The 62,750-nt window shown below is 47.5% G+C and overlaps 4 protein-coding genes across 5 annotated transcripts; 2 read left to right on the forward strand and 2 right to left on the reverse strand.

The window, feature by feature from the left end:
* Positions 1 to 2,086: 2,086 nt before the first annotated feature.
* Positions 2,087 to 29,732, forward strand: ZNRF1 (zinc and ring finger 1). Its single transcript, XM_081871898.1, has 5 exons — positions 2,087 to 3,277; positions 23,305 to 23,400; positions 26,856 to 26,961; positions 27,239 to 27,326; positions 28,568 to 29,732. Exons 1-4 carry the CDS (start codon positions 2,782 to 2,784, stop codon positions 27,294 to 27,296), a joined length of 756 nt encoding a protein of 251 aa, XP_081728024.1. The 5' UTR covers positions 2,087 to 2,781; the 3' UTR covers positions 27,297 to 27,326; positions 28,568 to 29,732.
* A 4,254-nt stretch (positions 29,733 to 33,986) lies between these two features.
* Positions 33,987 to 43,804, reverse strand: LDHD (lactate dehydrogenase D). Of its 2 annotated transcripts, none has more exons than XM_081872199.1 (11): positions 43,626 to 43,804; positions 41,919 to 42,031; positions 40,745 to 40,886; positions 39,955 to 40,096; positions 39,604 to 39,763; positions 38,701 to 38,900; positions 37,381 to 37,509; positions 36,227 to 36,354; positions 35,610 to 35,700; positions 35,237 to 35,348; positions 33,987 to 34,546 (listed from the first exon to the last, which is right to left on the reverse strand). In XM_081872199.1, the coding sequence occupies exons 1-11, from the start codon at positions 43,683 to 43,685 to the stop codon at positions 34,381 to 34,383; spliced, it is 1,443 nt and encodes a 480-aa protein (XP_081728325.1). In that variant the 5' UTR covers positions 43,686 to 43,804; the 3' UTR covers positions 33,987 to 34,380. The 2 variants fall into 2 exon arrangements, with proteins under 2 accessions (XP_081728325.1, XP_081728326.1); XM_081872200.1 differs by lacking the exon at positions 43,626 to 43,804 and adding an exon at positions 42,796 to 43,076.
* Positions 43,805 to 45,325: 1,521 nt separating this feature from the next.
* LOC309347543 (chymotrypsinogen 2-like) lies at positions 45,326 to 53,008 on the reverse strand (the record flags this gene model as incomplete). The annotated part of the gene is made up of 7 exons (XM_081872215.1): positions 45,326 to 45,524; positions 46,391 to 46,524; positions 49,146 to 49,326; positions 49,723 to 49,801; positions 50,644 to 50,723; positions 52,085 to 52,188; positions 52,957 to 53,008. The coding sequence occupies 7 exons, from the start codon at positions 53,006 to 53,008 to the stop codon at positions 45,363 to 45,365; spliced, it is 792 nt and encodes a 263-aa protein (XP_081728341.1). The 3' UTR covers positions 45,326 to 45,362.
* Positions 53,009 to 55,611: 2,603 nt separating this feature from the next.
* LOC309345371 (chymotrypsin B-like) lies at positions 55,612 to 61,887 on the forward strand. The gene is made up of 7 exons (XM_081868386.1): positions 55,612 to 55,700; positions 57,329 to 57,432; positions 57,615 to 57,694; positions 58,598 to 58,676; positions 59,690 to 59,870; positions 60,621 to 60,754; positions 61,366 to 61,887. Exons 1-7 carry the CDS (start codon positions 55,649 to 55,651, stop codon positions 61,525 to 61,527), a joined length of 792 nt encoding a protein of 263 aa, XP_081724512.1. The 5' UTR covers positions 55,612 to 55,648; the 3' UTR covers positions 61,528 to 61,887.
* The last annotated feature ends 863 nt before the right edge of the window (positions 61,888 to 62,750 follow it).

The following is a 62,750-nucleotide window of genomic DNA, read 5'->3' on the forward strand; positions in this document are numbered from 1 at the left end:
CAAATGTTTGTGTAACACAATGAAGCATACACTTGCTTGAAAGTATGTCTCACTGCAGTTTCAAATAGAGTACCGAATTATTTTGTAACCATCTTTAAAAAAGAAACCCAAAGCAGTCCTGGGACCCTTGGTGTGAATCAACCCCCCTCCCCATGGCAGGACCTAGTATGTGGTCAGATGGCACAGAAAGCCACCATAGTTCCTGAAGCTAAGCTGGTTTGGGCCTGTTTGGTACCTGGATGGGTTGATAACAGGTATGCTTCTTTGGGCTCCTTGATGAAAGAAAGGTGGAATATAAATGTAGAAAGTATCATAAAATCAAAACCCTCTTAGGGCCACAGAAGAGTGTAACTGGGAGCTGTATGGTGGAATGCAGTATAGCTTCTAATCAAGCAACATCACTTAACATCTGAGAACCTGCTCCTCTTGTTCCTTATGACTTCAATCTTTTATTTTATTTATTTATTTCATAAAATTTTTACATCGCTTGATAGTAAAAAAACTTCAAAGTAGTTTACAAAAAGATAAAAGAATCAAGTAAAGAAAAATGTCCCTCCCCCACAATAGGAGTCTCAATAACCTCTGGAACATCCGAAATAACTCTGCTGGACAGCTACTAGAAGATGCAACGCAAGCTGCAAAATGAGGCTTCTTTGCAGCCCACACTACCACATGGTAGGCACAAGTGTGGGCACATGGTTAGGCACAAGCGAGACTTGCACCACTTGTGTTCCAGTCTTCATCCGGCCTGTTTCAAAGTCCAGAGCTCCTCAGAATACCAAGGAGTTAGTTGCTCAGACTCCAAAATGCCAGAGAGGATGGACAAGAACGATTGTGTCTGCCACCCATTTCAGCTCGCTATTCCATCGCAAGACCAGGGTTTCACCAGGACCTCCACCTCCAGCTTTATCCACTGGAAAATCCCCCAGAGCATTCAGGAACACATCAGGTTCCACCAGTCTCTGAGGGTGGGCTGTCCTAATGGGCCCACCACACTTACAGGGAGGAATTGCTGTTGTCAGTCCAAGCATAACCAGATAATGGGCTGACCATGCCAAAGGTGTACATTGCATTTCTCCTATCTTCAGTCCATCCCCTAAGGGCAAAGATCACATCAAGGTGAGTCCTGCCTGGTGTGTTAGACTGTTGACCCTTTGAGACCCACAGTTGTCATGGGTCTCAGGCTTGTCCAACAGCAGCCTGTGTGTGGATATAGAAGTTGTAGCATCCTCCAGCAACACCTCAGCCAGCTAGATCAGGGTTGCTGCTGGGTAACAGGGCAGTCAGTAAACCAGCAGCATCCCTGATCTGTCTTTCTGGCCCAACACCGGGTGCAGACAATGTAAGTGCATCCCAAGGTCAAGAGGCTTCCTGGTGAAGGAGATGGTGCTCCTATAGCCAATAGCAACATCCTTGCCTTGACCTCTTAGTCTAACCTGGTGCAGTGCCAAAAACCCAGGTGGGTATACAGGTCAGGTCAGGTCCATCCAGCTCACTCATTCAAGTCTCTGTAATGCAAGGGAGAGAGGCCAGAACAAGGAATAGAGACGAAACACCTATGCCACCCCCCATAGTGGGCAGCACCCTGCACCTCACCCAAACAGTGGCTCCCCATGCCCAACACCACTGGAATTGGAGGAGCATCTAGACCAGCATCCTATTCTCACACTGGCCAAACAGATGCCTGGGGGAAACCAGTAAGCAGGAACGGTGCAGGAGAGCATTCTCTTCTCCTATGGTTCCCAGAAACCCCACTTACCTAGGAGCTAGTCCCAGTGGCCTTTGTGCTAATTACTCCCGAGTAAACGTGCGGGGAGGGGGGGGGGTGGCGGCTGGGCAGCAGTCCGACCTTGCGCACAGTTTTCCCAGCAGCAAGCCCCGGGAAAGTAAGTGCGCCCACTAGGACGAGGGCAGCCGTGCAGCGCGCGTTTACCGGGGCATCCCTCCCCGCTGCTTTTCACGGGGCCCGACTCCCCCGACAGTTTCACGCGAGGTGGGGAGGGAATCCTGGCGGCCCGCCCCGTCCACGCGCCCACCGCTCGCCCGCCCAGCCCTTGACGCAACCCCGTGGCGGGGGCGGAGAGAAGCTCCGGCGCAGGCGTCCTGCGCGCCTCTATTGTCTCTCCTCCGGCAGCCGTCAGGAGGGCTGGCTAGCCGGACGGACGGAGGAACAGGCGGGAGGGAGCCCGCCAGCGAGGACACCCCCGCCCCCGACGGAAAGCGGCGCCTGGCCGAGGAGCGACGGGGACGCCGGCAAGGCCGCGCCGAGGCAGCCCTCGGGCGGGCAGGGCGGCAAGGAGAGCCAAGGGAGGGCCTGCGCTCGCTCGCTCGCTCCATGGCTGGCCGGGGCGCGCCTTGACGGAGCCCGCAGCAGCTGGGGCTGCTGTTCCTCCTGCGAGAGGCCGGCCTCGCCTTCCCCGCGCTTCGCCTGGATGCGGAGCGGCAGCGCCAGAGGACCCGCGCACAGAGGCCGGGGCCCCGGCGGCGTCTTTCTTCCGTAGGGCGGGCCCCGGAGGCGGGGCAGCGCTGGCCCTGCTGCCTTGTCGCCGTGGATGAGCCCGGGAGGAGCAGCGGGCCGCCCGGTGGGGCGCGGCGTCGGACGGCGGCTGGGGCTGTTGCTGCTTGCGCTCGGAGCGAAGGAGGAGCGGCGGCGGCCGGAGCGGCGACGACGGCCGGGAGAGGATGCCCGGCTCCGGGGGCCGCTTTAGCTCCTAGTCCCCGGCGCGGGTGCCCCTGCTCGACCTCCCCGTCCACGGCGCTGCCGCCGCCGCCGCCAGCGGCATGGGCGGCAAGCAGAGCACGGCGGGCGCCACGGCCACGGGGCGCTCCCGGGGCGGGCCCTTGGCCGGCGTGTCGAGCGACGACAGCGCGGTGCCGCCGCCCGGGGGAGCCCCCCACTTCGGGCACTACCGGGGCGCGGGCGGCGGCGGAGGGCCCGCCATGGGCTTGCGCAGCCGCTCCGTCAGCTCCGTGGCCGGCGTGGGCGTAGGGCTGGGCATGGAGCCCGCCGCCGCCGGCAGCGTCCCCTTCGGCCTCTACACGGCGGCGGCTGCAGCGGGGGCCACCACCACGACGACAGCCGCGGCGGGAGCAGACTCGGAGCGGGGTCCCGGCGGCGGGTCGGGCGCGGACTCTACCCCTTACGCCCATGGCAACGGTTTCCAGGAGACGGGAGGCGGTCACCACAGAGACGGGATGCTCTACCTGGGGTCCAGGGCCTCGCTGGCTGATGCGCTGCCTCTGCACATCGGACCCCGGTGGTTCAGCTCACACAGCGGTGAGTGTGCTCGTCCCCGCGGCCTTGTTTCCGGGCCTCCTTTCAGACAGTCTTGGGGAACCGAGAAAACGAGAAGGGGAAACTGTGCAAGAAATACAATCCAGCAACATATCTATAGCATCATTTATTTATTTTTTGAGGGGGACCCAAATGCATCCTTCTTCCCTCTTGCCCCAAACACAAGGCCAGGGTCCCATTAGGTAGGCAGCAAAGATCTGTGGTGAACTTGTCTTGGCTTGGAGGTTCTGGGGGTTAAGTTTGCTGACACTTGAAGCCCTTGACTGGAGATTCAGAGTCCTTTGTTTCAAAGAAGGTGAGGGTGGCTGTTGTCCTTGCTTGGTGGTGGTGAGGGAAAGGTTTACTGTGAGCATGTTTAGAAGCATTCCTTTGCTCAAGGTCTGGCAAGTAGGTTTCATTTGTTTAGATAATTTATGAAAGTACTTATAAATGCTATGTAGAATATCAATGCAGCATTCAACCACATTTACAAGTCCCAAAAAGCATTAAATACAATATACAATCAGAGAATGGTAAGGGATCCAAAGGGTCATCCAGTCCAATCTCCTGCAATGCAGGAATCACAGCTCAAGAAGCCCTGACAGATAGCCATTGAACCTATCTTTAAAAACCTCCAATGAAGGAGACTCCCATCAGCTTCCAAGGGAGTCTGTTCCATTGTTGATCATGAGAAAGTTATTTCTAATGTTTAGTCAGAATCTCCTTCCTGGTTATTTAAATCAGTTGGTTTGGGTCCCTGCTTTCTGAAGCAGCAGAAAACAAGCTTGCTTTGTCTTCCACGTGACAGCATTTCAGATATTTGAAGATGGCTTTCAGATCACCTCTCCGATCTTCTCTTCTCCAGTCTAAACATGCCTAACTCCCTCAACTCCCTCACAACCACTCATAAGGCTCGGTTTCCAGGCCATTAAAAATCCTGGTCACCCTACTCTGTACATGTTCTAGCTTGGCAATATTCTTCTTAAACTGTGGTGCCCAGAACTGGAGACAGAACTCCAGGTGAGGTCTAACCAAGGCAGAATAGAGCCGTACTGTTACAGTACTTCCCTTGACACACTATAGGTTCATAAAATGACTGGCTCATCTTTGAAAAGTTTATACCAGCAAATAAGCCTTTTGACAGGAGCAGCAGTGATTTGGGGTCAGTTTGTGCCCAGGCAGCACTTTGGAGTGCGCACCTGTTTGTTTGTTTGTTTCTGTTTAGGGTTGGGGTGGGGCCTGCTTTAGACATACTGTACAAGGAGATGCACCACTATTTAAGTGGTGTTTCTTTCCTTTCTCCCCATAGGAGCCCAGGGAAGCTAATAAAAACTGTACAAATAGAATTGTCAAACAATAATCTAACCCCAACTATAGAATAACAGTAACGCTTCAACTGTTGAACTCCACTCCAGCTATTGTTGAATTGACACTGTGACTTGTCTGGTGTAGCGGCTGAGGAAGTGATTACTGGGGTGTGGAGAGACTAAGGTAACAACCTGTCCTTTCTTACGGATGGCTGGCTATGGCAGTTTTGCAAGTATGGTCTGAGGCTTTGGCACATCACCTATCAATGCAAAAGAAAGCTGCCCAACAGACCATGTTATTATTTATTAAATTTATATACTGCCCTTCAAAGATCTCAGGGCAGTTCACGAGATAAAAATGGTAGTTCTCTTGAGTAATGGACAGTATTTTTCTTTTGCTCTTGGGAAAAGAGCAGGCTTTCATTGTATTCTCCCCCACTCCACCTCTCCCTCTGTCTTGGATTAAAGCTAGAAGGGGAATGTAGTAACTTGCTTTCTCACCAATATAAGAAATGATTTGCAGCTTGTGGGCTCCCTTTGGGCATCTTGATGACCTATTATGTGCAGGATACTGGACTTAAATGGGCCTTTGGTCTGATCCAACAGATTTTTTGTGGAGCATGTTAACTTAGGGCTGTGTTTAATTGGAACAGATTTTAGAGTTGCAGGAATGTATGGCCTCTGTAGGCTGTTAAGAAGTTATGGTAGGTAATTGAGGGTGATTTTAGTTTTCAAATCTCACTCTTTGTTCCTTACCAAATTACCTGAGCCTGGACACTTGTTGTTAGTATTCAAGACACAGAGAATGAAGATAAGATCTGTGGGGCCTTGGAAAGTGGTATTTGGGCCTACTGCCCTCAGAGGTGTGTAGAACACATATTTGATAACTCATCTGGTAGAATTCTAGATAGGTGAGCACCCCAAACAACTGGGGAGGCACCAGGTTAGCGAAGGCCATTTTAAGGGGAAGCTGAGAAAAGAAATTATCTGGGATGGAGAGTACAGAGATTTACAGTCCTGTCTTCTACATGTGAACTTGGAGGCAAGTCCTGGTAGGTTCCATGGGGTAAACTCTGATGTGTGTGTTCATAGTTTCCCTTCCACTGTGCTGCAGGGAACAAGTGATGTAAAGATGAAGCAGTGCCTCCTAGCAAGGCAATTTGCAACCAGGTTCTGTCAGGAAGTGGAGGAAGTCCCTTTCATCTTGCGAGATATTTTAGACATCTATCTGTTGCCTGCCTAATTGATTAAAATATCAATTAGGCTAAATGATACAAGCAAATCTGATGAGTCCTGGTGCTTTCCAAGCTCATCTTCTTCCCTGTTAAATATATTTGCTACTTTGTTTTGCTTTGTCACCCTTGCCAATCAAATTCCTTCATAGTTAATGTAGTTCCTCTCCAAACCTTATGACCTGTCTTGTTTAAGAGCAGCAATGCTATATTTCTGTTTTTACAAAAGAAGAGCTCCATGTAACTGAGAAGCTTTACCATTTCTAATATTGCTCCATTCGTGGTGTCTCAGTTGGTCTGTGTGTTTTGCACCTCTGCAAGAGCAGTATGGCTACCAAGACATGCACAGAACCAAAATATTATACTGCCAGTACAGATTTGTGGTTAGTTGATGCTAATTTTCTGTGGACCAGCTGGCACAGACAAATCATGTATTGTTTGGAAAATAATTGCCTGGACCAAGTGGAGTGCATAGATTGTTTACAGCCACGATGTCTTCTTCACAGAGTGCAGCTCAGAGAGAAATTATTTAAAACCCATGTATTCTGTGTCCAGATAATTAGGTTAATCTTCCAATTAATCCTTTCCATCACCTTGATATTTCCCTGAGCAGCAGGGGGCTTTTCTGCTTGGCTGTATCTGTGTTGCAATATTCTTGATACCCTATTGCTGGAGGGGGAAGCTTTTCTTCCAAGGGGGGAGCGGGAGCGGGAGCGGGAGCACTGTGAAGGTCACAGCGCACGGGACTCATCTCCACTTCACTGGCTGCCTTTACATCTCTGACAGAAGATATCTGTGTTCATGGCTGTAAGTTCTTGGATAAAGAGCAGCGGACAGCTCCCACAAAACCTTAGTTCCTTTGCCATGTAATTGCAGCACTGCCTTGTGTAACATTCAGAAAGCTGGCTCTTGAATTCATTTATAACCTCCCTGGGTATTTATTTTATTAATTAATTTACTCTGGAAAACTCATGAAAAGCTGCCTTACATCAGCTCAGACAGTTGATCCATCAATATTGGCGACACTGACCGGCAGCAGCTCTCCAGGGTTTCAGATGGGGAACATGCATTCCCAGTCCTACCTGCTGATGCTACAGATTGAAGCTGGGACCTTTCATGTGCAAAGCGGATGGTCTACCTCTGAGCTACAGCTCTTCCCCATTTACTGAAAGTGGCATGCCTGGGTTCCCCAGGGTTTCCCATCTAGGTGCTGACCAGCCCCAGACCAGTTTGGCTTCAGCAAGGCTGCTGCATCAAGCTCCTGAAAGCCTGAGTTAGTTACTACTCCTTGATTCTTTGCCTGGGAGACTAACTCCCAGTCCCCCATTTCAAGCATCTTTATCAGTCACTTTGGTGGACTCCCCAAACTCAGCCTTGTCAATAAATTGACAAAAGAGAACAGCCTGCAATCTAGTAGTTCACCTGCCTGCACATGCCCAGGTTTAGTCACTTGTGACCTAAAAGACAGGTGGAGGGCCCGGCGTTTCCAGGGAAGTGTGTTGCTTACTACAGGTTTCCAGGCAAGTGGCTATTTATAAGCCAAACAGCTGGTAGCCCCTCCCTGAAAGGAGGCTTCATTGCTAAAATGGACCTTGCAGAGAGCTGGGTTCAAGCAACTTTTCAAGGGTGGTTTCTCTTGCTCAATTGCCCTCCCTAAACATAAGAACATAAGAAGAGCCTGCTGGATCAGACCAAAGGGGGCCCATGTGGTTTTGTATCCTGTTTGTGCTGTGGTCAGCAAGACGCCTATAGAAAACCCATAAGCAGGACCCCAGTACAAGAGCCCCTCTCTTTCAGTTTCCAGCATCTGGTATTCAGAAGCATTGCTGCCTCCTGCTGGGTAGGCACAGCATAGCCCATCTCGGCTTTTGGCTTGCCTTTTGCAAGGGCTTAGCCTCAGTGTTTGGGGCTAAGTCCTCAATCTAGCACTTCTCTTATGAGAAAAGTCACTTGACAATTGTTGACTGTCTCTAGGTGGGGCTTCCTTGAGCAGCAGTTAGAGCTGGGTCAACATCTGTTTGCTCAGAGCCAACTAACCTTTTATTTAGTGGCAGCAGAAATGGGGCAGAGGTGAACATCTAGCTAATAAGACAGCAGACCTCCAAAAATGCAGCATTCCTGTTTTTTAATTAGTCACAGTAGGCGTTGTAGTGGATCCATATGGGTGAGTTTGAAGGCTGTCAGACAAACGGTTATGGCCATTTCTTCCCAGTGAGTAGTATGACAAGGGAAGTCTTTCTCTCTCTCTCTCTCTCTCTCTCTCTCTTAAGAAAAAGAACAGTCTGCACACACAAACACTAATTATCTGACCTGTTGAGCCAGTGTGTTTGAGGCATACCATTTACCGTGGTATGCAACGGAAGTTGGGTCAACCTTGCCTTCAGGGCTTCATCCTGTGAGCTTAGCCACACAATTGATAGAGGAGGTGGTGCTTTTGAGCCATGTGGAGAGTTTGTTTTCACCACTAAGTACCATAAAATGGTGGATTTGGAAGGGACACCCAAGGGTCATTTAGTCCAACTCCCTGCAGTGCAGGAATGAAGCAGCCGCAGCTTGACCTCTTGCATCTAGGAGTGGAGGTGGGGAGCTGCTAGCACCACCTCCAAGAGAGATGCCTTGCTTCCATGCAGGTTCATTGCTCAGAGATATAGCAAGGCCTGAACTTCCATTGTAACTGAAAGCTTATGGGTGTAGAGCAGTGTCGCTCCAGATCCTAGCATTGCTCTGATGGAAGCTCTGCTTACCTTGCATTGGAGGTTTGAGTGCGCAAAACCAGTCGTAGACCCGCAAGTGCCTTGTGATCACCATTGAGGTGGTCCCGTTTGGTGGTTCCTTGTGCTGAGCTGTTGGACAAGTGGAAGAAACACTTGCCAACCTAGCCTTCTGCAGTGTGTCCCTGTGGTGTACTGGGGATTGCTTTACAGTACAAGAAACGGCATATGCACACTAGTGAGCCATAAATAGGTCTTTTAAAAAAGAACTTGTATGGAGTCTTCTCTTGAGCAAGACCTTCCACCAGCCTTCGCCAAACCACCGCCATCCAGCTGTTCTGCACCACAATTCCCATCATCCCCAGTCAGCACAGCAAAGGCTGGAGCGCACAGGCAGAGAATAACTTCCCTGGACTTGCAGTGGCTCTTCTCAGCCTTTCGCAAAGTTGGAAACAGCCCTTCTGTGAGTAGAAGAGGCTCTCTTGGTTAATGGAAGGGCACCTTTGGATCCAAGCTGTTATCTTTGTTTAAAAATGTATTCTTATTGTGTAACTACCAGGCTGGTGGTGTTATTGGAGATGTGAATGGATATGGGTCTCGGGAGAGAGGGTTGGCCTTGGGTCTGGATGTGAAAAGGGCACTGTTATTATTGTTTATAGTTACCACTGTTTATGTACAGTGTGCCAACTTCCTTATAGATTCAGGGCATGATCTGAAGACCCGTGATGCAGCAACTGTAGGCCAGGTCTGGTCAGCTTCTGGGATGGGTGATTGCTTGGAAACAGTGGTGGACTTTGGGCTCTCAAATTCCAGTGTCACCCTGGGTGCTGCTAAAATTCAGCATCCCCCAAGTGTAGTGGTCCATTCTACAGCATTGTTTTGGCACCCTCTGCAGCATGGTGCTCTACCCTATAATTCCCTCTGCTAGAAAACCCTTGGATAGTTTGCCTTGAGTTCTATAGAAGAAAGGAAGGAGGTAAATACCTTCCTGATAGGTATTTAGAGAATGGATTCGGTTGCTGGTGCATAATCAAGTTATAGATTTCATCAAGATAACGTGCAGAATTCTAACTTTATATGGGGTGTCCAACCTCTCAGCTACACACACGCAACCAGCCATCAAAAGCACATTTGCTGAAGAGTGTTAAGCTGGTGTAGCATAGTGCTGGAGTGTTTGACTAGGCCCTGGGTTCAAATCCCCATTCAGCCGTGAAGCTCACTGGGTGACCTTGGACCAGTCACTGTCTCATAGCCTAACCTACCTACCAGGGTCGTTGGGATGGGGTGGGGGTGGGGGAACGAAGGCATGCCAGTTTGAGCTCCTTGGAGGAAAGGTGGGATAGAAATCAGATGGATGGATGGATGGATGGATGGATGGATGGATGGATGGATGGATGAATAAATAAATAAATAAATAAATAAATAAATAAATAAATAAATAAGTAGGCTTTGTGAACTAGATGTGAAACATGGGTATACCACTGGCATAGCTGTGCATTTCCTTGCTTGGAAGAAGGGGTTGCATGTGGAGCAGGAGGCAGCAGGAGTGTCCTTGGCAGAAAAAGAAAGGAGACAGGAGTCATCTACTTTCACATAGCAAGGCCGTTTCTGGGGTTTCTGTTTTCAGCATCTGTGCTCTGCAGGAAGCAGCGGCTTGTGTGTGCGGCTTAATACTTCCTATGGGAAAGGAAATGAACAGCCTGCCAAGAGAAGCTGCAAGCTGATCATTACCTGTTTGTTGTGAACTCATTGGCTGCACCTGGTGTGCCAGATACCACCGTTTCTGAAAATTGCCTCATTTAGAGAGTCACAACCCTCATCTTAAGATGGGGCTCTTCCTATGAAGCAAGGCTGGGGAACCTCTGGCCCTCCAGATGGGACTACGACTCACATCATTTCTGGCCAAGGACTCTTCAGGCTGAAGGTAGACATAATATGGAAGGGGGACATGACTCCTGCAGTGAAAGCTCAGCTTTGCTATGTGTGGGACAATACATTCATTTTGTCACGCCTAATGGCAATCTTGCTACTCTTCTCCCCAACCTTCAGGTGGGCTGCTTGCCTTGCAGAAAGCAACATGCTCATACAAAAAGCTGTATTTTCCCACTTTTATGAAGTACACATTCATTTTTAAACACAAATATCTGGCAACGGAGAGGCCTTGGTATCATGAGTGGTAGCTGTTGAAGTGGTTTTGGCGGCAGCTCACCTTTGCTGCAAACCTTCAGGAAGTTTGTTCAGCTTCTGCCCTGGAGAGGGCAAGTTGCATTTGGGCAGAATACGGCATCATGCGTGTCTCCAAACAGGCACCGCTGCTTTGCAAATGATGCATCTTTCTAAGATGATGCTGAACCAAGTTTGAAGACTGCTGCCTGGTTCCATCCAAATGTACAGCTTTCGGTTTGAATGTACAGCTGTAAAACATTTGGGCCCGAACCCTGCATGGGCTGAGTACAGCACAGCATCAATCAAATGAGCACATTGGGAGACCCCTCACAGAGATACAATTCGCAGAGTAGTTTAACAATCAATCCCTCTTTCAGGGAACTCCGGGAATTGTAGTTCTGTGCAGCAAATGGGGTCTCCTAACAACTCTCAGCGCCCTTAACAAACTACAGTTCCCAGAATTCTTGGGGGGAAGCCATGACTGTTTACAGTGGTATTAAAGGTAAAGGGACCCGTGACAGTTAAGTCCAGTCGCAAACGACTCTGGGGTTGCGGCGCTCATCTCGCTTTAAAGGCTGAGTGAGCTGGCATTTGTCCACTCCACAGACAGTTGTTCCGGGTCATCTGGCCAGCATGACTAAGCCGCTTCTGGCACAACGGAACACCGACACCAGAGTAGCGCACCTTCCCGCCGAAGCAGTACCTATTTATCTACTTGCACTTTTTGGGGTGCTTTCGAACTGCTAGGTTGGCAGGAGCAGGGACCGAGCAACGGGAGCTCACCCCGTCGTGGGGAATCGAAACGCCGACCTCCTGATCGGCAAGCCTGAGAGGCTCAGCGGTTTAGAGGTGTGGATGTGGCCTTGTCTTTTCTTGGCCATGTGCCTTTCCTACTGTGCATTTTGTGAGTTGGCAATTTTTACTGTTCTTCCCCCTCTGCGCAATTGGTGTTACTACAGTTTTGGTTGTATTGGGTGTATTTTATTTTTTACCTCAGCAATTTCCTCCTTAGTTTGCCCTGTGTGTGTGCTTTTGTGTTCCTTTTGAAGAGGGATGGATTGTTAAACCATTCTGAGAACTGAGCAATTATCAATGCCTTTAACAAACTACACCTCCCATAATTCTTTGAGGGACGCCATAACAGTTTAAAGTGATACGGCAGTTCTGTAAATATGTGGTGCGAATATGGCCTGGATGCCTTTCAGTTCTTGTGGAGCAGCTCCTTGGACCTTTTTTCAGCAGGTGGCAGCTGAGCAGATGCCATTTTATTCTTGTCTCAAGAATGAGAGTTCTGTAAGTAGTTGATGCATTTGCAGCAGCTGGGAGATTCTACCCACCAGGCGAATTTGAAACCTTAATGGTGCACAGAGGGATTTCTGGGGAGTGTTTGAAAGGAATGAGAAGCAAAATATATAAGAGAGCTTCCTGAGTACAATTGTGGCAGTGGTGGCCTTTCTGCCACATCACTGCTGGCTGAACATTTCTTCCATGAGAGGAGAAATATCCCCTGACTCTCTAGGAGCATTTATTTATTTTGGCGATAAAGATTCTGCATCTTCTTTTTCCTTGGCCATCAATCCACTGCTTTGAACCTTTTAAGAAGGTTGAACCAACCATTCTTCGCCCACCACAAAATGCCAACAACCTTGCAGGTGCATTTCTCAATGTTATTAAGCACCAGCCAGACATGCCCTTCATTTGCTTACCTTTCTTCCCCCTCCCTTCCCTGGTGTGATACTGCTTCCTGCAAACACATTGTACTGGCAGAACCAAGTGTGGCATAGTAGTTAGAGTGTTGGACTAGGACCCAGGAGCCATGACTTTGCGCCACTCAGCCCCACTCAGCCATGACTTTGCGCCTGTCCCTATCCCCTAAGCCTGACCTTCCTCACAAGGTTGTTGTGAAGATAAAGGGAAGGGGAGAGAATTATGTACAACCACCTTGAGGTCCTTGGAGGAAAGGTGAGATTAAAATGTAATAATAAATAAAGCATGGACCCCTTTTTAAATTCTTTTAATGTAATTTTATTATTGTGAGCTTCCCTAGCTGCTTACTTCATAGAGAAAGAGTACCATAAGTTGTCAGTTTGAAATAGATAAAGCAATTTCATGTTTGGCTTGTTTCTGTGTGCTGCTAGAGTGGTTTAGAGCAGCAGGCCTCAGGTTGCCTATAATGGGCAGCTTTGGCTGCTTGGTTTAGCACCTGGAGGCTGGGAAGTCAGCCACTTAGGGACCTACAAAATACAGGTCACTTCCTGTCTGCATTGCTGTGCTGTTGTAAACACATGTGCTGGTTGGCCAACCCTAATTCCACACTGAACTGTGGTCACAACTTGCATTGCAGTTTTGAGGGCAAGTGTAGGTAATGCAAAGTGCATGAATGGATCTGCTATGGCCAGTGTGTATGTATCAGATGACATTGGATCACTTTTGCACACTAAGGAGGGCCTTTACAAAAAATCCATGCTTAAGATTCCAGTTTAGCACTGAAGATTTCCATGGAGAAGTAAATTATATGCCTGCTCGCATAACACAGCTGATCCCTGCTGTTCTGGCTATTTTTGGAGGTGTGATCCTCTCCACACAGAGGCAAGGGTCCATGCAGGTTTGGCTTGGTTTGGAAGTAAGGAGGAGCGGAGAAGTTCTGGGAAAGATGTGGGCATCACCACTGCTGTGTTCCTGAGTTAAGGGGACCCACCTTGCTTAGTGCTTAGAGTGCAAGGTATCCTAACATACTGTTTATTTACTGCACAGATATCCCACCTTTTCCTCCGAGGATCTCAAGGTGACATACATGGTTCTCCCCTTCCTCATTTAATCCCCACAACAACCCTGTGAAGCAGGTTAGGCTGAGAGGCAGTGACTGGCCCAAGGTCACCCAGTGAAGTCCCCTGGTCTCCCAAGTTCTAGTCCAACACTCCAGCAGCTTTTAAACAGCAGCTTGCTAGGATTACACAGAGCTTGCAGAAGGTGAGGAAAGCCAGCCCCCAGCAGGAAATTGGGTTAGGTTTCCTGTGTATGGATCAAGCTTCATATGGGACAAGTGGGAGTTGTAGTCCAAAACATCTGGAGGCAAGATTGTGATGGATGGGTGGTGTTGGGACATCCATAAGTTGATGACAAAGTTATTGTAGCCTTGAATTGGGAATCCAGGAAATGAAGGCTTCTAGGAAACCAGTTTGCTTTGAAATTGAACTTGAGCTGTCTGGCATATCAATAAATTCTATTTTTACAGGGTGCTGGTGCTTCTTTTCTCTGCCCTCCCTCTCCCCATTGCTTACTCAGAATATTATGCTTAAAAATAACAAAATCCACACCAATCCTCTTAGATCCTCTTTCTTTTAATATGTTAATTATTCTTATATTTTGTCCTTTCTTAGCCAATCAAGTTACCTCTTATAAAATAAACATATTTTTTTTAAAAATGAAGCCGATTGCTCAGTATATCCCCAACCCCCTTGTTTACAAATTACTTGTTCTCTGCTGTGTGCTTAGTATTTTCCTTGTTACAGAAGATGAACAGGTCCATAATTTCCTGAATTACCTTTGTCCCTAATGGGCTGACAGTGGCCTGTAACAAGATCTGGGTCTGTTAGGCAATATGAATCTCTGACCCGGAAGGACTTGCAGCCAGATTTAGTACTGAATGAGAGAAAAGTGTTGGTGAAGGGCTGGGGCATAAAGGGCATGAGACAAGTTACTGCAAGCAGGGGCATGGGGTGAGATTCAGTGCCTTGTTGCAGCAGCCCTGTTTGTTGTTCTTTTCCTTTTACAATCCAAGGTGGTTAACGTGAGAAGCACAGAATGCAAGAAAACTAATAAGAATAAGGAGCCAGCAGGTTAAAAACCACCAAATACCAGCATAAAAAATGTAAATTTGATCTGTGGGAGTGATACTGATGTAAAAAGGCCTACATAGTACAGTTAAGCTTTTAAAAGGTCAAAAGCCTTTTAGTACACACAGATCTTACTGGTTTTCCGCTGCAATATCAACACAGATCTCCTGCCCAGGCAGGGAGTCCCAGAGCAACAAAACAATTGTGAGCTTCGTAAGCTCCCTCAGATCTCTCGCTCATAAACCAGATCCCATTGGTGGAGAAAATGGCCCGCTTTAATCACCATCACATCTTTGGAAAAGGCTTTCGTTTGCCTGCTCTTTCCCAACAAGCTGATCACTTATTGCATCACAGATTACCTGTCTGCGCACAGCCCCTGTCACACAGGCATCTGGTTAGTCTGAGCCTGCAATTCTTATGGGTGATGCTGCAATGTTGCTGCACACATTCAGCATAGGGTGTGTGTGTTATTGGGTTGTTTTTGTTTTTATTTTGATTATTAATTTTGTGTTTTCATATTGTGTTATTATCTTGGGAACCGCCATGAGACCTGCGGGTCCAGGGCAGTATACACATTTTAATAATAATCTTCATGCTGCAGTTAAAATAGCCACCTATGATGGAATGTGACAGCACCTTACATTTTTATGTATATAGGAAGATAAATACAGTACATATAATTATCATTATTTAGTTGGAGGTCACTTTATACAATTATAACTTTAAAATGAGTGTTTTATACATGATAAAACTCTAAGCCATTTACATAAAAACAATAAAAACACAGCAACAATCACTGACATTTGCATCCATTTGTTGTGTCTGCTATAGAGCAGGGGAGGGCAGATCATCACGATTATTTATGATTATTATTATATCTCATGTTTCTTCCAAGGCATTCAGAGTGGCATGCATAGTTCTCCCTCTCTCCGTTTTAGCCTCACAACAACCCTATGAATTAGGTTAGGCTGAGAAAGAGTGACTTCCCTGTGAGTTTTGTGGGAAAGAATGTCAGAGGCCGGCTTCTGCTTCAGTGATGAGCATGTGGTTCTTGGTATATTGGATAAGGATTTTTTCTTAATTTATTTAAGTGATTTTTATATTGCTTAACTGCAACCGTCTCTAAGCAGCGTACAACGAATACAGTATGGAAAAGGTAAAAATCAGTTAAAACTTTAAAATCAGACTTCAGTTAAAATGCCTGCTGGAATAATAATAATAATAAAAAATCAGTAAGACACCGAAAGTTCAACAGGGAGTGGGCCAGTTGTAAATACTGGTAGCTGCTTTGAGGGCTGTAGCTGAGAAGCAGGAAATAAATCTATTAAATATATAGCAGAACCAAATCTATCTTCTACCCACTCCTGCGACACAACAGTATGCTCTTGACACTGAGCTGTGACACAGGGTCTCGCCTGTAGTTGTTTACCTAAGTCAGAAAGGTACCTACTGGGTTGTGTGTGTATTTCTGCTGTAAAGGGCTGACAATAGATAGGATGATCAGAAGTGTCCCTAAGCGTGACAAGGGACGTACTGCCAAAGGGATGATTTGTTGGAATGTAAGTCTGCCATCCAGTGTTGTGCATCTGGTTGTCAACAAGCATGATTAATCCTGCTTGTGGGTTTCCCATAGGCATCTGGTCGGCCATTGTAGGAAACCGGATGCTGGACTCGCCAAGCCATTGGTCTGATCCAGGGGGGCTTTTTAAATTATCCCTTAAGAAATGTATGGTGTGCAGACCATCATGGAGATCTCCAGATGACTCCTTTAGCAGATGACTCCTTTACCATCATATCACGGTACCATGGCTTTTTCCTGCTCAGAGGCCAAAGAAAGGTCAGCATTGCTGTGGGCTGTATGCACGTGGTGGTGGCGGCTGTGATGGCACCACTGTGCAAAACCTAAATAAACTCTGCCTGGGCATGCCAAGACCGTGTCCCTGGGCTACTGGCCAGCATTCCAGCCTGTGCTCATCACCTGGGGGTGTCAGTCAAAGCAGCGTCCTAGCCCTGCCCTTAGGGGAATATAGCATGCTGTTGACATGGGCTGTTGGCTTGTTTAAAAAGAGTATGTGCATCCTTATTTTTATCCTGTGTCCCGATCCCAGTTTGTGGCAGAATGAGCAGCCTTTGTTTGAACTTGCACTTCAGGCGAAAGCAGCGCTGAGCTTTCCCCTCTTGGATGCTCTTTCCTTCCCATTTTGAGGGGAATCTCCTTTCCTGCTCTTGGACTGCTCACACCTCTTTGTGTGTTCCAAGGAAGCAGGAGTTGGGAGTCATAGTCTGACAAGTCAAGGTAGCTTATCCTGAAATAAAATGTACAGGTAAATGGTGGTGGTGGGTAGTTAGCCATGCACTCTGCATGCTTACCCCAAAATCACTCTCACAGATCCGATGCTCCAGCTGCACTTGGTTATGCTGTGGGAACTGAAACTCACAGACCTTGTTGGCAACGGCTGTTTCACTTCTGCAATTAGTCCAGCAACAATCCTGAGACAAAAAAGGGGTTGGAGACTGCGTTTGAGAATGTTGAGGGCTTGAGGGCACAATTAACGCACAGTTAGCAAAATATGCATGTACACCAGGAGTTAGATAATATAAATTTGGATTTTGTTGCAGGTGCTGTGGCTGCCACCTTCTGATCATGTCTCTTCCTCCCTGCCCCGCCCAAAAATCAAAATAAAATCCCAGATCAGCCCACCACCGAGAGACAGACTTTACTTTTCCAATTGATCTGGATAAAAGTTGGAACCAGAAGAATTAATCTGTTTCTTGAAAAGCAGATAGAGCTGAAGTGGGAAAGAGGGTCAATCTTCCAAGTTGCTCCTTCAGCATCTTTGTACTTCTCAGGGGACAAAGGGGTAGCCATTCTTACACACCTCATGACTCAGGGGGCAGTGAGTTTGTAGGGACTCAGAGGCCTTGAGGATGTCAAGAGTGGTATGGTATGCATGGCCACCTATTGGCAAGCCCTAATAATACTCACAAGTCAAAACAAAATAAAAAAATTCCTTCCAGTAGCACCTTAAAGACCAACTGAGTTAGTTCTAGGTATGAGCTTTCGTGTGCATGCACACTTCTTCAGATACACTGAAACAGAAGTCACCGGACCTTTCTATATAGTGAGAAGGTGGGGAGGGGTATTACTCAGAAGGGTGGTGGGAATGGGTGATTGGCAGATAGCTGCGATGAGCCTGTTGACGACTCTTAACGACTGCAATAGGTCTAACAGGAAAAAGCAAGGGGTGAGAAGGTGAAAAATGGCTTTGTCATGTATAATGAGATAAGAATCCAATGTCTTTATTCAAAAGTATGCCAACATCTTCATGGCGGATTTAGAACAACGTTTCCTAAACTCCTACCCACTCAAACCTCTCTTGTACCTGCGATACATTGATGATATTTTTATCATCTGGACACATGGTCAACAGACCCTGGACACCTTCCACCAGAAATTCAATGATTTTCACCCCACCATCAACCTAACAATGAATCAATCTATGCAAGAAATACATTTTTTGGACACTACTATAAAAATACAGGATGGGCGCATAGACACCACCTTATACCGTAAACCAACTGACCGACAAACATATCTACATGCCTCTAGCTACCATCCCAAACATACCAAACAGTCCATTGTATATAGCCAGGCACTACGTTACAGCCGCATCTGCTCCAATTCTACAGACAGAGACTCTCACCTAAGAGATCTACAGCAAACCTTTTTAGAACTAAAATACCCAGCAGATGAAGTTAGACAACAGATCAACAGAGCCAGACTGATACCCAGAGAGAACTTGCTGCAAGACAGACCCAAAAAAGAAAATAACAGAACACCTCTAGTCATCACATACAGCTCCCAAGTTAAAACAGTACAACGCATCATCAGAGATCTACAACCTCTCCTGGACAATGACAGTTCTCTTTCTCAAGCTCTGGGAGGAAGACCTTTCATTGCCTCCAGACAGCCCCCCAATCTTAAACAACTCCTAACCCACAATAATACTATAACCAGACTTAACACGGACACTGGCACCAGAGCCTGCAATAAACCCAGATGCCAACTTTGCTGCCACATACACCCGGACAACACCATTACTGGCCCCAACAACATCACACATACCATCTCGGGACTATTTAATTGCTCATCGTCTAACATTGTGTATGCCATAAAATGCCAACAGTGTCCTTCAGCTCTCTATATTGGACAAACAGGCCAGACCTTACGCCAAAGAATAAATGGACATAAATCCGACATCAGGAACCACAAGACAGAAAAACCAGTAGGAGAACACTTCAATCTCCCAGGACATTCTATACAAGATCTCAAAGTAGCTGTTCTATTACAAAGGAATTTCAGAAATAGACTGGAAAGAGAAGCTGCTGAATTGCAACTTATCACCAAACTTAAAACTATGGAGAGACCTGGTTTGAATAAAGACATTGGATTCTTATCTCATTATACATGACAAAGCCATTTTTCACCTTCTCACCCCTTGCTTTTTCCTGTTAGACCTATTGCAGTCGTTAAGAGTCGTCAACAGGCTCATCGCAGCTATCTGCCAATCACCCATTCCCACCACCCTTCTGAGTAATACCCCTCCCCACCTTCTCACTATATAGAAAGGTCCGGTGACTTCTGTTTCAGTGTATCTGAAGAAGTGTGCATGCACACGAAAGCTCATACCTAGAACTAACTCAGTTGGTCTTTAAGGTGCTACTGGAAGGAATTTTTTTATTTTGTTTTGACCATGGCAGACCAACACGGCTACCTATCTGTAACTAATACTCACAAGTGTAGCATAAGGCTGAGTCAGCAATTAGACTCGCCAGTAGGCCCATCAAGTCAAAGCAAATATTTTGCCTTCCCAAGTCTATGCTGCTAGTGCCATCCTTACCAGAACTTTAAGCAAGATGGCAGCAGCACAGGCACAAAGTTGCACCCAACATTGGGGGTGACATCCCGCCAAGCCTCCTCTGGCCTCTAAGATTGGGGGCGGGGGGCTGAGTCCCATCCCAGCAGACATTGGGGGGGGGCTATAGAGGCCTCAGCACCATAGACTCGGCGGGCCTGGGCAGCAAGGACATTGAGGGCAGAGGCAGCCAGCATCTGTCTCCAGCCACCTTTGTGCCAAAAGATTGCGTGTCTGCATACTGGTTGATTTCTTGATTAATAAAAGGACTGAGGCAAGTGTGTTGCTTTCAGGGCTATGTACATCTGCATTTGGATCTGGGAGGAAAAAGATAGGCTTCAGAGCTATAAAAATAGAGGATGGTTGCTGGGTGACAGAAACGAGCCGCTCCTGGTTGCCCAGGTGAAAGCCAATATCACGTGTCAGTTGTCTCTTCCTCGTCAGCTTGGGTTTGTTTTCAATGGCATTTTCGTTGCTACGTGGCTGGCATAATGTGTGCATCAGCCTGGACTGCAACCTGCTTCTAAAAGGGTATGGAAATACTTTGTGTCTCGAGGCACACCGGCTTGTTGATGTTCCAAGTCTGTGTGAGAACCGGGAACAAAATGTTTGCCTCCTTTAGAGTAGCTGCAAGTGATGCTGTGGCATCCCTGAAGATGATCTCCCCAACAGCAGCACTAACATGTCAAAATGGTCTGTACAGTGTGACGCTTAGGTGTCTAGAATGTCAGCCATGAAAGTGTTCAGCATCTCTTAGGTATCCATGTTGTAACTTCTGGGTTAGCTGTATTTCACCAATAATGCTTCTTCAAGAATTAAAACTGTGTAGCTTCAGCTTCACCACCTTTTGAGCTCACCTCTTTTTTTGTGCAACTGTGGTCTGTGGTCTGCGAGTGATCCATGAACTTTGCTCAGGTCTGCAAATACACCATAAAAAATCATACCGCATCAAGCACAGTGCAGTACAGTTGATGCTGCAGGTCTGCCAACCACAGCTGTATACCATACAGTTGTTGCAAGATTCATATCCTGAAATGTGGATTTTAAGGGGTGCAGGGAACACTGCATTTACACACACACACACACACACACACACCGGGCTTGGAACTATCATATGGAAAATTCTAGATCAGGCTCATTTTCATATCCCTTTAATTGATGTTACTAGAGATTTAATTGATTGGGGAGTGCAGATTGTAAGAAATAGAGCTGCAAGCAATTGGTTTGCTTATTTGTTGGAACCACTTTAAACTTGCTGTATTAGTGAAATGAAAAAGAGAGGGAAAGATATTGCGAGAAGTGTACAGAAACTAAAAGCTTTAAAAGGTTTTTTTACAGCTTAAAACACTTTCAACTGTTATAAACATAGTCTTTTGTAATATGCAAAAGCTTTTATGATATGCAGAATTATTCTAATCAAAGTTATTGTCTGCTTTTTAACAGAGCATTTAATCTTCTGAAAAGTCTTTAATTGGCTAGCAGCCCTTATTTCCACACATCCTAATGAGGGCTTTTAAAACGGGAACAGACCTTCCTCATTATCCCACGGCTAGAGGAACTATTGATCTTGAAAACTGTAACAAATATATTTAAACAGCCTCCCATGGCTCAGTTTGTAGAAATCCCCACTTTCTTGCCCCACATCTCTGAGTTCCTGAAAACGGAAGTTCCTGATGGGGAGGGTCCATGTTTGCTACATAGCTGCAGAAAGGGGTAGCTTTATGGATTAGCATTATTTAGAGTGGCCTTCTCCAACCTGGTGCCCTCCAGTTGAGGCCATGATGGGAGTTGCAGCTCTAAGGCTCTTGAGGGTATCCAGCTGAGGCTGAGGCTGGGTGTTATCTCTGAAGGTTCCCAGGTGACATTAGCCATTGCCTCCAAAGGCTTATGCCATGCAGAACACTTCCTTGGGGGGCATGGGTGAAGGAAGCAGGGAGTTGTTTCCTTGGCAGTTTGTGACGGGCATAAGATGGCATAAAGGTGAGCAGTTCCTGCTGTGCTCACTCAGGGCACCTGGCATCAGAAACCATTATTCGTACAGTGGTACCTCGGGTTAAGTACTTAATTCGTTCCGGAGGTCCGTTCTTAACCTGAAACTGTTCTTAACCTGAAGCACCACTTTAGCTAATGGGGCCTCCTGCTGCCGCTGCGCCGCCAGAGCACAATTTCTGTTCTCATCCTGAAGCAAAGTTCTTAACCTGAGGTACTATTTCTGGGTTAGCAGAGTCTGTAACCTGAATTGTATGTAACCTGAAGTGTATGTAACCCAAGGTACCACTGTACTGCGTTGATTGACAGTCCTTGGTGTTAACCTTAACCTGCCCTGGCTCTTTCTACTCTTCTTCCTCTGGTCCCGTACTAGGAGTAAGTTCCCATTTGGGAGCCTGTCCAGCAATTTCTTTCTTAGCCTGGGGACTTGACAGGCTGAAGCTTTTTTTTTTTTTTTCACTTGGAGAGAGATGTGTGTCCAAGAGGCAAACTTTTGGACCCATTGCACTACTATGTTCCATGTTTGATAGAAAAGCATAAAATTTCTGTAGCCAACTGAATGCAGGGGGTTGCTGTTGTTGTCTTGGAAGCGCACATTTAATTTTGCTTCTGACTGGACTAAGAATGTTCATCTCTAGACCCAGCTCAAGTGAGGCATTCACAATAAAAATGAGTACTGCACTACAGGTTTACTTTTTGTTTTATTTTGTGTGTTTCTAGTTCATGTCTCTTTTGTAGGTTTATGTGAAATGAATTTGAGTTTTCAAAAATATTTTTATTAAGGGAAACTTAAAGGGAAAAATACGCCTCCACAGTTTGCACGACCCATAAAGACAGACACAACCTATCAGTCATGTATTGTGGCCCACCAGGTATTTGGCAACTATCCTGTGATCCTAGTCCAGGAAAACAGCAAACACTGGAGATTTGTAGGTCCCCTGATAAGCTGGGAATTGCTTGGTGCGTCACCAATTGTGTAGGCCTGATATAGATTTATGGTATATATGTTCATGGTAAGAAATAGAGATATTTGTAAGACTCGTGACTTTATTTTCTACCTGTCTTGCTAATAATCCTCCTAAGAGCACTAAACTTCTTTCATGGGCAAAGGCCAGCCATATGTCCTGGTTCTTCAGGGAGAAAACAACAGAGCATCTTGTCACCCCTTAAATACAATGCTGCAATAAACTTGTTTGTCTTTAAAATGCTTCAAGACTCTAGTTTTGCTGCAACCCCTTAGCTTAGGCTAATTCTCTGGAAACATTCATAGGGGGCATCCAGGATCAGGTGCTGCCTTTGCTCATACGTGAGCATGAAAAGATTGCGCTTGCTTGCTTCTTGTTTTTCAGGAAAGCCTTGTGGCATATTCCAGAGTTCTCTCCTTCCGTGTCCTGTCCTTCCTTCCTGTGCCCTCTCTGACTGCAGCTGTCTGTCTCACATGGCTGAAGGGCAGCGCAGAGGCATTTCTTGGGAGGTGCACGTTCTTTCCCTCTGTGGTAGAAAGATGCCAGGCTGGAGAGGGCCTGGCCCATGAGACGTTTTTGAGCATGTTAGGAATACAGTTACAAAGTCACCCACAAAGAAAATGATTACAGAGCAGTTGCTCGTATGCAGAAGGTCCCAGGGTCACTCTTGATGTGTCCAGATAGGGCTGAGAAAGGGTTTGGTTTGGTTATGGAAATCAAATCTGGCACTCTTTCAGCTGCACCTTCCCTTACAGGGTTGCCTGACATTTAGTACATGTGACCTCAGTGAGATTTTAACTTCATGTCAGGTCTGACTTGGCAGGAGGCGGCTTCCTGTGTTCCTAAGATGGTGTCAGAGTCAGCATCCCTCTCTAATCCACATGTCCTTCTCTTTTGCTCCTTTGTAGGTTTCAAGTGCCCCATTTGTTCCAAATCCGTGGCTTCCGACGAAATGGAAATGCACTTTATCATGTGTCTGAGCAAGCCCCGCCTCTCCTACAATGGTAAGTGGGGGCTTTTGAGCCCCATCTGACTTGCCTGTTGCCACCTTGTGTTCTTAACCAGCTCACCTTTCTCAGCATCTTTCATGCAAGCCCAAGGGTGAACAACCAGACTTGGTTGGGACTCCAGCTCCCACCAACCCGAGCCAGCATGGTCCAATGGTCAGGCAAGGTCAGAGTTGTAGGCAAGCAGCAGCTGGAGGCACCAGATTCCCCAGACCTCAGGTCAGCTGTCCAGCAGCAAGCGTTGATACACCATGTCGCGTTCTTCCAGCCTGGGCTTTTGGTGACGTCACCTGTGCTCCTCAGAACTGTGTCGGCTTATGTGCTAAAAAATACAGAGAGAAGTATTAAAAACTGCTGCCTGGAAAAATAAGTACTAAGCCATTTTTTATGCAATGCACTCTCAAAAGATGCAAACTGAGTTTCTGGGATTTCCCCCACACCTGCTTAAATTCTTCTGAATTAACTCTGCAGCCATAAGGACTAGAAACTCTACAATAGAAGGCTTTTATGTACTGGGTATCAAATCCTGTTCTTAGATAGTGTTGATTGTGAGCTCATTGTGGGGGGTGGGCATGCACTGCCCTCCTTTTGCTGCTGGAGCAAAGGCAGTAGTCTAGCGCTTGGGTGGGTGGGTGAGTGTGCATGCATGCATGGTTGGTATAGACCAAGAACCCCAGGTGATTTCTTCAGCCTCCTTTGCAGAGCCAGTGACCCGCTTCCCTCGCTCAGGGCACTCGCTTGCTTTCTGCTTCTCACACAGAGAGCAGTGCAGGCTTTGCTCAGGGCTGCTGCAGTCACTGCTTTGCAGCTCAGCTGGCTCTCAGCATGGCAAGGGGGCTGGCTGCTTTCTCCCGCCCCCCAGGAGTGATGAGCCTAGCAACTGGGGTGGGGAGGGGCAATGGCTTGACCGGCACCTGCTCCAAGCTGTCGGTGCCAGGCTGCATTAGTCCCCCAGTGTCCCTGACGCTACACAGGATCCACCCAGGCTGTGCTGGCAGAGACGGCGCCAGGCAGCTCCTGAGGCTGCAAGCTAGAAATCAGGTCAGGAGGAGGAGCTGGTCGCTCTGCATCACAGCTGGGCCTTCCCCAGCCTGCCTGACAGCAGTCTGCGATAGGGAAGGCAGCTCCATCACTCCCTCCCCACGCAGAAATTTCTCAGCCTGCCAAATTGAGCATAGCCAGAGATGGTGCACCTTACGCAGTGGTGCTGGAAGATTAAATCCGAGCTGCCTTCTCTGCTGCCCTCCCCACCATGAGGATCCCTGTTCTTCAGCACCCTACCCCACTACCCCAATAAGCCCTTACCATGCATTCAGACTGCTCTTACACAGGGTTGTGTCAGGTCAGGCAGCGGGGTGAGGGTGGGAAAAGTGGCAGGGGATTTGTGGAAACAGTAGAACTGCAGTGCTTAGCAACTCATCCAGTGGCCCCCCCCCCATTGTCCTCACCTTTGTTGCCTATTTTTGGAGCTGTGAAGCAAAGGAGGGCTTTCACAGAACTGCCTCCAGGCATCAGACAGTGGGATGCTGGTTTCCTTTGATGCCTCTCAGTGTCAACCTAGCAGCCTCTTTGGCCTGCGTTTAGTTCAGAGGCTTCCAGAGGAGAAGAATATTGCACTATTTGTTAGGGCTGTCAACCGAGTAATGATCTTCACCGGCTTCCAAGGAGCTAAAGAATTACATGATTAGATTTATGCACACTTAACTAGTGCAGTGGCACAAAAGGTGCTTTTAGCATGGCAAGCGCAGGTGGCAATTTCTATTTTAGCATGCAGACTCTGCATATAAGAAGAGAGAGAAATGTTACCGCTTAATGTTTCAGACAGTGATTTTTACCGCTTTTGCTCTGGATCCTCTTAGTTTTTGTCAGCTTATCTGGTTGGAGAGCACAATAGCAGCAGCCTCGCAGAGTGAGTGTTCCTGAAAAGAGGAGTGAATAATCAAAATGAGTTCTGCAAAATAAACACTCCTTTGTAATGTTATGTTCTGATTGCAGTAGGAGAGTGATATCCAATTCAGACATCACACTAAACCGTGCTTAGTCTTCCATAACAATGGTTTGTCATGATATCTGAATTGCATTTAATCAGATTTTCAAGACAGTGCAACTTCTCTATATAATAAGCTGTCCAGAGTGTGATGAGGAGGGAATGGGCCTTTTTAGTAGCGCCCACCACCAGGGTATATGGAATGTTCTCCCTGGAAAACTTTCCTGCCATCAACACTGGTATCTTTTTAGCACTAGGCAAAGACATTTCCCAGGCATTTGAGTGCTATTTTTTTTCATTTGACAGCAGTTGATGGGTGTCTCCTCCCCTTGGGGGTGCTCTGTGTGGTTGGTTGGACAGAGGGATTGTTTTTCATAGTACAATAATCTTGTTTTGCTTTTAATTATTTTGTTTACTACTATTTCCAAGATGTTTTAAGACGTGGGTAAAGTGACTAATAAACTGAAATGATAATCAGTGTGAAAATATTGCTTGGGCTTTTCTCTTAGCACTTGCCTGTGACTTCCTTTGGCTTGGATGTCTTATTCCTAAAGCATACAGCACAATCATTGTTTGTTTTGTAGGTAGCAGTTGGGTTATTCCCTTTTCTCATTTCGTGATCATAAACAAACCTTCTGTTAACCTCAACAATTTCCAGAGATGTGTCTGGAGAGAATTTAGTCCCTCTGAATTCTGTTTTGCTTTGTCCCTCTGAATTCTGTTTTGCTTTGCTTTCCCTTTCAGCAGGATGCTTCTTGTAGCGTGAGCAAGATTGGTCTGTGAGACTAGCAACGTAGTAATAAAAACTAGAATAGAAGCAAGCCACCCTGACATGCTAACTCTCTGTGGGTAGGAATGCCTTTTCTCAAGGAAGTGTTTATGGTCCACCACATGAGCTCTACCTGTAGTCTGAACCTAGACACAGGCTTACCATCTCTATGAGGACTAGGTCCCAAGTCTCTAGACAGATATCCCATTGCCTTTTTGTAAGGTCCTCCCTCCGAGAGCGGTCAGGAACAAATTAGTTGGCTCTCACATTCAAGATCTGTACATAGAAGCCAGCCCGTGTCCCCAGCTCACCTATCTAGATGTGCTGGTGGTAATCATTTGGTGCCCTAAAAGGGAGAGGGGATCTCTCCTGCTTGGTGGCTTGGAGACGATTCTTATCTGCACAAATGAACGAGTAAGTGACTGTTTACAATATGGCCACTGTTGGGCTCAAGGTGACTACCTGTGGAACTGCAGTGTAGGGGAAGGCATGCTCTCTGCAAGACCAAGGTTGCATGAGAAGAGGGACTTTGTAGCATTAGCCCATGGACAAATCCAGGAGTGAGAAATTCTGTTATGAGCCCTTACAATCTCCTTCTTGAGGCTGGTTGTCAAGGTGGCACAGGAGGGTAGAAACCCATTTCTGCCTGGTCCTCATTGCTCATCCGCCTTCTCTGACCTTCATTCCCCCCTGCAGATGATGTCCTAACAAAGGATGCAGGCGAGTGTGTCATCTGCCTGGAGGAACTCCTGCAGGGGGACACGATAGCCCGGCTGCCCTGCCTGTGCATTTACCATAAGAGGTAGAGTATGAAGAAGACCTGGGTTCAGCAATCTCTCCCCATACAGTTCCATTGTGGGACAGCAGGGCTCCCGCAAATGGCCAACCCTGCCCCCTGGCACCTTCATATGGGCCGCAGAATTCCTTGGATGCTTCTTCCTCCTCAAGCCCCTTCTGCTGGGCACATGGGGCCATGCTGCTCCTCATCCACGCCCCCCCCCCCTTGTGGAGTTAGGGCAGGTATTTGGCCTCAAGGATTCCCCTGTTGTGGAGTCTAATAACCACCTTTTCTTCTTCAGTTGTATAGATTCCTGGTTTGAAGTGAACAGATCCTGCCCAGAACACCCTTCAGATTGACCCTGGCAACGCTTGCTGACCTCTCCCAAGGTGAGGCTTTGCTTAGAAAGCTTCTCTTGAAACATCTGGAGGCCTTAAAACACCACCCACACTTCTATTTATTACCAAGTTTTAGCATGCAGTGTTTACAAAAAAACAAGCAGAGTGCAACCAATCAACAAATGCTATCAGTTTATCCAACACTATATTTTAAAGATAAGAACTAGCCCCTGAGTCATTCTTTACCCAATAGATGAAATTTTAAAACAACCAAAACATATTAAGCTGACAGAACTTAAAAGAGGTATCAGCCCAACAACAAGATAAATCTGATTGATGAGTAAAAACCAGGATATTCAGAAATAGTTTTGCAGTGGGTGAATATGACTTGTCTGCACAAGCTGCAAACCCTCATAAATGCCCCGATTTTTATTTGCTTGTATGTGTTAATCTCTGTCAGTTTCTCTACTTAAACATGGAACACATTTCTACAAACTACTGAGCCTTTCAGGGATGTCATCAGCAAGCTATTTACTAGTTAAGTCAGCCTATGGTGCAGTCAACAAAAAGCAAGACACCTGTAGTCGACTGTATACTTTTAAGATTTATTTCTAAAAGTAGCATTGGGTCTTCTGTAATAAGCCAGAGTTTCATTAATTTGGGAAAAAAGCCCAAGCAAGTATGTGTTGTGTTTCTTTGCAATGAGGAGGGGCCCTTGATGTTCTCAGGGTATCATGTTGATGTAGTGTCTACCAGTTAAGGTGACACTCATTGGTGGGTTGACAAACCACATTTTACAAAAAGCCTTGCCACACAGAATCAGTCCCCTCAAATTCTCCTAGACTACTTTTGTGTTTAAAAACACATCTTCTGCATGCATATTTTAATAGCATCTACATGATGCTTCTCCTATATCCCCCGCAACCTCAATTCAATCCAGATTTTCCATTTCCAGGAAAAATGCCATAAAGCAAAAAAATAATAATTTTTGACTAACAACCTATTTGTGATATTAAGCTCTTGTATGGAAGTTTCCTTTTTTCTTTCTTTCACTGAAAGGGTATTTTACCCATTTCAGAACATGGGGTGCATTTGTAAGAATACCCATAATGGATTTCTTATCTCACATGGAAGAATACTCTGGTTTTGTGTTAAGTTTAAACTCCCCTTATTTTGTGGGAGTTAAATGTGTTTTTCCTCTGGGTTGGTGTTGTCAAGAACTTGCTTTCCTCGACTTGGGCTCACTTCTCTGTGCACATGGCAATCATTGATCCTGTCATTTCTCTCAACAGGTCGTCCCGCCATCCATCTCCCCTCCCCCACCCAACCTCCTCTGAGCAGGCTCTGAACCCCACTGGGACGACAGTGGGGACGAGGGGCTTGTGTTAACTTCTCAACTTAAAAGGGCAGACAAGAACCCACCCCAAGAGAAGCTGCTGCCCTTGCAGGGCTACACCTTGGCAGCTGCCAGCCTGGGTCGAGAGGAGTGCCCGGTGCCAGAGCCGGTGGCCGTCGCCCAGCAGCGCCATGATGTTTGGGCCAGACCTGGTTGCTAGCCAAACGGAGCATGAGAGAGTCACCCACCATTTGACAAGGACTCGGCCCTTCCTGCCATACGCGGGTCACACTTTTGCACTGAAAAGGTGATTTCCCAGCCCCCCTCCCCTTCTCCTTTTCACCTCCACCCCTTGGAAAAGGAAGAGGAAACAACAGACCCCCCCCTCTCACCACGCCTGCCCCCTACCCTCATCCTGCGGAGGAAAGGGCATTTTCTGTCATGTTTTTGAAGGCGTCGTAGGTTTGTCTTTCAAGTGTTTACAAAACAGCCATTTCGTGTCAACTGATGTGTGTTCCTGGTGATGTTTACAAGACTGCTTCCTCTTGGCCTCCTGGCTCGAGCCGCTCCGGCAGTTGAGGAGCCAAATTTCCCGAGACCCTTCTCTTCTCCCTCCTGCCTCACCTAGGGACACCCCCCACCTTCATTGCCAAAAGTCCCCTGGTTTCCCCTTCCTCCCTCCCCTCCCTCCTCTCAGTAAGTCTTGGTTTGAACTCCTGACTCTGGGGCACCTTCAGGGGCATATTCTGAAGGGCTGTTTGCCACTCACAAGTGTCCTGCTAAGATGCCTGAACCTTTCTCAGCCCTGTGTGGAAAACAAAAAACAACCGATTTTTATTAAAACACACACACACAAATGCGCGCACACAGACACACACACACAGACACTCCTCCCTGATCCACATTTGAGCACGAAGCGGAGACCGCCTCAGCCATGGGAAAAAAAGCCCCTGCCCCGGTGACCTCCATCCAAGCAGGAAAAGGTATCTGTATTTATATAGTAAAAAAATTAAAAAATATAAAAAAATATTCAAAGCTTGGGAAGGGAAGCTTCCCCTATTAGTCAAGGTGTTTTGATATGGTATTAAATAATGTTCAATAAAATAGTCACAGTTATTTTATTTCAGTTGTATTCTTAGTTATGTAATGGCTTGGGAATTTGGTAGGTGTGCACTTTTATCAATTCTTTTGAGCCTGCAGCTCTTTTTGGTCACTTGTTTCAGCCAGAAATGCTACTACAAGGTAAGAAATCCCCAAATGGCAAAGTGATCGCTTGGAGTGAGAATATCAGAAGGGGCTTCATGGAAACGAGTGGTCCAAACCATGGTTTAGTGTGAACAAGCCAACATGTGGGATCCCAGAACAAAGATTGTGGCTGCTGTATTCTTCTGCTATTGCTGCTGTGCGACGTGGGGCTAAGCCATTGTTTCATTGCTTGTTGCTGCTAAACCATCGGTTGGCCTAGCATTACCTGTAAAATGGGGTCAGTGTGAGTTGTACTGCAGTATGTAAATGTCCCATGGACTGCAAGAAGATCAAACGCATCCATTCTTAAGGAAATTAGCCCTGAGTGCTCACTGGAAGGACAGATTGTGAAGCTGAGGCTCCAATACTTTGGCCACCTCATGAGAAGAGAAGACTCCCTGGAAAAGACCCTGATGTTGGGAAAGATTGAGGGCACAAGGAGAAGGGGACGACAGAGGACGAGATGGTTGAACAGTGTCCTCAAAGCTACAAACATGAGTCTGACCAAACTGCGGGAGGCAGTGGAAGACCGGAGTGCCTGGCGTGCTCTGGTCCATGGGGTCACGAAGAGTTGGACACGACTAAATGACTAAACAACAACAACATGTAAATGTGTGACATGGAAGCTTCTGTCACTGATTGGCTAAATTGCTCTGATGGTATGGACTGTGAAGTCCAGAGAGCAAGGCAGTTTGCCGTCCAAGTTCCATGAGGGATGAAAAAGTTGTAAAGTTTGGTTGGGATTAAAACTTCACCCGGGGTGGCTGAGGGCTGGAAAGAGGTTGCCCTGACTTAAGAGAAACTAAAAAAAAAAGATGCTGGAAGCAAGAAAACCAAAAGAAGGGCACAGGGGTAAATGAGGCACAGAAGAAATTTGTGGATGAAGGAAGAGACAGAATAGAAGGGAACTGGGAATACGTACAGAGAAGGCTCTGAAAAAAATGTCAGAATGCTGGAGGAGCAGCAGGCCAGGGAATGGAAGTGGTAGAAAGTGCCAGGGGAGCCTGTCAAGGGGCAAGGCTGCTAGAAGAATCAGAGCAAAGATTTTTGACCATTACCTGCAAATCAGATTGTGCAGAGGGCCCACGGACAGGAGGAGCTGTTCATTGTTGGTGGAAAAGAGCCCAAGGGCATAAGAAACCTGTCACTGCCGCATAGTGGGCTGGCAAGCTGGAGAAGGCAACAAGGGCCAAGAAGCTGTGCAGGAGGGGCTAGGGTTTTTTTAAAGCCAGTTCTTTGGTTGCAGTCTTGTAATGTCCCCTGGTGCTGCTTCAGTAGCCAATTGGTGGAGTGGCTGGATGCCTCAGGCCTGCAATTCCCCTAACTGGGACTCCTCTCATTTTTAGGAAAGCCTGGCTGCCACAGCCTGCATATATTTACACTGGTTAAGAATTCTCCCACGTGATGTGTATACTGCTGGGGGTGGTAAAAGGGCATGCGGGGCAATGAATCCCTCTGGCTTTTGACGATTCACTAGGTGTTACCTGCAGATCTTCACACTGGCATTTGCACCCACATTGTGTTTCCTTTTAAGCTAGAGCTGAGGACCTCAGGAAGCTGAGCTGTGCAGCTGCAACCACAATCTTGAGGTTTTCTGCACAGAATTGCAACCAACGCACATCTTTGTTTGGGGCCGTGGTATCACGTCTCAAGTAAAAAGGCTGAATGTTAAGGACCTTTTTCTTAGGAATGGCTGCATCTTGTTTCCTTCAGGTAAAAATGAATTGCAGGTAACAGGCAGTCCGAGGCCCCCTCTTGCTTGTCTCAGTGTTGTCCCTTGTAGAGCTCAACAGGTAGGAGGATGGGGACAAAACCTGAATTCGTTGGCTCTGGTGCCATCTACTGCTGGGTTCTCTGGATAGCAGGAATAGGGAACCTGTGGCCCTTTAGCAGTTGTTGGACTGCAGCTCCCAGCAACCCTAGCTTGCCTGACCAGTGGTCAGGGATGATGGGAACTGCAGTCCAGCAACACAGCACAGGTAGAGCTGCAAGTTCACCCCCATGGACTGAAAGGAGCTGCACCTTGAGAGCAGGAGCAATACTCCCCCCCCCTCTATAAAACAGTGGAGGACCAGAAAGACAACAGCACTAGCCTCAATTTCAAAAGTGATGTGTTGGACGCAACCCTCCACTTTCCCCGGTACTGATGAATCACTGCCATTAATTTGACTGCCTTTGTATGCCACCTTTCTGCCAAGGCATCTGTATTTGTATTACAGTTTGGAAACACTGAAATGAATGGTATAAAATGCAGAGTGGCAAGAGTTCTATTAGGCCAAGGGATGGTACAAGCTCTCCTCTAATGGTTTTTGTCTTCTCTTAAGAGCACACAGGTTTTGCATAGCTCCAGAGAAGGTGGAGGAAAAGCTACCCTCCAATCCAATCTCTTGATGCTCTCTGGCTGGGCATCCTCTCTTCCAGCTTATTAATTGGGGATGTTTTTCATTTTGTGAGACACTTGCAGGAAAGGCAAAATCTGACCTTGGTGCTGGGAGGCCCAATTCCCATTTCCAGGGTTGGCTCCTGCAGATGAAATCTGTCACGTGTGTGAGGTTCAGATCCCGCACCCTCACTGCTTCTCCTGTAGTGTAAAATACCCCTGTGCCAGCATTCCCCAACCAGTGCCCTCCTGCTGTTGCTGCCAGATTCCAACTCCCATCAGCCCTGAGCATTTGCCAAGCTGGCAGGAGCTGATGGGAGGTGGGAGTCTCAACAGCTGGTGGTCCATAGGCTGGAAAAAGCTGTTTAATGCAACTGGCAAGCCTACATACACTTTCCCGACCTGTGCTGAAGGCAATTTACTATTGCTTCATCTTGGTTAAATAGTGGTGGTAATGAGGGCAGCTTGAAGTCCTTGATCAAGTGTCAGCAAAATTTTTCAGCAGGGGGCTGGTCCACTGTCCCTCAGATCTTGTGAGGGGCCGAACAGCGGCAGCAGTGGGATGATGAGTGGTGCGCGAAAGGGCTCCAGAGAGGGGCTGCTTTAAACGGCGGCCACTAGTGCTGCTGCTGGCACCAATCAAAGCCCAGCCCCCTTCCTCCGCAGGGTGGGGACAAGCCAGGAGGAGGGAGGGAGGGAGGAGGCGCCACCACAGTGTGTGGGGGGGGGGAAATGGCACAGCCCGAACGATCAGAATTGGATCCACACTGATCCACACGGCGATTCCCGGACTGTCCGCGGGCCGGATCCAGAAGGGAGTTGGGCCAGATCCAGCCCCCGGGCCTTGGTTTGCTGACCCATGTCCTTGATCATGGGTTCTGCCAGTGAATTGGAAAGTAAGAAATGAAAAAGATGCCAGAGGATTTCCAGAGGAGAGGAGTCAAAAGAGACACGCATACAGCTGTCAACCTGTGTAGGTAGGAAAATGGATTGAGAAGGCAGCATGCAACTGCAACTTTGCTTCCTGGAACTATAGAGTGAAGGATGAGTAAGAGGTAGATACCTCTTTGATTTGAAGTACATCAGCAAGGGTTTCTGACTCTCAGAAATGTCATAACAAAATGACTTTTCCCCCATCTAGATAGGCTGCTGAAACGCAGAAAGCTGATCAGCAGTGGGCCTTGGTGGGGAAAAGACAGAACAAGTACTGGTACTGAAAATGATTTTATGTGATCAGAAGCCACACTGTTCTTTCATTTTAACTGGGTGCCTTTGCATCTGGCTCTGGATGGTAGATCTTGGGGCTCAAGTAAAAAAAACCCAAAGCAGATTCATCAAGCCTGGTCCTTGGCAAAGGACAAAACTTTAGGATTTTCTCCACTGGAAAAGCATTTCTTCAGAGCCCACATCCCATCCCAGCTTCTACCCATGTGCTTTTGTAACACCTGCAGCTCCATCTGCTCCACAAATGCACATTTTTGGCTCATTTCAGCTCTGCTTGGCAAAACAGGTACGTAATACATATTCAGACAGAGGTGGCTGTGGAGTCACATGAGCTTGTCCCTCCAGCCAAGGTCATGCCTACCTAACAAAAGGTCGCCACTTTTAAAGCATCTTCAAAATCAAAGCTTCCATCACGGAACCTTGGCAGTGGCACACTGGGTGAAGCAGAGAGTTCTCCGCTGTACTGATTGCCCTTTGGATAACTACAGTACTCTGCATCTCTTGAGAGAATGGAAAGCTCTGCAGGTTGAACTGAACTGGTTTAATTTTTAAGATTGCAGTGCAAATGAGCCAGAGGTGGTAGGCAAGCCCCCTTTGGAAGGGTGTATGTGGTACAGCCTCCGCAACAGATGCTTCCAGTCAAAGATGGATCTTGCGCTCTGTATGGGGGAAAATGCTGGGCCTCATGGGAGGACACTCCAAGCGTCCTTATCATGTGTCCGGTTTGTGCTCATGATGGTAGCGTAAAGTATATACAAAATCCCACTTTCAATACTGTGCCCCTCCAGCTGGCAGTGATGCAATTAACACTGGGGAACCATCACAGAACAATTCATAAAGTGGACTGATGTGTGTGGACGGTTCCATGTAAATCCACTACAAAGCACTGTTATTACATCTGCGAAGACAATCTCAGGCTTTCACAGCACCTTTCCAGGGTTCATGAGGTTTTTAGGGTCCAGCGCCGCCTTGATCTGCTGCATGGTGGACAGCGCCACCTCGTCTACTTCCTCACGCAAAAACTGGCGTTTGCCCAGGCCTATGCCATGTTCCCCTGTGCAGGTGCCATCCATCGCCAACGCACGCCTGGAGGAAAATAATAAAAGCACAAACATTGGATCAAAACATAAGAACATCTGTGCTGGTACCTAGTTCCCAGCATTTGCCAGCCAGCATTTGCCTCTGGTCCTCTTGTTAAAACAAGGGGCAGCAAGGATACAAAGGGGCTGTGAGTTTCGCCTCACCCCTTGGCTTACACAGCCCCCCACATATTGAAAGGTTAACTTACAAAGTGGAAAGACTCTTCTATTATCACCATCATCTCATTCATTGGAGGCTCTTAAGCAGCAGTGATTCCTGCATACCACAAAATATCGAATCACAGAGCATGAGCTGGAAGGACCCCAAGTGTCATTCGTTTAAAGGAATGACAGCTCCAGAATCTCTGGCAGACGCCCATCCAAACTCTGCTTAAAAACCTCTAGTGAAGGAGAGTGGTGGACTACCTTCCAAGGTAGTCCATTACCCTGTCAAACAGCTCTTACCGCCAGAAAGTTTTTATCAAATGTTTTGTCGGAATCTCCTTTCTTGTCATTAGAATCCGCTGGTTGAGGCCCTCCCCTCTGAAGTAGTAGCAAACAAGTTTGCTCCATCTTCCATGTGATAGCCTTCTAGATGTTTGAAGATGGCTCTCATATCCCCTCTCTCTGGAACAACCCTCAACCATTCCTCATAAGGCTTGGTTTCCAGACCCTTGATCACCAGTCAGATCCTTACCTGACCAGCCGTTTGGTAAATTCTGCCACTCTCCTGCTTTCTTCGGCATCTTCCGGATCAAAAATCAAGAGGCAGTGGAAATTCCCATCACCAACATGGCCGACAATAGGGCCTGAAAAACCAGCAGCGGTAAAGAGATCATTGTTTGCCATGATGCAGGATGAAGATGAGGCCAGCCTCCCTCAATCTGGTGCCCTTCAACTGGACTAAAACAGCTCAGGACCCCAGTAGCTCAAGGACCACCTCTCCTCACACGCTCATCATCATCCAAGGCTTCCTTTCACTAGAGGTTCAGAAGTGGCAGTACAAAATCAGGCCTTTTCAGTGGTGGCCCCACATTTCTGGAATGCTCCTCAAACAATAGTCTGCCCACCTGTGAGCTTGGACTCCAGTAGGTCTTTCTTTGTTTCCATCAGGATTGCAGGGAGGCGGGAGATTGGAACACAGACGTCAGTTGAGTATCCCTGCAGATGGGAGGAGGGAAAGGGTGGGGCAAGTGAGATGCTTTTGAGGAGGCATAACTTTCTCCCCTTCCTAGCCTTGTGACATGTTTTTGAGACCCACTAGGCCTCAAAATTCCCTTGCCTAGCCTTCAGCCCATCAATACCACCCCACATTAATCAGTCTCTGCAACCCTCCAGTCTACTACCCTTGTGTGGCTCCACAGCAGCCCAGTCACATTGCACCAAACCCTAGTTTCACTAGACATGCAGCAGAGTTCTTTCATCAACAACTCATTCTCAGAAGCAACCTTGAAAAGAAGGTAGCCAGTCAGCCAAACTCAGGAACCTGCTTATAACTCAACCTTGCGATCCTCATGAACGGAGGTGGCATTCGGAACAGGGTAAGCAAGAGGTGAAATGAAGCATAATGGAGAGTGTTCTTGGTAACTCAAGCAAAGGAGCCAAATTGCAAGGCAGATTAGATTTCTTTCTTTCTTTTAAAAGTGCTAAGCCACCCACCGTTTGCTCCTCTCCCCTCCTGACTCACCTTCCGGCCTGGGCGAAGGGCCAGCGCAGCATACCAAGCATTGTGGCGTGCGGCCCACAGCTGACTGCGAGCCTCTTGCTCCCGTGACCACACAAAGTCCGAGCCCCCATTCGACTGCACAATCTCCCCTGCGAAGATAGCCTTGCGTCAGAGCCCCACCACTACCACCTCTGGTGAGCCAGCGTTGTGTAGTGGTTAAGAGCGGTAGTCTCGTAATCTGGTGAACCGGGTTCGCTTCCCCGTTCCTCCACATGCAGCTGCTGGGTGACCTTGGGCCAGTCACACTTCTCTGAAGTCTCTCAGCCTCACTCACCTCACAGAGTGTGTGTTGTGGGGGAGGAAGGGAAAGGAGAATGTTAGCCGCTATATCAAATCCAAACTCCTCCTCTTCTTCTTCTTCTCTGCTGCCAACCATAAGAAGAGCCTTCTGCATCAGGCCAATAGCCTATCTAGTCCAGCATCTTGTTCTCACAACCGCCAACCAGATGCCTGTGGGGAAACCCATGAGCAGGAGCAGAGCCCAAGAGCCCTCTCCCCTCCTGTGGTTTCCAGCAACTGGTGCTCAGAAGCATTGCTACCACCAGCTGTGGAGGCAGAGCATAGCCATCAAAGCTAGTAGCCGTTGATCGCCTTCTCCTCCTCCGTGAATCCATCCTTTTTTAAAGCCATCCAAGTTGGTGGCAATCACTGCCTTCAGTGGGAGAGAGCTCCACAGTTTAACTATGCAATACCACCACCAAAGCATGGTGCCAGGCTGCTGTGCCAAACATATCCCTACTCATAGTAATAATAATTTATTATTTATACCCCGTCCATCTGGCTGGGTTTCCCCCACCACTCTGGGCGGCTTCCAACAGAATATTAAAATACAATAACCTATTAAACATTAAAAGCTTCCCTAAACAGGGCTGCCTTCAGATGTCGTCTAAAAGTCTGGTAGCTGTTGTTCTCTTTGACATCTGGTGGGAGGGCGTTCCACAGGGAGGGTGCCACTACCGAGAAGGCCCTCTGCCTGGTTCCCTGTAACTTGGCTTCTCGCAGCAGGGGAACTGCCAGAAGGCCCTCGGCACTGGACCTCAGTGTCCGGGCAGAACACTGCCTTATTCCCAGGCTTGTCTGGCTGCCAGGCTTGGCCCGGCTTCTGCAGAACCTACCTGTTGCTTGGACCTGCTCCTCCACGCTGTTTTCAGTGCCGTGGAACTCCAGGAAGAGGGTGGGCAGCTCTGCGTAGCTCAGGCCACTGTGGCGGTTGCAGGCGGCCACCATGACATCATCCAGGAACTCTGGTGGCAAAGAGAAGAGGGGCACTCGCCATAGGGGGACATCACAGGAGCAGAAGGGAAAACCCAGAGCAAGCAAGGCCACTTCAGCTGCAATCCTCATCCAGTTTACACCCCATTGAAACCAATAGGATTTACTTCTGAGCTGACATGGTTAGGACTGCATAGTTAGAGGGCAAGGCAACACACACCTGGGAGGAAGCCTCTTGGAACACCATGGAGCTTACTTCAGAGTAGAATCACGTGGGATACTTAGTGTACGAATCAATGGGAGCAGCCTTCCTGCAGCATCAAAAAACCGCCTCCACACCAGAGCAGTTTTGAGGCGAAGGAAGGAAAAAGTGTGTGTGCATATTGAACAATGCAAGGAGGTGAACGCAAACTTACTTGAATAAATTTGTCTATGGAATGTATTTATTTGTTTCAAAGGCAAGGCTCGCCTTGTGGGAGAAAACACGACAAGAGATCCAGTTTTTAAGGTAACACTTGTGGTCACAGACTTGACTGTTTATTTTGATAGCCAGTGGTGGTGTAATGGTTACACTGTCAAGACTAGGACCTGAGAGAGACCACAGTTCAAATCCCTGCTCAGCCATGAGGTCACTTCCTCTCAGCCTAACCTAACTCACAGGCCTCTTGTGGGGATTAAATGTGGAGGGGGAGAACCACCTTGAGATGCTTGGAGAAAAGGGTGGGGTATAAATGCAATCAATCAATTAAATGGACATCAAATCTTTTACTTCTGGCCTTCAGGCCTTTTTGCTCCTAGATGGCATGAGGCTCCTTTATCTCACTTCCACCCCCCGCACAAACACACACATATGCCAGCCATTAGCCCCTCTACTTCCCAACTCCCCTCTAACTGCCCTCACTCCCCATTCTTCCTGCTCTTATGTCCTGTTCTTCCACCCAGCTGTCCCATTCCTTCCCTTACACAGCACCTGCACTGACCTTTGCATTCCATGTCTAACCCCTTCCCACCCACCCCAGCAGTTAGACCATTTGTGAACATTCCATGCCATCCCAACTCAGCCAGTGGCAGAGAGGAGTCCTATATATACTGCACAGAGAAGATTCAGGCTGACGAGACCATTATGAGGCCTGATCTTGCAGGCTCCGGAAGGAAGCCTTTTGGCCCACCCTGTTCTTCTCCCTTGTCTGTCACCGCCTGGGGTGCCCTGTAGTCCTGCTTACCAATACGGGCGATGGGGATCCCAGTTTGAAGAACCTGCACAGTGCTGTCCACAGCTGCTTGCACGCTGGGAAAGGCGCAGACGGCTGCCACGGTGGCCTCTGGGGTGCCGTGCAGGCGCAGTGTGGCCTGGGTGATGAGGCCCAGCGTCCCCTCGGAGCCGACAAAGAGTCCTGTTAGGTGGTAGCCAGCAGCGCTTTTCCTGCAAGCAAAAAGCAGTCCGTGAGTTTCAAGGGACCAGGCTGGGCTCTGCACTGATCAGCCTCTTCCCCTGGTGTAAGCAGTCAGCTTCCTCCTCCCAATGAGCACATGCAATGTATTCGATGCTGTATAAGGCCACACAACCATCAGGATGGTCGCATTTCTGTTGGGCTAGCAGCTAAAGAATATAAGAACATAGGGAGAGCGTGCTGGATCAGGCCGATGGCCTACGTAGTCCAGCATCCTCTTCTCACATTGGCCAACCAAATGCCTGTGGGAAAACCACAAGCAGGATCTGAGCACAAGAGACTCTCTGCTCCTGTGGTTCACAGCAAATGGGACTCAGAAGCAACAGTGGAGGCAGATATTAGCCATCATGGCTGACAGCCATCAACTGCCATTTCCTCCATGGATTTGTCTAATCCTCTTTTAAAGCCCAGCTTAGTCCTGCAGGAGTTAGATGACGTTGCATCAAACAAACATTATCCCATACTTTCTGGTGTGTTCCCCCTCACTTCCCTTCTTGCAAAACGTCTAATCTTTCAGAGAAGCAACCAAATGCATTTTAACTGAGCAAGCTGAACTTGCTGGCATATGATTGAACCCCATCCCAAAATAGCAGCAGCCTGGATGTTGTCAAAGCCAAGATTTGAGGGAAGGCGCAGAAGGAGCTTCAGGACAGCAAGAAGGACTTAGCTGGGTACCTGGGCCTCCGGCTCTGGCCGGCTGTGTGGAGGACCCTCCCGTCAGGCAGCACCACCTGCAGGTTGAGCACGTTTTGGCGCATGGTGCCATAGCGCACAGCATTGGTGCCTGAGGCACTTGTGGCCGCCATGCCACAGAGAGAAGCATCAGCCCCAGGGTCTGAAGAAGGAAAAGGCACAGCCAGGAGAGCAATTAGGTAATGGCATACCAGGCCACCCCCTCCTAATGCAGGTAAGATAAAAGCATCAATGGCTCGCCAGCCACAAGGCTGGTCCACTACCACATTCCTTTATTTCCCAGAATGCAACTCCACTGCACCCCTCCCAGAATTGTACTTAAGGCAAGCGTACCTACAGGAAACCAGAGCCCACTGCCCCGTAGGTAGCTGTTCAGGGCCTTTCGGGTCACCCCTGGTTCTACAGCCACAGTGAAGTCCTCTGCGTTCAGCTCAGAGATCTGGTCCATTTGGGTCAGGTTGAAGCACACACCACCCTGTCCCATGGAAAGGGATAAGCACAGGGTTACCAAAAGGGGAAGATGGGGAACCCAAAAAGGAGGAGTCTGGCATCGGGGGCAGGGAGGAGCAGGAGTCCCACATATTCCCCAGCCTTAAAAGTCCACCTCCTTGCCTCTGGAGAGCGGCCAATTTGTTTATTTACTGGTGTGGTGGCTTATTGAATAATAGTCAAAAAGAGGCAGGAGAAAAGGAGCGATTGCCACACGCAAAAACTACGGCCCCATCCACACCATCTGTTTAAAGCAATATCATACTACTTTAAACAGTCATGACACCCCCAAAAGAATCCTATTCCCCTCCTGGAGCCACAGTTCCCAGAGTTCCCTGGGAAGAGGGATTGATTGTAAAACCACTGAGAATTGTAGTTCTGGGAGCGGAATAGGGTCTCAGCACCCTTAACCAACTACAGTTCCCAAGATCCTTTGGGGAAGCGATGACACTTTAAAGTGGCACAAGAGTGCTTTAAATGTACAGTGTGGATGTGGCCTCTGTTCCAGGCATGGCCTCACTTGGCACTCTGTCCTCTCCCAAAACCATACCCTGCACCCCCATTCATTCCTCCAGCCTACCTTTCCCCTGCCCCCAATCCCTGGTCCCATTTCGCTTGCCATTCCCCTCCTTACCTGCACGGCACTCACACCCCCTTCTAGGCCCGTTCCTGTCCCGAAAGGGATGATGGGAGCCCCACGGCTGTAACAGGCCTTTGCCAGCAAGCTGACCTGCTCCACGTTCTGGGGCCAGACCACCGCATCTGGCGGGTGGCACCTAAAGAGACAGCGGTGGGACAACATAATTTATCCATCAATTTTGCACATGTATAAACGCCTCACTGGCCGAGGCTGTCAGTGCACTGCGTAGCACAATAAGATGTGGGGGAAAGAACTTAAAGCCATTTCAACAAACTCTAAAAACAGTAAAAAAAATTCCTTTAAAAAAATGAGAATCAATTTCTAATATTTATAGAGAGAAACGCGGTAAAATGTGTAAGCGCTATTCTCCCCGTTGATTTTGAGAGGAAATGTCACTGTTCCCTCCTTCCAGTTATGTGTCTGCATTTACTCAGAACTATGATGGTGTTGTTGATGATTTATTAAATTTATTCATCGCTTTATTTGCCATGGCAACTCAAAGCAACCTAGGGGAAAAAACCTGCATTAAAACCAGAAAGAGAAGATACATTGAAACATCCCACCCACTCTAAAAGGCCACAGATCATTAAAAGCCAAAGGCCTGATTAGAAATGAAGGTTTTTGGCTGTCCCCTGAAACAGAGCTGCCCATGAGGCAGAGAGAGTGAAGTGCCCACCTCAGGTGGCGGAAGTGCAAGAGGAGACACCCTGCTCAGGAATCTCTTTTGCAAACTGTCAGAGGATGTGCACCTCTTGGGGGCGCAGCTGCTTTTGTGAGCACAGCACCAACCTGTCTAGGAGGCCCTGCATTCTCCCTCTGCCTGAGCACAACCAGATGACTTTCCTCCTCTTGTTCTTCTGCTCTCTGGTCAATACCCAGGAGCCAAGGACAGCCATCTCATGCAAGCATATTGTGCTGGTAGGAACACAGGAAGCTGAGTCAGAAGATTGGTCCATATAGCGCAGTATTGTCTGCACTGACTAACAGGCTCACCGAGCCTAGAGATGCTTGTGACTGCTCTACGGCCCTTCCCCAGAAACGGTCCATTCTCCATCACAGAATACTGTATGTGCAGAGTCATCATTTATACCTGAGAAGTCCAAGGCCATGCATAAATCAATCGAGGTCAATGTGCAGAAGAGGAATTCTGGGAAGTCCCACTGCGTACCTGTGCATGGACTCGTCATGGCCATGTTGCTCACAAACTGGGGTGGCTGTGGACACATTGCCACTCCCCACCACTGCTCTCAGGGAATCTAGGAACTCCTCTGTCAGCCAGCCCTGCAGGAAAGATATAAAGCTGGGGGTTGACAAGACAAGCAAGGAAGCACAGCTGGAGAGACAGATGGGCAGCCAGAAGTGCAGAGGATGCAAGTGGATGTCTACGCAGCCGTTCCTGGTACTGAGTGAACAAGGGATGCAGACCTGGGGTGCTCAAGGAATAAAGAAACAAGAGAGACACAAGGATTTCATAATAGAACCTTAAAGACTCTCCGCCTCCTTCCACAGGTTCCTTCCCACATGCCCCAGTCCATATAGATTAGCCTTTGCCCTCCAGATGCTTTTGGACTACTCCTCCCATCAGCCTCAGCACTAATGGGAGTTGTAATCCAACATCTCAAGGGCCACAGGTTGGTGATTGCCCACACAGTCAAAGCACAGGTCTTCACTCAAAGGATCCTGGAGCTACAATGATCAGCACCCTTAACATATTACAGTTCTCAGAATACTTTGGGCGAAGCCATGTACTTTAAATGTGTGGTGTGGATGTGACCTTATTTGGGATTAAGACCCACTGAACACATATTTGCTTCTGAGTAAAATGTGCATGGGATTGCCTTGCTCTACACCTTAATGGCTATTATAGTTCTGTACCATTATGTCAAATATTAATAGGTTGAAACAGTTGCACAATGGGCAGAAATTCAACAGGTGAACCTCCTCTCCCATCCACTGCCTCTCTGTGCCAAGAAAGAGTTTTCACTGGCTGAATTTCTGCCTCTTGTGGCAACTGTGAAAGATTCAGAGGGAGGGGGGTAGCAAACCTGAGCTTGTTTTGAGGCTCCAGGTGTTGGAGAGCTGCGCCTGATCTCACCCACCAGCAATTTTCACGGAGACAAACCCATTTCACACGTGCAGCTGCAGAATCAACAGACCAAGTTCCTTCTGGACTTTGGCCACTTCACTCGGCAAGCTTCCCCCTACGGGGAGAAGACCTATATGCGTAGCTTCTTATCCCGGTTCAGCACTAGAACCTTCAGATACCTTTTATATGAATTGGCATTTGTAAGACAACCCTCCTCACAAGCTTGGCGGATCAGGAACTGGACCTGATGAGCAAATAACGCTAACTGTTCTTTACTTGGACTTCGTTCTTTTTACCTATGTGCAACTGTACTCCGTGCCTATTTTATATTTTTGTTTTTCATCGTTTAATTTCCACCAGCCGTCATAACTGTTCTCTCTTATATACATTATGAATATATTTTTAAAGCTTTACCCCCCCCCGTGCGCCAAAAAAATATATTATCATGATTCAGCCAACTATCTCTCTTTCTTGCTATTAATAATAATAAAATTATTATTATTATTATTATTATTATTATTATTATTATTATTATTATTATTCCCTACCCCCCTCGGCATTTTATTTTATTTGAGTACGTATAGGCCCCCTATTAAGCAGGAAGGAGGAAATTAATCTCCCTCCCGCCGCCCCATGGGTGGGGAGAAGCCCCCAGACCCCCAACTCTCCTCTCCCGCGGCCCGAAGTGGTACAGTCCAGTCAAGGCTCTGCCTGCCACCGGGTTACAAGGGCGCGCGCACTTCCAGGGGAGCTCCGGGGCGGCTCGAAGGCGAAAGGTCGGCGGGTTACCTTGGCTGCTGCTTGCGAGTAGTTCCGGACCGCGAAGCCCAGCGTCCGCCGCGCAGCCATGGCGAAGGACGGGCGAAGGAGGCAGGGGAGGCGGAGCAGCCTCGGTGCGGCTTAAGGTGGACCGGCGGCGGATCCGGAGCGCGCCTCCCTAGCCCATTTCGCTCCTCGCAGGAGAAGTGCTGAGGCGCAGCCTGCGAAGTCTCAAGGCCGCCTCCGCCCCCGGGATGGGAGGCGAGCACTCTGCACGTGCTCAACGGCACGCCCCTTCTTCTCCTCGCACCTCCCCTAGATCACTTTTACGCATTTCAGCGAAACGAAGCGGTGGAGGGATTTATACTGGAGTCTTTTTTACCTTCTGGGCTGCAAGTGGGCGGGGAGGGGGAGAAATAAGCCCCACTAAGTTCATTGGGGTTGTAAGAGTGTGTAGGATTGAGGCTTAAGTAAAATTGAGTAGAAATCTTGGATGATGAGTAGTCACTCATGAGTGTGTTATCAACAGATGAATTGGCCACTCCAGTTCACTTCAGTTATCATTAAGAGTTACACAACCAAGGGCAATTAAAGCACAGCAGTTACTAATTAATTAATTAATTAATTGGTGCGACCAGAGCCACAATACTCTGCAAGAGGGATGCACAACTCCCTTAACTACCTTGTGTCACACTTGCCATAAAATAAATTATAACCCCTAGTTTACACATTATGTGAAATAAGATGGTAGAATTCTCTGTAGAATCATAGAATTGTGAGGCTGGATCAAATAGTTCAAGCCCCTGCAATGCAGGAATCGCAGCTCAAGAATCCTTGAGAGGCTCTGACCTCTGTTTAAAAACCTCTGGTGAAAACAACAGGCGTTCCAATCTTGAAAGTGCCTGTTAAGTTGTGGGTTGACATAGCAGACGACACAGCAATTTCTCCAAAGCAGCTCTTTATTTTGTAAGCTGGAATAGAACTGACTAGCAAACAGCTCAGCCGGCCTGCTTTTATAGGTAGCCGGCTGTCAACATTGTAGCAACAACAACCCAGAGTTTCCCGCCTAAAATAACTGATGTGGACCTGAGTGAAAACTATCTACAGACCTGAGTGAAAACTATCTACAGTATCCCCCTGCTGGCCCAGGGTGAAACTTCACTACATAACAGTGCCTATGCTTGTTTTCATTTTTTTTGTATATTTTATGTTTCCATTTTGTAAGCCACTTTGAGACCCAGATGGGGAATAGTTAATAAAATAAGTAAATAAGTTAAACAACAAAAACCTCCAGTGAAGGAGAGTCCACCACCTTCCAAGGTAGAGGGAGTGCAAAATAATAAATAAGGAATTGTTGCGGAAATAAGAAATATTTTTTTGGGGGGGGGGCGCACCAAATACTGTCCTTTGCTCAGGGTGTCATATTACTAAAGTCCGCCCCTGCCTAGAACTGATAACATGCAAAGAGGTTTGCTTGTTGGCATGGGTTTGCATTCAGTGTATGAGTCACGCCACACCTGCAACTAATGTGGAACAGGCCAGAATTCTGCCACCTCATGCTATGTGTGGCATTGATGCTCAAGCATGTAAGAGCCTTCCTGCTGGGTCAGGCCAATGGCCCATCTAGTCCAGCATCCCGTTCTCACAGTGGCCAACCAGGTGTCTGTGCGAAGCCTGCAATCAGGACCCGAACACAACAGCATAGAAGAAACACAAACAATGATGGCAGATATTGGTTTTATTGTTCTGAAGTCAAAGAGAATTAAGTTAGTTCTTAGCTAGCGTTTCCTCAATAAAGGGAAGGAGCTCAGTCACTCGGGCATAGACCCCTGGGCTGGATGGGGAGCAAGTGCCGCTGCCCCAGGAGACAATCCCGACGAGGGTCCAGGCGCCATCCTTCTGGCACACCAAGGGGCCACCAGAGTCACCCTGTAGGGGACCAACCAAAGCAGGGTGTCAAAGGAGGTTCTGTAGGAAAGGAAGGCGGGAGCTGCCAACTTCCATGTCAGGAGATGAGTGATGGGGAAAGGCCTCATTCCTGCGACACGTGAGGTACGATGGGCAGATGTGTCCATTTTGGTTTCTCACATTTTCCTATCTTCAGTTCAGTTCTCCACATTTCGACATCCGTTTGCAATTATTTTAAAGTCCTCATGAACATTCCCCACCAGCATTTTTGTTGGGATTTCTCCTCATACACACTTCCTTTTTTTGTGTGTGCAAAGCCTGTGCCCCCTACTGTTTATATTTTCCCAGATCTAATTTTTCGGTGTGTATGCTGTTTTCACTAATATGTGCATTCTGAGGCACACTTTACTTTCTAGTACATGCGTTTTTTGTACACCTGACTTGGCGCAGCAAAATTTGGATGAGTGTGTTTTGGTTCACAAATGGCTGTGGGGGACGGCTGTGTTTTTGGTACACAAATTGCTTCTGAAATTACCGGTAGGTGGGTTTGCCTTTTAATGGGAATACCAGTTTAACGCTCACCTTCCCCTCGCCACTGAAACTGCCACCACCTGGGCCCTAGGATTCAGGATTTCCAGGGCAGATGGCAATGACCTCTGGTCATTCTTGCCTCTCAGAAATCAAGTGGCGGACAGGCAGGGCAAGAGGAAGCAGTATTCCATGGCCAGGAAACAACAGAAAAAGGAGGCCAGCAAGATGCAAGGGGGAGATAGCAGGTGCCTCATTTCAGACAGGAACTGCTGTGGTGGCTGAGAGAAGGTGGGTGGGCTTTGGGGAGGGGGTACCTTGTGGTGGGAGGGCAGCTCAGGTAGTAGGGGAGGACGTACCATACAAGAGGAAGCCCCTGCGGCACCAGCACAGATCATGACATCAGCGATGCGAGCCCCCCAATATTTCTTGCACTGCTCATTGGTCAGCAGAGGGAGGGCCACCTGCTGCAGTTTATCCGGAGTGTCCTTGTCTAGGAAAGAACAAATGAGAGGAGGAGTTTTCATTAGGGCTGCCATATGTCCAGATTTTCCTGGACATTGCCGGGATTTGAAAGATGGAATTGACATCCGGGGGAATTTCCCAAAGGCGGCACTTTATCCTGGATCTTAGGCATGTCAATCGAAAAGTCACGGTTTGGGGGGCGTTTTGTAAAAAAAAAAAAAAGTTCAACAACTTTCAGGGTGTCCTTGTTTTTACTTTTTGAAATATGGCAACCCTAGTTTTCATATACATACCTACATGTTTGTATATACAAATATCTATATACTGATATTCATTTTAAAAATACCAAGAGTGGTTTAAAACAATTATAAATAAAACCGTACAATAAGAAACATTAAAAAGGTTAAAAAGCGGACACTGGTTAACCACAGTGCAAGGATGTTACTCTTAACTGCCTGTGTAGGCTGTGCAGAATAGAACAGTTTTCAGTAGGCGTTTAAAAGTTGGCACAGAAGGCGCCTGCCGAATCTCTTGTCAACAGAGTATTCCACAGAACAGGGCACATGAAATGGCTTGTGGGGGGGGGGAGGTGCTAGGTTGCTCAAAAGCGAGAGTCTGTTGGCACAGAGGGAAGCCCTTTTTGTATGTGAAATGGGGTGGGGTGAGTAAGCAAGTGAAAAATAGGGTGGGAACTGTTGCTAAGGCCCCTGGCTGGTTAATGTGCTAATTCCTTTGGGGGTCTTTTTTATTGGGTTGTTGATTTTGTTTTGATTTTATGTATTTTATATTTTATGTCAACCACCCTGAGACGTTCAGGTATAGGGTGGTATAGAAATTACGGTAAATAAATAACAAAATAATAATAATGTATTTGACCGTTCTGTGTTTCCTTTTACTTCAGAATTTGGTTAAATTGGAAATGTCAGGTTTTTTGTCCTCATTGCTGTTCTGCTTATTTGCCTTATGATAGAATGCTTAATTGGTTGTTATTGGACCTATTATAAAAATAGTTTTGTAGTTTTGGCATATTGTTGTTTCTTTCTGTTTGTTTTCACTCCAAGACTGAAAATATTCAATGAATTGCAGGCTATAAATACTGTAAGGAAGTAAGTAAATAAAATATGTTCAGCCCTGCTCAGACCCTCCAAGTGTCCCTATTTTCCAGGGACAGTCCCAGATTTACAGAAGCCATCCCAGTTTCTGATTTGATCCTGCAATGTCTCACTTTTCCTTAGGACATCCCTATTTTTATCGGAGAAATGTTGGAGAGTATGGAATAGGCATCTCCAGGACTATTTTTCAGGCAGAACTCACTGGAAATTAGTTCCGGCACCTCTCAGGTGGGCACCATTGCCATTCTAAGAGAATGAGGGAGGTGTTCATGGTGAGTTCCGGAACCTCTTTTTCTAGAAACATAGCACTGGACGTCCCTATTTTCATTGGAGGGTATGTCTATCTGGCATGGCCAGTGGCCGAGAATGATGGAAGTAGTCCAGCTGCACCTGAAGGACCACAAATTAGCCACCCTCTGCTCTGTATCACCCAGTTCCCACAAAAGGGATATGTGGCAGGCTGATAAAAACCTGGGTTCAAGACCATCATGGCTTATTTTCAAGTACAGTGATAACTTGGTTCTCAAAAGCCTTGGTACTCAATTCAGGTAGGTAGCTGTGTTGGTCTGACACAGTAGAAATATATATAAAAATAAAAATAAAATGTCCAGTAGCACCTTAAGAGACCAACTAAGTTTGTTCTTGGTATGAGCTTTTGTGTGCATACAAACAAAAGCTCATACCAAGAACAAACTTAGTTGGTCTCTAAAGTGCTACTGGACAATTTTATTATTATGGTACTCAAACAACTTGGAACCCAAACATTGCAAACCTGGAAGCAATTGTTCCAGTTTGCAAACTTTTTTCGGAAGCTGAACGTGCTCCGTTTTGAGTGTTACCCTTCTGATTTCAATGTTACGCTTCCGATTTGAGTGCCACACTTCCGTTTTGAGTGTTACGCTTCCAATTTGAGTGCCACACTTCTGCTTTGAGTGTTACGCTGAAGTCTGTCTGTTTTTGCTATTTATTTTGCCTTTTTGCAGCTCTTTTTTTTTTGTTATTGTGACTGTGTGGAACCCAGTTCAGCTACTGATTGATTGATTGATTGATTGATTGTGTGACTGCAGTACATGGTTTACTGCTTTCATTTTATGGATCAATGATCTCGTTAGATAGTAAAATTCATGTTAAATTGCTGTTTTAGGGGTTGTTTTTTTAAAGCCAGGAACAGATTAATCCATTTTGCATTACTTTCTATGGGAAAGCACACCTTGGTTTTGGAATGCTTTGGTTTTGGAACGGACTTCCGGAACGGATTAAGTATGAGAACCAAGGTACCACTGTAAAGGCAGTGCCCAGATATTACCAGTGTGGAGTAGTGGACAAGGACCTGGGAGACCACAGTTCAAATCTCCTCTCAGCTATTTAGCCCACTGGGTGACTTTGGACCAGTCGCTGACTCTCTCGGCCTAACCTACCTCACAGGGTTGTTGTGAGGATAAAATGGAGAGAGGGAGAAGTACGTATGCCACCTTGAGATCCTCGGAGGTAAGGTGGAATATAAATGCCACAATCAATAAATAAAAATAAAAATTACTCGTGTGTTTGGTAAGGCCCCATCCAGTGGTGACACAGGTCATTCCTCCGGGGAAGTCATCTGTGGCCTGGGGCAGACACACAGGAGACACGCGAGCCGTCAGCTGGGCTGGGCTAGCCAGCTTCAACAAGGTGATGTCGTTCTTCACTGTGAAAAGGTTGAACTTGGGGTTCTTGAAAACCTGTCAAAGAAGGAGGCAGTTTAGTTTAAGCCAGTGGTTCCCAAATTTTAGGGGGGCCACTGCTCCCTTGGTTTCATAGACTCATATCCAGTGTCCCCCACACCACTCTATAAAAAGCATTATTCAGAATAGTGGTTTGCAGAGGCAGATCTTAAGGAAGATAATACATTAAAATCGAAAACAGCAATGGTTAATGGCACTTTTATTCAAAATTCAATTAAAACTATTTAGTTTAATTGAGCCAGTGATGCCCACTTTAAAGACTGATTGTCGTGTGTACACCTCCACTGCTATCCACTCACATTTCAGCAGTGGTGGCCTGGTACTGTATTTTGATACACACACACAGAGCAAGGAGCACCTGAGGTCTGGGAAGGTCAATCTTGTGTTTCCTACCTGGGCAATCTTTATGACCTGAACGTCTTCAGCAGGATTGCGTTGGTCAAATTCACCCAAGACCACCAGGTGGCTTGTCCTGCAGCAGGGGGAGCAGTTGATAGTATTCATTAGTCAACCGTGCTGAGAAATATAGCCAAAGCGCTTCGTATACACGATCTCAGCAACCACTACAACAGCCCTGTGGGGTAGGCAGATACTGTTATCCCCAAGTTGCTGGTGTGTGGAGGGGGGTGAGCTGCAGCAGGGAGAGAACTGCTTGCCTAAGGCCACCCTTACCTTTGGGAAAGGTAAGATTTGTACCAGCACCTTCAGTTCTCAGCTGAGGCTAGGAATCGGTTTCAGAACTTGGCATCCTTGGACAGCTACCAGGGCCCAGGGCCCTTGCTGATGCCTTCCCTGGACCCTCCTTTCATATATGTTTTTTCATAACTGGCTGGGTCTAGCTGCCACTTAAACATCCCACAATACACCTGAGCCACACAGTGTCAATGGACAGCAGCTGCTATCATGGGCTTCCTTTGAAAAGCTTCCTTTTCTGATTCCTGGACACCAATCTGCTGTTGTAGACACAGCAGCCTTCTGGGTTGGTGTCTGTGCCCACCTCTGCCGGTCAGTTGGCAATCCTGCCTGGGAAATGTGACAATCCCGCTTTCTTTATTTCTCCCACTTTGAGCACCAGAACAAAATTGTGGTGGAATGCATTTAGAAATAGATTTTGACTTCGGAATCTCTGAGAAGCACTATGAAAAGTAAAGTGTGCCTCTGAGTGTGTGCAGAGTACACTTCGCTCACCACCGGCATGCACACATCCCTCTAGGATTACAGGGCTAGGGCTTCAGCAAGTCTGGCTTCCTGGTTTTATCCTGAGCCCCAGAGCATCTCTTCTTAGAAGTGGGTTGTACACAGAGTCTCCCTTACCTGACGTTGCAGTGGGCTGCGGTGACCACCCAGTTCTCGCTGATCAGAGAACCTCCGCAGAAATGGAAGCCAGTGTTGTCCTGAGGGATTGAGGGGAACATATGAGCAGATAGAAAGGACCCAGTGAGTGCTTGGACATGCAATGCAGGAATCACAGCTCAGTAATCCCTGACAGATGGCAACCCAACCTCTGCTTAAAATCCTCCGAGTAAGGAGAGTCTCCCATCTTCCAAGGTAGTCTGTTTCACTGTCAAACGGCTCTTACTGTCAGAAAGTTCTTCCTAATGTTTAGTTGGAATCTCCTTTTTTGTAACTTGAAGCCATTGGTCCTACCCTCCAGAGCAGGCTTCCTCAACCTCAGCCCTCCAGATGTTTTTGGCCTACAACTCCCATGATCCCTAGCTAGCAGGGCCAGTGGTCAGGGATGATGGGAATTGTAGTCTCAAAACATCTGGAGGGCCGAGTTTGAGGAAGCCTGCTCCAGAGCAACAGAAAGCAATCTTGCTGCATTTTCCATGTGACAGATATTTGAAGGTGACTACAATATGACTTTTCAGCCTTTTCTTCTCCAAACTAAACATACTCTGGCCCCTCAAAGGCTTGGTTTCCAGGCCCTTGATAATCCTGGTCGCCCTCCTCTATACACGTTCCAGCTTGTCAATATCCTTCTTAAATTGCTGCCCAGAACTGGACACAGATCCACAGGTGAGGGGGCTCACCAAGGCAGAATAGAGCAGTACTATTACTTCCCTTGATGTGAACGCACACACTTTATGTCCCTGTTCCACTAACCAGGGTTGTCTCAATTATTTTACCAACTGCTCATTGCTGTAATGCCAAAAAGCTTTTGGTGGCTCCCCACTCCCTCCCCCAAACTGTCCATAAAAAATAATCATTATTTTCTACAAAAATTAAGCATATTGACTACTCCTATAGGTATTCCCTACTGTAATGATCAGATATATTTTGTGGTTTTCCCAAGAGTGCCTCAAAATTGATTTTAAATTGTGCAGAACAGCTGATGGGGAAGCCTTTTCAAAAGTAACCCTGAGGACCAGAGTGCTTGTCATGTCCACTTTGACTTGTAGCCCCTGGAGGGCTGACCATAGGTCAATGCGGCCCTCAGCCCCAAAAAGGTTGTTGGCCACCCCGGTGTACCACAAGGAGAGAGCAGGTGCTGGACTTGTATCTGGAGGAGCCCACCCATACACTAAGCCAGTGGCCATCACCACATATTGTGGCAGAAAGTTCCACAAATTAATTGTGCATTGCATGAAGAAGCACTTTATGTTGCCCCCCACCTTTCTCATTCAGTTCACCCAGAGTGGCTGGAGAAACCCAGACAGATGGGCAGGGTATTATTATTATTATTATTATTATTATTATTATTATTATTATTCCAGGTCTACAGCCAGAACAAAGTGTGCTGGGCTCTTCTTACCTGCAAGGATACCTGCCAGGGCCACGATCCAGGCACTGCCTCCTCTCCATTGACAATTCGGGAATAGCCGCTCAAGACCGGATGGATGGCCGGAGTGCCACAACCTGGCAAGAAATCAGGTTTGTTTGTTTGTTTTTAACCCAGGAGAGACTCCCTATCCCTGGGTGTAAACTGTGCACGGCTTCATCTGAGTTCAGGTTTCACCAGGGACTGGCCCCCTGCACTGTGTTTTCAATACCACAGCTCAGTCCTGCAACATGTGAAGTAACAAAAGACAAGGGGAGAGTGGTCCTTGATTGCCACAGAATAATGGCAGGGGACTTCAGCCAAGTTAGAGTGTGTGATGGGCAGGTAGGACTTGAGCATTTTATTTTATTTTTTTTATAATATTTTATTTGGATTTTTCAAACATAAATGCAAAAATAAAAAAAAAACAGTATAACATATATCATAACATCTTTTCATAACATCTTTGGACTCCCTCGCGCCTCCCGCTCCCATTTACATCATTGCCAATTCTTGCCAGCAATTTATCATCTTGTTTGCACTCTTATGTCAAATTCATTTAAATATAATCTATAAGTTCTCCAAGCATTTTAGAAACTTCAGTCATGGTTCTGTGGTTGGAGATGGAGGTGCAGCATCCATTCCCATGGGTGCTGGGGAAGCAGTGAAGTTGACCTGTGGACAATGAACTGCATCCCTTGACCTTCCCACAGATGCCAACTCCTGACCCAAAGCAGTGAGCCACACGGACAGCACTTCCTGTAGAGATATGGAAAGGGGGGCTGTGGAGTAGATCTCTCAGCATGTCAAAGGAGGGGGGTTGGAGTTGCCTCCTCCTCCTGCTTGGCCTCTTACAAGGCACTCACCATGGGCAGCACCAAGGAAGGCCAGGCAAAACAGGAACCAGACGGAAGCCATCTTGCTTCTTGTAAGAGTGGGGAACAAAGCAAGGGCTGAAAATCCTTATATATGTTGTGAGGTAGCTGGCACAGGCGAAAGCCAAGCCAAGTTGGTTTTCCAGCCTCCTGTTATCGTAGGACCTTGAAGATAAGCAAGAAGTTCCATGGCATAGGTCTGGTGGAGGCTGTGGGCAAAGGCCAAGGTGACCTGGCTCAAGGGCAGCGACAGGTGACAGCTGGTCTCTGAGGCAAGGAGGAGGTGGAGTAAAAAGGGTTTGAGGGGAAGGCAGTTCCTCCAGGATTGGAGACCTCAGGATTGGTCGTCTTCATGCAGTGCATGGTTAACCTGTGGAACTCACTCCTACTGGAGGCAGTGATGGCCACCAACTTGGACAGCTTTAAAAGAGGATTAGACAAATTGCATGGAGGAGAAGGCTGTCAACAGCTACTAGCCACAATGGCTATGCTCTGCCTCCACCACTGGAGGCAGCAATGCTTTTGACTATCAGTTTCTGGAAGCCACAGGAGGGGAGGGTGTACTTGTGCTCAGTTCAGCATTGCTAGTTTCCCACAGGCGCCTGGTTGGTCACTGTGAGAGCAGGGTGCTGGACTAGATGGGCCTTTGGCCAGATCCAGGAGGGCTCTCATGTTCTTATTTGCTGATGAACCTCTGGTGGGTGCTGCAGCAGATAATTCTAGAGCTTGACACACACAGAGAAGTCAGTCGAACTGGGTATCCAGTAGGAACACAGAGAGGTGGGCGTCACAGAACATACCCAACATTCCCAGCACACTGTGGAAGAAAATTGATATGAAGGTTGTTATTCATGCAGGAAGTTAGTCAGCAATGTTGCAGTGAAGAGGGTGATGGGTGCAAGAAATCACTGCAGGACAGCCCCGAACATAAAGACATGTAGCCTAATATACCTAAACACATGCAATTGTGTGAAAGACAAATCCAATTAAAAAATAATTTATTTGAAAAATAAGAGGATTGTCTCTGCCAGTATCTCAACATCTTTGCAATTGTTGGCCAAAACAGTAGAAGACAGCAGAAAAGTATTTATGATAGTGAACCACTAGGTAGATCTCTTCCTGAATGTTTTCCTTTATATCTCAGCAAACAACAGGTCAAGAGATCGAATTGGGGGAGGGGGGTTAAGGATGTCATTTTGGCAGGGAGTAAAATGTCTGTATGGGGCCAGGCCCCATTGCAGGTACAGCCCTGCATGACTATTTTTCTAACTGAGAAACTCTGGTCCACTTCCAAGGAATCCCAAGGTCCTTGGAGCTTTAGGGTATCATGTTTTACAGAGGCCAGCCTTCCCTCTATCTGAAGAGCTGTCAGAGGACAGTCCTCTCTTTGAAAGCTAGTTTAAAGAAAAAGAAGCCTAAGGAGTAGTCTTGGAAGTTGCCTGTCAGCACCTGGACAGCAGACTGGTTAAAGTCTTCCCCACTATTGTATATTGGTTTAAATGATAGCAATTATTTCTATGTGTCTAAATTAACCTGTGCAATTTTTAGTAATGCGGGAGTGCCCACCCAAACACTGTCTGAGCATCACTCTGACGGGCTATGCACCTGAGGGCTTCCATGCTGCTGTCCTTCCAGCTTTCCAGCCAGGTTTGTCTGATAGCCAGGAGAACTAGTTGCGTCAGGCACCAGGTGTTCCTTGGGAAAGCTGACAGAAGCCAGGTGTGTCGCAGGGATGACATTGAGAAGGAGGCACAGCTGTGTGGGGTTACAGGCCTTCAACTAACTCTATCCAGAAAGTTCCATACCTGTGTTCTGCCAACAGGTAAAGCAGCGTGTGTGTGTGTGTGTGTATATAGAGAGAGAAAGATTTATTAAAGCTTTAAATACAAACAAAGAAAAAACAATATACAGAACTCAATGCCAAGTATCAAGCATTATTATTTTTTACATAAATCATAAACTGGGGTGATTGGCTTAGAATCCAGCAGCCCTCTAGCTGTTTCCTGGCACAGTCAGGTTATGATGGATTAACGCCCTCATCTTTGGCTCAGCCAGAGATACACCACCATATCCCCTCCATTGCAGCTGAGCCAAGCCTGGTAGATTTCAGGTTAGCATAAGCCCCCAGGAAGCTGTGTTCCATGGCTGGAATTAGGGGGACTTAGGCCAAATCCCAGGCCTGTCAAGCTCAGTCTCACGATCTAGCAACCCAGTGTAAATTCAGGCGGCAGAAAGGATGGTGTAACTCAAACACTATTTTAAAGGCTTGTTTTTGCTCTGCCAGGTTTAGCTCAGCTCAGTGAGCAGGAGTTCCACTCCTGAATGGAGTTTGAGCCAGTGTAACTTTGTGCCAGCCTAAATTACACCAGTTTGCTTTATGCCAGCTTCTTGTACACAGAATTGCTCCTTGAAGCAAGGCCCCAGGGCAAAATAGAAGAGACCACCTGGGCCCTCTTCCTTCCACAGAGCACCCCAGAAACCTTCCAGCTGCCACTGTCCTAAAAATACCCACAGTTTCCAGAGTGGGTGCTTTCACCTGCCAGTCATCAACCGTGTTATCAATGGACAGGTTTGCTCGTTCCCACGTAGCCACTGGCTCCTAGCCACCTTTGGTATGAGCGTTCAGTATAAAAATGGCTGAGCTGCTACATGCTGTTCCCATTGTCCTCAGAACCAGCTTATTATGGCAGCCTTGTGGTTTTTGTCCTGCCTGGCACTTGTCAGTGCCGCACAGAGTAAGTACCCACCTGCTTGCAGTCTTGGGCTTCGCTTGGGGTGGGATGGGGAAGCAAACTATTTCTGTGTCACCCAGGCTTGGATCATCATCTTTCTTTTTTCTCTAGAAAATAGAGCTGATTCAGGGGGTAGGCCAACCTGGCCCCATTCATAGGCCAGTGAAGGGGCACTTGCTTTGGTATTTGCTTTTCTCTGCCCTCCTCCTTCCTTTTTCCTTTTCTATCATGGCTGTTAGGTTGTAAGCATGCAGTCAGGGACGGCCTTGTTTTTTTAATATATGTATAGTGCTTATAAAGTTTAAGGCACTTTAAAAGTGTTAAGTTATCCTCTTCATCTACCAGCGGTTCTCAACCAGTGGGTCCCCAGATGTTGTTGGACTACAACTCCCATCATCCATGAGCTCTGGCCTTGCTAGCTAGGAGTGATGGGAGTTGTAGTTCAACAACATCTGGGGATCCACAGGTTGAGAAAGGCTGCTAGACTGTCATGGGGGAATCAGCACATTGCACAGCCCTCCTGAAACTATACTGTTCCAGAATATAGGTAGATGAACAAAATGCTTGAATGCCACATTAAAACTCCCTACACTTAAAAACAAACACCAGGGATAAGGTGAGGGTTCAGATCTCTGTCCCTGACATGTCTTCCTGACATGGTAACTCTCTATAGGTAGGGATGAATTCATTTTTTTAATTACTTATTTTTTACTGCATTTATAACCCACACCTTTCTCCCCATTTTCTCCTCAGAGCAAACCTGTCAGGTAGGTTAGGCTGAGAGTAGGTGACTGGTTGAAGTAAGCTTTACAGCTGAGCAGGGATTCAAACCTTCATCTCCCAGGTCCTGGTCTAACACTCTAACTGGTACACTGCACAGGCTACTATGAGAAGCATTAGAGGATGGCATCCTCAGGTGCATTTTGAAGTGATACAGGCCCAGGGAGATTGTACCAGATGGCCTGGTCCCCTCGTTTATAGAGGACAGTCCTCTGAAGGGCTATCAGGGGACAGTCCAGCATATCTGAAGGATGGTCTGGTCCAAGTCCAGCTGAAAGATAAAGAACCATGAAGGAGGCCAGGGACTTGGTCAATCCCCATGTAGCATCATCTCCCATTTAGGAGAAGCCACCAAGTAGGTCCTTTTGGATGGCTCTTATCACCGCACACATACAGACAAGCAAAGGACCGGCACACCAGCCACATAGGGGCTTGTCTCTGCTACATTATGTGCACAGATGGACCCCTGGGCTGTCTTTGCCTTTACAAAACAAATTCCTTCCAGTAGCACCTTAAAGACCAACTAAGTCAGTTCTTGGTATGAGCTTTCGTGTGCATGCACACTTCTTCAGATACGAATCTGAAGAAAAAATGAATTCATTGGTATCTGAAGAAGTGTGCATGCACACGAAAGCTCATACCAAGAACTGACTTAGTTGGTCTTTAAGGTGCTACTGGAAGGAATTTGTTTTGTTTTGACTATGGCAGACCAACACGGCTACCTATCTGTAACTTTGCCTTTACAGTTCCCTGTCCCTGCAGCCTCCTTGCCAGAAGTCCTTACCTGAAGTCCTGAGCGCAAAGCACAGAACATGGAAAAGCTCTCACTTCACCTCTTTTCTTGCTTCCAGGTTGCGGCGTCCCTTCGATCCAGCCCATCCTCACTGGCTACTCCCGCATTGTCAATGGGGAGGAGGCAGTGCCCGGATCATGGCCCTGGCAGGTCTCCCTGCAGGTAAGAATGCTTGGGAAGGTCTTGGGAGTCTGGTTTGTTTCCTCTGTTGGTTTGCACTTCCCCTAGTAGTGCTTAATTGGAACTGAGAATAAAATGGTCAAAGGCCCTTTCTATTGCCACTGCTGCCTGGCTCTGATCCTGTTGGGTCTCTCACCACCTGCTTTCCTTGGCTTGCCTTGCAGGAGAAGAGTGGGTGGCATTTCTGCGGCGGGTCCCTCGTCAGCGAGCGCTGGGTGGTGACTGCTGCCCACTGTGGGGTGACGTGAGTCCCTTTTCTTGTGGGGATATTTTTTTAAATAGATGGATAGGAATCCTGGAGGTTGCAGGGTCAGTATACGCACAGCAAAGGCTAGCAGATGTGTTAGCCACCTGTAGTCAGAGCAAGGGGCTGAAATATATGTGAGAATTGTAGTAAGAAATTTAAGGTCTTATATATATATAATAAATGTTCATAAATGTACCAACCAAGCCCGTACATAGATATGTGGACCACATGTCTGGAGCAGCAGAGGAAAACCGTCCTGAAACCATTTTGACTCCCAAACTGACCAAATGTTTTCTCTGCAAGGAGGGAGGGGGCGAGGGAACCTTCCTGTTGTCTCAGGAATTCACCATTTCAAAGGAATGGCCAGACTACCAGGAAATTTCTGTTGTAGACCACCTTTTCTGTGACATAGGTATGTTTGTGGGGGGTGGTCTTGGGTTACACCCCATCTGTGATGTATGTATGATGTATGGAGGGGTGGTCTTGAGCTCCAGGGATGGGATTTAAAATGTCTAAATAAGGGCAGGCACACCTTTGCTCTGGGTCCTCCTCCGTCCTCCTGCGTGTGAGGGGAGCACCCTGTTGCAACAGCTTTAATAAAGATCAGGCTAACTAGCAGCTTTGCTTCTCAGTATTCTCTGGTTGGCCTCTGTTATTTTCTCCTACTGATAGGGAACCCACTTAAGGACTCTATACAGGCTCTTGGATACCCCATAAGGGAAGAAGGGCAGATTTTGTTTACAACAGAATCATAGAACTATAGAATTGTAAAGTTGGAAGGGACCCCCAAGGGTCATCTAGTTCAACCCCCTGCAATGCAGGAAATTCCTGACAAGATGGCCATGCAATCTCCGTTCCTTCAGCAGGGGCCAACTGACAGCTTTTGCTTGCTTTCCTCAGGACCTCCAACGTCGTGGTGCTTGGTGAACATGACCGCAGCTCCTCTGCCGAGAAAATACAGAAGTTGGCTGTCGAGAAGGTGGGTGAAGCAGCTGGAAGGCCTCCTCAGGGCTCCTCCAGATAGCATGTTTACTGGGTATTCATCCAGATTTAGTTGCACAAGGCTCAGACAGAGGTCGGGCTTTGTTCAGTCTTTCAGGCACTTAAGTACAGTAAATGTTAACCAGCCCTCGAGGGTGTTCAGAAACCAGTACAGCCCAGAAAATCCAGTTATGCAGTTTATTGAAAAAGGAGTTATTTGTAAGAAAGGAGGGTGGCAGGGGAGAGAGAACAATAGCAAGAATGCAGTTCAAACTTGAAATAAAACACCATACTAGATTCTTGGTTCAACTAATCCTCCACTTAATCCAATACTAACAATGAAAATTGGCGCTCTGTGGTCACCACCGGAGAAGGAACCTTTCTGGCATCTGCTGTAGGTTGGTCAGTGTGTGTGTGTGTGTGTGTGTGTGTTTCAAGAGGAACAAACTTGAAAGCCGCAGCCCATCTTCAAGGGCTTCTTATTCATTGGTTCAACAGGCAGACTCCTGCCAATCAGAAGCCACCGTTTGTCAGGTAGAGGGAAAATGACAGCTTTTGGGGAGTGGGGAAATGGTTACTACCAGATTTCCCCATCTCCCTGCTAGAAAGACATAAGCGGTAATCTGTGGACATGTCTGTCTTCTTTCCTTACCCATCTTGGAGGTTGGGTGTTCGTAAAGAATCAGTTACAATACATCAGGAGGTTCAATGCTATCACTCCAAATAGAGTGAAAGGATTTGAGCACTTTGCGTGTGTGTTAACTGGCTTGCCAGTGCCAGGATGTCTGTGTCCTCGACTGCTTTGGTTAATTAACACAATTATCCCTGCCAGCCATTATCAGCCTGTCACCCTCCACTGACCACACTGTTTACAACTCCTCTCCCCAAACCATGTGTGTGTTTAGCCTTGTAGTCAACAAAGGCACACTCCACAATATGTTTGTTAGTCTGTGGTCAGATGCACCACTGTATCCTGCTTGCAGCACCCACAATGCCTCTCTCGCCCACCAGGTCTTCACCCACCCAGAGTGGGACCCCGTTGCCATCAACAATGACATTGCCCTCATCAAGCTGGCCACCCCTGCTGAGATGACCGACACTGTGTCCCCTGTGTGCCTGACAGACACTGCTGACCACTTCAAGAGTGGAGACCTTTGTGCCACCTCTGGTTGGGGAAAGACACGCTACAACGGTGGGCCTGTCAGGGGTCTCACAGGGGAAGTGCTGGAAGGCATAGGGAGGGATGAATAGGGGGCCTCCTGCTTGCCTGGATAGAGTGCAGAGGTGTGTGTGTAAACTAGCCCACTGTACAAAAGTTAAATATTTGATTTTTGCACATTTGCCCTTGGCCCTCCCTTTCACTATCACGTGGCCCCCAGCAGGGAACGTGGCCCTATCTGTCTGACAAAAGCTCACCAGACCTGCTTGAGCGCAGCTCCCCATGGCAGCCAGTTCTCTGCCCATGAGGTGAGCAGCCATTTCAAGCATCAGTGGGAAATCCTTCTTGACCCAAACTTACTTCAAACCTGGCTTTCTATCTTGTTAGGAGGGAGAAAGACTTCTGTGGCAGTTGGGAGCTGGATGTTTTAGGCCACTCAAGGACGATCCCTCTGGGGGGGGGGGGTACCTCACTGACAAAGTGCTCCTTGCCAATGTGTGCCTCCCTGTTAGTGACAAGGCAGCTGCTTACAAGCAGAGCTCTAAAAAACTCTGGACCAAGTTACCCGAAAAACCATCTTCTTCTTCACTGTGCTCAGCTAATGGAACCCAGTTAGTTTTGATTATCGACTTGTGGTTACATGGACTTGGGTTTTTCAGTTATTTTATAGTTTTAAAGTGCTTAGAAGCCACTTTGGCACCTAAATAAATAAGTAAACGGTGTCTTAGCTACCAGGGTGCAGCAAAGCAGTGGCAATTGCTGACTTGATCCTCTTTCCTGCAGCTTTCACCACCCCCAACAAGCTGCAACAAACAGCCCTGCCCCTCCTGTCCAATGAGGAGTGCAAGAAGTCCTGGGGCAGCAACATCTCCGACCTGATGATCTGCGCGGGTGCAGCCGGATCTTCTTCCTGCATGGTGAGTGCTGCTTGACCCTCTCCCCGCTCCCACAAAACCCCCAAGCACTACAGGGAGGGGAAGCCAATTAATTAATGAGCAAATGGTCACTCATTTCTCAGCTCCACTGAATAGAGAGCAGGAGCGGAAGTGGCAAGGAGGGATGTGATAATTAAAATTACAGTAGCTCTTATAAAAGCTTCGGGACCACGGTGACGGTTCACATTGGACTGGTTGGCATGGCAATTTATTTTTATTGCAAAAACAAGAATAGTCAGAAATCAGGGTGTGGAGAGGAACCCGCAGGAGGAAGACACAGAAAATACTGAAAATCAACAAAGGGAGTGACCGGGGGATTGTGATTCCAGAGATTCCCTCAAACTGAAGGATACATGGTAGGAAAAAGAGTATTTGCCAACTCATCTGTAGTTTCTCCAAGCCATGTGATAAGTGGGTGTGGGAGAACACAAAACTTCAAACTGACCTTCAGAGAATGTGGGGGGTGAACATCCCAAAAGATTGTTTGGTTCCTTAAAAAAGGGCTAGGCGGAGAATTATGTCAGAAGGCCTAGGACACCCGCCCACCCCATCCCACCCGCCCAAAGTCTAAACTGCCTGTCTTCTGTTTGCAGGGTGATTCTGGCGGACCCCTTGTGTGCCAGGAAGGCAATGTCTGGAAGTTGGTGGGCATTGTGTCTTGGGGCAGCAGCCGCTGCTCAACCACCACCCCTGCTGTGTATGCCCGCGTCAGCCGCCTCCGTGCCTGGGCCGACGAAACCATGGCGAATAACTGAGCTTCCGGTGTCACGGGATGAGGGGGATCAATAAAGGCTGTTCCTTCTTTGAGACTCATCTCGTGTCCTGTTCTTGCATAGCTCCTGCCACAGAATACATTCTAATCTCAGGCCGGCATGTCCATGCCATTTGCACATGCCTGCACCCACACACTGCCCCAAGCAGTGGCTCAATAGCATGGCTTCCCCTGTGGAATATGATCCCAAGACCCTCCTATGCCAACATTGCCCCAGAGAGCAAAATTGATGTGTTTGTGCGTGTGCGTGTGCATAAGCGTGCAGGCTGTGTGATGGGCCCATCTGGGCGAGTGTGCACACGCTGGCATGTGGCCCTCACAGGGGTGGTGAATCTTCAGTCTGGCCCTCAAGCTGAAAAAGCTTTGCCATCTGTGTGCCCTACAAATGCCCTGTAGCCCCATCAAGAGTTTGGACAAGCCAGAAAAGGCTATACAAGGCTGTGCATGGAGCCTCGTTTAGGAAGAGGTCTCATGCTGAATGAAGCTGAATGTTAGAAAATTCAGGACAGATGAAAGGAAGTCCTTCTTCATGCAGTGAATAGTTAAACTGTGGCACTCCCATACACAGGAGGCAGTGATGGCCACCAACTTGGGTGGCCTTAAAATATAGGGGAAGCGAGATGTCAAGGGGTAAGAAACAGAGAATTAAGTTGAGAAAATCCAAAAAAGTTAAATGAAAAAATTGACTGAAGGGTTGCTAAAAAATTGCAAAACAAGGATGCAGTGAAGGGGAGGTATGGGGAAGTCACATTTTATTTATTTCTCTGTGTTTTTCTTTTCTTTTCTTGTTTTCTGTTTTGGAAATTAATAAAAATTATCTTAAAAAAAAAAAAAATAAAATATAGGGGAAGCGCAGTCCAGTGCAGATGTTCTACCACCCTCTCAAGTCTATTCAGAAACATAGAAAGCTGTCTTACATAGACTTAAGACCATTGGGGGGTTCCCCTCTATCTCTGGTCGTGGGTCTCCAGTGTTGCAGACAGGGCTCTTTCTCAGTCCTGGGGATTGAACCTGGAGCCTTCTGCATGCATAGAGGGATTCTACCATCCAAGTCCCAGAACTGCGCCCCCAGTGGCAGTTCTTGTGGGTGCTCCAGAGGGATGCTGAGTGCAGAACAAAGAATGGCCAGCTGTGCAATTTCTTATTCAAGTTGTTCTTAAGGGCTAAGTTCCTGCTGTGGTCAGATGGAAAGGCAGTGGTTTTACT

The sequence above is a fragment of the Podarcis erhardii genome, assembly GCF_964252035.2.
Source record: "Podarcis erhardii genome assembly, chromosome: 7".
NCBI classification, from domain to species: Eukaryota; Metazoa; Chordata; class Lepidosauria; order Squamata; family Lacertidae; genus Podarcis; species Podarcis erhardii.

Bases quoted from the DNA above. Each gene is read 5' to 3' on its own strand.
- LOC309345371 (XM_081868386.1), top strand. From the start codon at position 55,649: ATGGCAGCCTTGTGGTTTTTGTCCTGCCTGGCACTTGTCAGTGCCGCA. The intron at 57,433-57,614 runs GTAAGAATGCTT...CTTGCCTTGCAG, and splicing joins CCTGGCAGGTCTCCCTGCAG to GAGAAGAGTGGGTGGCATTT. The intron at 59,871-60,620 runs GTGGGCCTGTCA...TCTTTCCTGCAG, and splicing joins GGGAAAGACACGCTACAACG to CTTTCACCACCCCCAACAAG.
- LDHD (XM_081872199.1), bottom strand. From the start codon at position 43,685: ATGGCTGCGCGGCGGACGCTGGGCTTCGCGGTCCGGAACTACTCGCAA. The intron at 42,032-43,625 runs GTAACCCGCCGA...TCTTTCCTGCAG, and splicing joins ACTCGCAAGCAGCAGCCAAG to GGCTGGCTGACAGAGGAGTT. The intron at 35,349-35,609 runs GTGGGCAGACTA...CTGGTTTTTCAG, and splicing joins ACTGGAGTCCAAGCTCACAG to GCCCTATTGTCGGCCATGTT.
- ZNRF1 (XM_081871898.1), top strand. From the start codon at position 2,782: ATGGGCGGCAAGCAGAGCACGGCGGGCGCCACGGCCACGGGGCGCTCC. The intron at 3,278-23,304 runs GTGAGTGTGCTC...GCTCCTTTGTAG, and splicing joins GTGGTTCAGCTCACACAGCG to GTTTCAAGTGCCCCATTTGT. The intron at 26,962-27,238 runs GTAGAGTATGAA...TTTCTTCTTCAG, and splicing joins CTGTGCATTTACCATAAGAG to TTGTATAGATTCCTGGTTTG.